Source organism: Nelusetta ayraudi, unplaced genomic scaffold (genome assembly GCF_046127955.1).
Source record: "Nelusetta ayraudi isolate G7.1 ecotype Tasmania unplaced genomic scaffold, CSIRO-AGI_Nayr_v1 ptg000016l, whole genome shotgun sequence".
In the NCBI taxonomy this organism is placed as follows: Eukaryota; Metazoa; Chordata; class Actinopteri; order Tetraodontiformes; family Monacanthidae; genus Nelusetta; species Nelusetta ayraudi.
In genome coordinates, this window is record NW_027466066.1 from 6,885,602 (window position 1) to 6,957,690 (window position 72,089).

General features: G+C 47.9%; 1 long non-coding RNA gene across 1 annotated transcript; it reads left to right on the top strand.

The window, feature by feature from the left end:
* Window positions 1-6,369: 6,369 nt before the first annotated feature.
* LOC142886980 (uncharacterized) lies at window positions 6,370-54,353 on the top strand. The gene is made up of 4 exons (XR_012926468.1): window positions 6,370-7,070; window positions 38,837-38,906; window positions 51,783-51,840; window positions 54,192-54,353. It is a non-coding gene; the product is annotated as an uncharacterized LOC142886980 (long non-coding RNA).
* The last annotated feature ends 17,736 nt before the right edge of the window (window positions 54,354-72,089 follow it).

Below are 72,089 nucleotides of genomic sequence, written 5' to 3' on the forward strand. Positions count from 1 at the left end.
GGCAAAAACTAAATGGACTTGTGACCTGGAGCTTGGCTTGAATGGAGCCATCTCCCCACAGACTGATGAGGCAATGAGGTTCCTCCTCTGTCCAGGGACTGCTGTTTTCTCCAAACAATTTAGGTGCTTTACAACCAATTACAGACCGGTCTGTTCCAGGATGTTTGGGAATTTATCAACATGAGAGAGAGAAAAAAAAGAAAACTGAGAAACCTAATGACCTGCATAGGAAACAGGTGCTGAGTCAGTGAGTGACTGGAATGCCAGAAGAATGGGGAGGGAGTGTTGGTTGGGGAGAGCGTGAGTAACGCTGCAAGGTGTGCGTGTGCGTGCGAGAAGGCAGAGAGAGAGGGAGAGAGAGAGAGGGAGAGAGAGAGTGTGTGTGTGTATGTGTGTGTGTGTGTGTGAGTAACGCTGAGTGGAAGCCAGGGAGCCGAGGAGAGAACAAGGGGAGGAGACTCTCCGGGGATTGCGTGCGGACATCAAATGTTTACCTGCAACAAAAAGAAAGGGGAAGGTGTAGAAGGAAAAAAAAGGAGGGGAAGAAAAAAAAAGAGGCCGTGGTTTACAGGGGTGGGCGGAGACCCAAAGCCTACAGCGCGAGCTTCGCACGCAACTTAACAATACTACCTTTATGAAGAGTGTATTGCGTTAGTCATTGAGCACACGCTCTTCGCTTACTCACATGCACGCACACGCTCCACACACACACACACACACACACACACACACACACACACACACACACACACACACACAGGCATGAAAGATACTGGTGGATTTGAACAGGAATAGATAAGTCAATGGTGGCGCTGAGGCTGTAGTTTTCCATGTTATAGGGGAGGAAAGAGGGACTTTGTGACGTCTGAGCAGTTTCAATCAAAGACGCTCGGCTTCCTGCACGACATCTCACACGTTTTCTCCAAATGTTGCCGCCTGCTAAGCAGCTCCATCTGCCCAAACAGCTGGAGTGTCTGTCGGGGCAGAAACGTCCGAGGCTTTGGCTGCCGGCCGGCGCTCTCTGGAAGCGGAGGTTGTCCCCTCCCCTGCTCCTTTCGACCCCTCACCGCAGGCGGCCGTGTTCCTTTTTTCATCGTAACTGGCCGACAAATCACGGGAACGTGCGGGCGGGGACCCCCCCCCCCTCCCCCCCGTCCCCGTCCTCTGATCCGCTGTATCTTGATTCTCCCGTCTTGATCTGCGCCAGGGACAAAAGGGCTCTTCAGCTGATGTGCGGCCGATAACACACTGCAGCTTATCCGTCCAGAATCAACTGTCTGTAATGTAGAAGTTTATAGTCACTACTCTGCTGAAGCGTTGTTTTATTTATTTATCTACAGTATTTATTTTTCTTTTTGCAAGATTTCACTTCAAAAGGTCAATGAGGTCAGAGTGGGCAGACTGCTTTGAGACCACAGAAAGGCCACAGTAGCTGCATTTTCGTTTGAGTTCTTTATTTCTAAGATTTCGACAAAGTACAATTGTGATTTGCAGGCACTTCCGTTGAATGGTGAGAAACGCAGAAGCCAGAACTCTCGTAAAAACTCGTCCCGCGAGACCCGGATGGAGGGACATTTGGAGCAGCTATTTGAAGTGAACTGATCACGTGACCCTGTTCGTCATGTCGGCTGATGTATAAATGTGAATAAAGTGTGTCCATGACACTGTTGCGATATACCTCTATATCGAAACGTTTGAAAAACTACCTCATGACGGCGTCAAAACCTTTTAGCCATAGTTGAGAAGTTTTTCCAAGTTTAGGTGTTTCCATGACCAGTTTTTATCAATTGCAATATTTAGGTTTTACACACTTCCAGGTGTCATGGAAACGTAGCTAGTCACTCCAATAACCACTGCACACAGCCAAGATCTGCAGAATAGCACCTCCAGACACACAAGGACTCCATGTGCAGTCTCCAGCCACTTCATTAGGGACTCAGTACTCGCAAGGTGCACCTAATAAAGTGGCCATAGACAGTGTTTATTTGATTGGATTAGAACATAAAATCCTTCCCATCCTAATAGAAAGCGTTTCATCTGATCAACCGGCGTCTGGGTTTTTGATTAGGTCGCCGAAGCCGTCAGTCACGTTCTCTGACTGGCGGCTTGCGTGTAAAAGGACTCCCGAGGTTCTAGGGCTCTGAGGCCCCGGGGCGCCTGCGGTCAAGACAACATGTGTACTATAAATAAATTTTGACGCCGTGTGTCGTGTGAGCAGAGAAAGAGAGGGAGAGAAAGAAAGGAGAAGGGAGGGGGACACACACACACACACACACACCCATCACCCACACACACACACACACACACACCGAGCTCAGGGCTTCCTCTCCTGTGAGCGTCTGCAGGCACAATAGAGCGCATTGTTCAGCCGGCAGGCCCCTGCGTGCCGGCTCCCTCCTCCATACCTGAGCGCGGAGACAGGTGTATTCCTCCTAGTCACGCACAGCCCTGCCACACTCCCAGCTGCCGGCACACACACACACACACACACACACACACACCTCGCAGCTCGCACAGGGCTATTACGCACCCATTCAGCCCTCACACGCGCCTTCCCTTTCAATCCAGTTTGGGATTTTAACCTTAAACTACCCTGAATAACCTTTTGCTCAGCGGTGTGTGTATATTGGCGCTGTGCTGTACATTTCTCTCCAAACTGAAAACAAAAGTCGTGTCTTTTCCATTCGTGCAGCGTGCCTGCGTGGTTCTTTCCTGCAGAACATTAGACGCTGATGCCAGACTGCGTTTTCTTTTTGACACGGAAACCCCCAATAAACCGAGGCACCTGCCGCCCGAGAAGTTCTCATGGTCACACTTTGCCTAGGCGGGCCGAGTGTTTGTCCAAATAAAAATTCCCCACCCTTCCCCTCATCTCCTCTCCTCTCCTCTTCCACCCTGCTGCCGCCTTTGTCCAGCAGCAGTGGAATGACTCATGCACATGTCAGAGGTGCCGTGCAAGTCCGGGCCAAAAGTTCAGTTCGAATCTGCTCCTCATGTGGGAAAACATGTGGCATAAACAGCAGGCAGGAAACTTTTTATTATTATTTTTTTTTTTAATTATTATTGTTATTATTTATTTATTTCTTTTGCAGTTTGACATCAAGCATGGCAGGAGAGGTGGGGGGAGTCCCAGAGAAGTTGATGGCGAGCACTCTAGAGTTGCAACACTGACCGAAAAACCTGCGCCGCCCTGGTTTTTTTCAGGTGCAGGAACGAGGCCAGATTTGAATGTCTCACCAATTTGATATCAGGAAGAAGTTGCAAGGCTTATTAGACTTTGCACGCACAAGGGGTATTTCTAGCCTGTTGTTTTTTTGTTGATGTTTGGTTTGCATCTCTGGCCTGCGTCCATTCCCACGCTAAGTCCAGGGAGCCTTACCGATGTTTGGGGATATTAACCAAAGCATGTGGAAAACGGCACGATTTGGCAATGCGGGACCCGGCCGCGGCTTTCCCGGCTGATGTTTACCAGACTCCCGGGCAGATGTAAAAACAACAGTGGTGGCGGGGGGTGGTTTTGCGTCGTCGGGGGAGCACTTGTCATTTCTTTTCATTTTCCTCTCGTTTTCCATGATGTCACTGCGCCCGAGCACTCCCCCAGCTGACTTAATAACCCCGCCGACGTCGCACTTATAGATAAATAGCTGCGGCGTGGTCTGCATTACTGCTGCCCCCCTCCGCCCCTCTTCCTCCTCCTCCCCCATCACTCTCTCTCTCTCTCTGTCTGTCGGGCTCGGCGTTCTCTTGCTTTTTATCCCGTCACTACGGCTCGGGCCCTCGGAGCCACATAAGGAAACATTTGTTCCCGCTCTCGTTGAATGGAGCCTTGTGTCGGAGGTAGTCAAAGAGATACAAGGGGATAGGACATCCAAACAGTCCCAACACAAGAGCCCGGGCCCTGAAGCCCCTCTCTGTCTGAGCCGCCCCGGTAATGAATGTCCTCTAGTCTTAATCACTCTCAGAGCACACACTGGAGATATGACTGACTCCATTGTCCTCTATGTTTTCTACGTCGCGAGGGGTCATTCGCTCCCAGTAAATATTAGGTTTGTTTTACCGCTGCCGCCAGGTGATCAGCGCGCTGTTTGCATGGCCTTAGCGGGCCGAGCGGATTGCCTTGTGTGCGTCTTTCCGTCACGCCGCCACATCACATTTTCAACAATTACAGAATAATTAAAAAAACAAAAAACTCCCGACTGGCCCTCTGAATTTTGGCCTATGTGTTTTCTTCTGATGCAACTGCTCACCGTTTCCCTGCCATTTGAGTTCCCCTTCTGTTTTGCGCTCTCTGGATATGATTATTCCTGTCACACCAATCTGGAAAAGATTTGTGCACACATTGGCACGCACTGACGTACGCTGCTCGCCGGCCCGAGTGGAGGAACGCAGAGCGGACACACTCGCGGGAATTTGCAACACGCCCCCAATCGGTAAGCTTGCAGATGCATGCATGTTTTGCACATGCGGACGTTAGAAAAGCAAAATGTGTTTTTCTTTACTTAAGCTTGTAATCTTCTGTTTCTAGTGTTGCCTTTCATTGCATTAGACGGAGGGTAATTCCCTCGTAATTGCCCTTCCAGTAAAATTGTCTCAGTCGTAACTTAATGTGGTCTTAATCTGTGATTAATGAGCTCGGTGATTGTTTTTGCAAGAGCCGAAGCGAGCGCTGCGAGCCACGTTAAAAGAAGAAAAACAAACAAACTGCAGCCTTCCTTATAACTTTTCTTCCTCCAAAGGCAAAAGAGAAAAAAAAACCTTCACACAGCAGTGGTGGCTTAGGAATGTGAGACAGGAATGCTGTTGAGTTACTATAAAGGGGGTTTGATCACTGAAAACAATGTCTTTGTGTTTTCATCCACAGCCCTAGTCACGCAATGCTGTGTGCACAAACCTCCAGCAACTTTTCAACCCCGGCACACAAGAAAGCCATCAAGTACCTGCAATTGACAGAATCGCGTGCACTTCAGGTACTCCAGGATTGCGCTGGAGCGCAGCCAAATGTGGGATAGAGCAAAAAGGTGGAGCGGAACTTCACCTGCTCCCTCTGAAAATAAACACCCTTTGTTACTATTGGATGGGAATATAAAAGTATGCACGCATAGAAATTGTGTTTTCCTAGGGGTCTGAGTGAAGGAGAATGACACAACTTCAGTCACTTTGTCCTCTCCATGCCTTTGCCCAGAACATTTAGAAGTTGTATCATGATATCTAAATGGACATGCATTCCAGATAATCCCCTGAAACACAGCTGGCTGTAAATCTTGACCTGCAATTGCAAAATCTGAAATAATGTCCAGCTGTATTCAGCCATCGCCACATATTTCAAGCCTCTGTTTTTTAAATGTTCTTTATTTTTCGTCTTCCCAGCCTGCACCCCGTGCCCGCGGGAGTACTCCAGTCCTGGTTTTGGCAGTATACAGTGAAACCGTGATCCCAGAAATTCAAGCAAGCCTGGAGGTGGTTAGGACATGAAAGTGAGGTGAGAAAGACAAGAGATTCATTCATGGGAAGGTGATTCAAGGCACTGACATCCCCGTATCTGTGCCTGGCGACAGATGATCAGTATTACTCACAGCCAGCACTCACACGCAACCTGGGTGCTACTTGACACATGACGGGTGACTGTGTAGGCCGGTGCAGCCTACGCTCATGACATAATAACATTGATTGTTAGGGATTACAGTAGGATTAATGCTGAATTGAATATAATGTTTATATTTTCAAATTTTTAAAGTTCACATACTTTGCATATTGTGTCTTCTAACATACTGGTCTATGGCTTGTAAGACTTCAGTCTGCGCTAAAACACACAGTTTTGTGACATCACAAAGGGCTGCAGCCTTACTTGTCACAATGCCTTGTGGTTGGGTTTTGTTCCTCTTGCCGAGACAACCTTGTGACTTTTTGCCCCAAACAGAGGGGTGAATGGCGATCACTTATGGATGATATATTGTGTGAAGCTGCTAGGATTGGAAAAAATATATCTGAAAATTAGAACTGAAGTAAGATAAAGGCATAAAGTGCAATACTTACATATGATGGTGTGGATTTATATGCTATTAAATCTCATACAATGGGGCTTTAGTGTGTTTCCAAATACATTCCAAATATAACAGCAGAGGTGATGGTATCAGTCCACTGCAACAACAGCAATAAAGTCAAAGTACCATGATGCACGGATTTGAATCTAAAACTTTGCTTGCATATTCGAAGCTCCGGTATACATTGTACACGTTTATTAAAAAGAAAAAGAAAAAAAGGAGTCCCTTTAAGTACTTGACAGTCTCAGCGATGACTGTGAACTCAGAGTACCATGATGCATCGCGCGCCCAGATTGGCTGAGCGCAGCATGTGCAGAGTGCCGTGCTCCAACTATGGCTCAGTGCGGCTCGGGCTGTCCGTGGGAGCGCATCGCTGTCAGCGGAGAGGAGAGGAACGCAGCGTAGCGGGATCCCAAGCGGAGGAACCACCGAACCTGCGGACCAGGAGGAACAATGTTGTTGTTGCTGTCGCTGGGAGACCACCACACCGATTCATCCGGAGTCTTCGTCAAAGAGTTCTGATTCAAATGGGATACTATTCCGGTGGCCGCGTCAAAGAGGATTTAGACGGCTTCCGTTACAGCCTGGACGCACGTGGGATTTTATTATTATTATTATCATCATCATCATCATCATCATCATTATTGTTGTCATCGTCGGCATCGTTTCCACCTTTTAGAATGACTCCGGCGACGCGGACAGCCGATGGATTTAGTGGCCGCGGACCGTGCAGCGGGATTTACGAGACGCTGCCTCTCAGCGGGGATGAGCGGTGTCCTGGAGCCGCTGTCCCGCCTCCCGCCGCTGGACACTCCGTCCGGAGGACCGACCGCTTTCCCCCGGATACTTGATGAACCACGCCAGTCACTCGGGCTTCAACAAATATGGATGCTTCGCTGCGGTGGATACCTAGTCGCGTGTGATTAAAGGGGGGGGGAATACCCTTGGATATACATTTTGAGACGATGCTCAGCGCACCTCCGGCGGTCTTTGGATAATGACAGCGCGCATCTTCTCGTCGCAGCGCAGGTACGTGAGGACTTATTGCTTCTCGCTGTCTGCCTACCGGACAACAGAAGTGGCATTTGCTTTAGTTTTATATTTTTTACGATCTAGACTTATGTAATACAGTTGTTACGTTTCTAATCTTAATGGATTTGATCTCGCAAACGTTGTGAATTTCTGACCATTTATTGAACCCACTTAAAGTTTAATAATAACAACAAACACCCTGAATTAGCCTATCGGTGGCTCACCGGACCAAAGGTGCTTGCTGTTATCTCCACACACACACACACACACACACACACACACACACACACACACACACACACACACACACACACACACACACACACACACACACACACCCATCTGGCCCACGTCCTCTCTCAACAATCACTCCTCTCTTATTGGAATCCTCCTGGACAGCTGCTGCTGTCTAGCCTGGTCTGCTAATTTCATGTGTTTGTGTGTGTGTGTGTGTGTGTGTGTGTGTGTGTGTGTGTGTGTGTGTGTGTGCTTTAAACCACCCACTGTTCTGCTGCATAATCTCCGGCTCACCTGTTCGCTCGGTGCACCTCTCCGTTATGTGCTGATCGTTGCACGTGCATCTCTGTCGTGAGATGCAGCTCTGGATCGATTATCAATGCCTTTTTTTTGTCAGCCTTTCATACGGTTAAAGCTGTGCGTGTGTTTTCCAGTTTTTGAACACCCTTTTTTTTTATTCAGTTTTTTTCTTTTAACCGGGCCCACCTGCAGTGTCAGGTGTGGGGCAGGCTGCTGTGCTGCACCACCAGGTTGTAGCTAAGGCGGGTGGACTCAGAGCTTCCCCGTGTTGCCAGAGGTGCCAGGTGACATGAGCACTGGACACTCGGAGTCTTGCGTGACGTCTGGATCGCCCGCAGGTGCACGCAGGTCGCAAGCAAGCCGCCATGGAGGCCACGCCCCCTCCGGCGTGGCGTCGGAGGCGTGGCCTCCATAGTGGCCGCGCGTTCATGCACGCTAATATGACGAAGCATCCCACCTTTCTTCTTCTTCGCCGCCGCCGCCGCTGTCCCGTCCACGCCCTTCAGCCCCTGAAGAATTCCACCTATTGTCGGGTCAGCGGACAGAGCGTGCACTATACGTCCTCACTCACACACACACACACACACACACATACACACACACACACACACACACACACACACACACACACACACACCAGCTCGTCCTCGTCCCCCCCCCTTAAGAAAAGGAAAAAAAAATCTTCTCCAAACAAGACCCCCTTTCTGCGCTGAAGAGGGACCCTCTGTCTAATGCCAAGTGACTCTCATGGCCAGCATTGACGGTGGGACACTTGCCGCACAAAAGGAGCTGAAGTGTCAAATAAACTCGGTCAGAGCGAATCCCACCCACCCACCCACCCCCCCTCCCTCCCACCCCCACCCCCCGGCCCCTCCGGCACACACAAGAATTCCTTTATCTGGCACCCTGGGAGGCAGACAAAGACGGACTTTGTGTCGGCGAGCGGGGCCTTGACTAAACACTGCGGCTCCTCTTCGCGCAACGTCTTCCTCCTCCTCCTCCTCCTCCTCCCCCCCATTGTTGTTTGATCGGCGGAGCGGGAACATGTCGTGTTGTGTCGACCTGACCCCCGCTGCCCTGTGCTCAGCATCTGTCCTGCGCCCGGCATCCCCGGCACCTGCGCTGTTGCTGCTGCTGCTACTGCTGCTGCTGGCTGCTTCCTTCTCCTCCTCCATCTTCCTCCTCCTCTTCTTCTTTCTCCTCCTTTGTCTCCTCTTCCTCCTCCTCCATCCCTCTTCCTTCCATCTGAGGGCGGCGTTTGAGACGGCGGTTGCATGTGCGTTTTTGTTTACGTCTCCGTGCGCGCTGCGATGAGCGGCGAGGCAAAGGAATGTTCTAGTTGTTCCTCCCAGCGTGGCGACTGAGCCTGCCATACGATACGCTTGCGGTGAACCGCACTCTCGGGGCAGACACAGACTCTCGACAGCCGTGCGATCGCAGCTGCTCAATGTCTTTTGTTTATGTTAGTTTTTTGCGCTGCCACTTCTGCATCACTTTGCACGTCTGTAAATGCAGATCCAGATGACGTGATGTCAGTCCTGACTTGCCAGGTGATGAAGGTCAGTTTCTGTTGTCCAAAAAGTGCTGCAACTGAAGTGGAGAAGAGGCACTTTCAGGGTTTCTAGTCACTCAGGATTCTGTCCATGTGCAGAATTCAGTCAGAAATCGTGAAGAATGACTCCAGTGGAAGTCCAAGCAGCACCGCATAAGGAAAACATTGCAACCCGGGGCCTGAACCGGCCCCTCTGCGGTGACCATGTGCATTAGGACCCTCACCACCAACCCTACTCCACCACTCCCCTCCCCGGGCATGCTAATACAGGCCTGCCAGAGAGTGATAGTCCCCAGCACGGCGGGTGAAGGTAAACAGATCGAGTTGCGGTGGTCCGCCGTGTTAATGGCGTGTTTATGAGCTTAAAGCCGAGCAGTGATTCATCACGTCCGAGCCTCCGAGTCTCACCTCCCCGTTTGTCGAACCCTCCATCAGGGTGTGTGTGTGTGTGTGTGTGTGTGTGTGTGTGTGTGTGTGTGTGTGTGTGTGTGTGTGTGTGTGTGTGTGTGTGTGTGTGTGTGTGTTTAACATTGCACACAGGTGATGGCTCTGGCTCGGGCAGGGCGACCTCCCGGTGAACCGGGTCTCCTTGTCAGGAGCGCTGATGGCCAGCGGGAGCGTTTATTGTACATTAATCACGTCCCGCTTTTTTTTTTGGTTGTTATTATTTTGCAAATGTGCCCTCGGCATTACCTCACCGGGCTCCGCCGGGCACAAAAGCCTCCCCGACCGAGGGAGAGCGCACCCCTCCGAGCCGAGTGTCAGATAACCTCCTTAATGAGCTCCATGAGGAATCTCGGCCCGTTGCGTTTCCTTTCATACGGAGCGCCGTCTGTACGTGCGCGTTTTAGAATGAGCCCTAAAGTTTGTCTGAACAGGAGAACTGTCATTTATTAGTAGTGGCTGAACAATGGGGAGCTTGTCTCCTGGGTGTGTGTGTGAGTGTGTGTGACCAGAGGCGGGCGGGCGGGCGGGGGGGTGGCCTGAGATTGGGCAGCAGCCTCTGACCAAGAACAAGCCCCTGTCTGATGGGGAGAACTGCTGACCCTTCCTGAGTAAAATGGCACCTTTGTTTCGAGGTGTATGTGTTTGTGCCTATGCGTTTGTGTGTGTTTTTGGTGGGGGGAAGCAGGAGGGGAGACGTTCTGGAAGGCCGGGAGCGTTGTGGGAAGTGTTTATTGGCTTGTTGTGTTATTTTTTTTTTCCCACCTCCTCCGCTTGTTGTCGTTTCGCCCTTAAAAAAATGGTGTGGGTTCTGTGGTGTAAACATCGTCATTGTGGTTTATTTTTTCATCAAGCTAATCTATTTATATTTCATTAACCTTTGAACTGTTGTGTCTGTCATTGAGCCAGTGGCACTTTTGCAGGACAGCATTAAAGTGCAGCCCAGTATCTGATCACATCTCTAAAGCTTCAGGTGGTTACTAATTGAGCTAAGAATGAATTAACGTAAAAGACTTGATGCCTTGGCTCCTAATACGTGTTGCCACATCATTGCAGGTCTGAACTGATTGCAGCACTCACGGCAATCAAACCAAAACACACAAAAATATAATATAAATTGTGAAAAGAATTGTCGCCCCCTGCTGTTACAACAGTTTGATATACCCGCGTAATCTACACGCATAGGTGTTGCTTCCACACGTTGGACCAGCAAGTCTGTTTCACACTTTGGCATGATGCACAGTTGAAGAAGAAGAAGAGGAGGAGGAAAAAGACGCTGGCTAGGAAACGGCATCAGGAGTAGCAAGCAGAAAACCACCGCTTGGAAGTGCGCATGTGCGACTTGTGTTTGTGTGCGCGCACAAAGTCAGGTGTAATGCCCCTTTTTTGGAGTTGTCAGGAAGTGGAACGGTGAGAAAATCAAGAGGGTGCGTTCCAGAGAATTCCCGAGAAGTTCTACGAAACAATGAGATCAAAATCTACCGTCGGCTCCGTGCCAGCAGACTCGAGCTCTGCAGGGTTCCCTCCTCCCTGCCGTCCTTCAGACTCTCCAAGCAAACAGCAAAGACGTGTAGCACGTTGTCAACACAGGGACGTCTGTATCTTGCTGGATGCAGACAGACAGCCGTCTATTCAGGCAGCGCCCGCCTCTCTGTGCCGTGGCTCTGCCCAGAGGCTGCCGACAAGAGATGCCAAATTCAGGAGGCGCTGCCGGGCGCTCCAGGACACACAGGAAGTGCACGACTTGTGTCGCAGTCATCACTCGCTGATGATCTTTTTTTTTGGCTTTGTCAGTAGAAACTCCTCCCTCGTCCTCTTCTCACTGATGACTTGCTATATCAGAGGAACATCAGTTCAGTTGCAACAACTAAAATACCAGACATTCTTTCTCCGGCTCCTTTCCCTCAGATTCACTTCAGTTGGCGCTCTCTCGCGCTTTCGGAGGGAAAATTCCTCCCTTTGTGTCACGGCTCTCGCACAAGTCACATTCCTCCAAACCTGTGACTATTTTCGTCCAGTTTTTTTTTTTGCCCCCTCCCGTCCTGCCCCGTCTGCCTGGGTGAGCTGTCGCAAGCGGTCACACCTACGCAGGCTAGCCATCCTCATTTGGCCTCCTTTAGAAAGCTGCTCTTTTACTTCTTGTGCCTTTATTCTTTCCCTCCCAGCGAGGGGATAAAGGACATTTTCAGTGTGAAGAAGAGCGTGAAATTTCCTGTGTGACCTCCCTGGGACACACACACACTCTCAGAGACCACCGGTGTGTGTGTGTGTGTGTGTGTGTGTGTGTGTGTGTGTGTGTGTGTGTGTGTGTGTGTGTGTGTGTGTGTGTGTGTGTGTGTGTGTGTGTGTGTGTGTGTGTGTGTGCGTGCGTGTATGAGAGAGACCACAGGTTTTTGTTTTTGTTTTTTAGCTTTCCTCTGCTTTGTGTATCGCTTCGAATGAAAAGGCAATCAGTGTGCAGTAGTTGGTAATACCACACCCTGACAGCATCAAACTGTCCAAGACTCTTTAGTCTGACCTGCTGTCAGGTCACACTGCCTGAAATGTAGACAGAGGTAGTTTCAAGTGGGCAGATAATCCTGAGGTTGCTTAATGGATTGGAGTGGTGTGTGATTGACATGAGAGGTTGAGCTGTGAAGAGACATCGATATCATGACAGGGTTAAAAAAAAGAAAAAAAAGAAAACAAAATCAACAAAACGCGATGATATTTAGATAAGGTTTTGTGCACACCGTGCACGCAATAGGACACTTCAGGGTTGAGTTGTGGAAGTTTTGCTTATGTTAGACTCTGCTGCCCTCGTGCGGACAAAGTAGGCAATGACAAACTTGCCAAACTGGGCTGTATTTTTCTCTGTTGGCCGCAGCACGTTTGGCGGCGCTAAGTAGCAGGAATCAACCTGTGGCTGTTGCACCAGTGCAGAAAGTGAAAACTGTGACCATGAACTTGAGTTAGTGTCCAAGAAAGAAGTTAGATTAAGCTTTATTGTCCCATGAAGGAATTTGCGCTTGGACAACGGTGGCACACAGAAAGGTCAGTGTAGTGAGAGTTTCAGAAAATTGATCATTTGAAAAGTTCTGTGCTTAAATGGAGGAATTAAGGAAGAATAATAAAATGTAAACCATTTCAAAAACAAAAAATATATATTTTTACTGCATTAACAATAAAAGGAAAACAATCAAGACGGGATGGTATTTAAAACAAACAAACAAATGCATACAAATATATGCAATACGAAACGTGCAATGATGCAAAAAGTTCAAAAAAAGTAAAAAGTAAAAATGTAATCTTTCAATAAACTGAATGTGCAATAAACGGCACAAATATTTCAAGCTGGATTGATTTTTGACAACAGTTTGTTCCTGTGAATCTTGGAAGACTCCTGTGCATTCTTAATTAATTCAGAAATTGGCAGGAAACAAGCAAATATGAGTGGGCGCATTTTGAGTGTGACCAGAATGTTTCGGACAGTTTTTTTTTTTTTTTTTTTTTTTTTTTTTAACTCGAGCTGTAAAGACGACAGTGCAAAAAGTCCCGATGGTGCAACTTCATAAACTCTTGCATCTTTTATGTTTGTGACCTTGGCGTTGATCGTTGTTCCCTCGCTGAGTGTAAAATATATGGCTGGCTGCAGTTCACTGCTGTGGCCGCTTGGTGTCACTCTTGCATTAAAATGTGATACAAGACACCGGGGCTCAGTCCCGAATTAGCACTTTCATACTTACGTGATGGTGTTCAAATATAACAGTAATATTTTCTTCGATTTTTTTTTTTTTATTCGCGTTAACAGCATCATTATTATTACTATTCATATCATTATTTTTAGTGATTTGTGTGAATAAGGTGCTGTAGAATAGATTTGATATTAATTTTCCACAGTTTTCTAGTCTTTGACTTGACCTCTTGGATGAATTTTATTTCTTGGGTTTTCAACTTTTCCTTCCCCCAGGTAGAGCTACTTGTTGAATACCGCTGCCTTTAATCCACTGAAATAAATAACGCTACCTGCCAGTAATTCACTCCCCCCCGCCTCCCTTATCCCCTGGATTTTGACTGTTTGTGCTAAACGGAAGGATTATGTGTTCCCTAATTGGCTTTAAGAAATTCTCCTCCGTCGTAAGTTGATTATGCCGGTGTAAGACCCTCCTGGAAAAACTTTTAAAGGGCATTGCCACATAGCTGGAAATGGGGCTGTTTTTCTTGCTAGTGCTGATCATGAAGTTCACGTGAAACACAGACTGATGGGGGAAAAATAATACTGGATGACTTGATTTGGTTAGAGTTGTTGAAACGGCTGAAAAACCCATTCTTTGCTGAATACTTTTACTGCACATAGTTTGATTTGCATTTCTGATTTTTTTAAACACAGTTTGCGGGAATCTGCTGCTCTTTCTGGGTAGAAGGTTAACTTGAAGTTTGTCCACCAGAGGGCACTGTGGCTGCGTGACAACGCGTCCTCACCCCTCCGGAGAGAGAGGAGCAGGACTTTAGTTTGCCGCGTCTCCCTGTGATCTATGGAGAAATGGCTGCAGATTGGCGTTATTATCGTCTTATTGCCCCTCATTCTGGCTCATCTCCCTTTGAAGATCAAAGTGGCCGCGTGCCTCTGTGTGTACCGACGCTGATAAACCCAGAGTGAACTTCAATAAAATGAACTGTTCAGTCTGTACATCTGTCGCTCGCGGGGCCCTCTCCCGCCTTTATTAGCGCTAATGCCGCTGGATCAGCGGCAGTCATTTCGCCCCAATGTCGGCCAAAGGGACAACAAAGAGGAGGAAAACAAATCTCGGGGTCATTTCAGCCTGTGTAATGTAGTTTCAGAGCGACTGACTGTCTGTGAGAGAGACACGCCTGGGAACATGAAAGCGGCGTAGAGTGAAGCAGAAAGTGAAGCCACCAGTCCGGCCGCCGGTTCGGGGCACACGTCGACAAAACCTGCCAGTGCCGTTCTCGATTTCACTTCCCTATGCTATCATCAGGTGCTGGCAGGGGGGACAAGATGAGCGAGAAAACACAGGTGATATGCTTCTGGGAACAGGTGGGGCACTTTATAGGTTGATTGGCTGGGCCCGAGGCTGCCCTGCAGCAGCAGGTGTGGAGGTGCAAGGTAGTTTAGACATCCCTTCGCATTTAAACTGGTTAAAAAGAAAAGTTTAAAACTTTTCTCCTTGTCAAAAACTCGCTTTTACTTTGCTCTTTTTTTTTTTTTTTTTAAATAAAAAAAGCAGATCATTTTTTTTTCACTTTAAGAAGTCAACAATTTTGCCCTGAGCAGTGATTCACTTTCTCCCCAAGCTGACTCACCATTACTGCTGTCTACTGTTTGAATGCTGTTTGCGATTATGCGCAGCAAAGATAAATGTACCTTCTGCTTCTTTGTCTTCACCGGTCTGAACTTTATTTAATCTAGAGTGCCTCAGTACTTGTTTTCTCAGGGCCCTGATCTTTGATTCACGCTCCGAGCATGCGCGGCATTGCTGAACGTTGACTAATTTACTCTGGGCCAATCAGGTCCCAGGGTATGCGGCAAGTCAGGTTTCTGTCAGATGGGGATTATGGGAAAGGGTGTCGCGCAAGAAAGGGCGCAGTGATAAAATAATCTGGCTATTGTGAGAAAAAATACAACGTTGAATTGGTCCAGCAGCACAGAAGAACCTGCTCATTCATACTTTGTTTGGTGGTGTGGGAGGCCGGCATGGGCAAGAAAAAAAAATTTACCAGTTGAGCACATGTGCACTTTAATCACATGGCCGCACCTCTCGCTCCGGTTCAAGTGTGTGTCACGTCTAATCTGAAGCTAATCAGATCCTTCCTTTTGAGTTTGACATTTCAAAGAGCTTTATCCGAACACCTTTTGGGAAAAAAAGTTAACAAAGAAAAAAAAATGCTCCTTATCGATCAACGTTCCCACCTTCATGCAAAAAGAAGAAAAGAGGAAGAAGAAGCTGAGCCGAGAGGCCTTATCTCAGTGGTTTGGCCTACATTCTTTATTATCTTCGTTGCAGCGAAAGTGCAAACGCAACTCTTTGTTGACTCGACGCTGTGCTTGCAAACGCAAGTTAGCGGTTGCAACATTGCCCCCGGTGGCTTATCTGCGCCATCTCTCCCAGCTCCTTTCGGAATTGCTTGCGCTTCCCACATGATCGTCGATCATCTTGACTCTTCAGTGGCTCCTGAGCCGAGCCGAGGGCCTGACCAAACACGTCGGGCCGATGGCAGCGAGGCAAGTAGTATGGAAGCTGCTGAAAGAGGAGGCAAAGGTTTTTTTTTCACTCGCTCTATCTCTTGTTTATTGTAGGCTTGACGTAGTGAGTAAGTCAGAGTGGAGAAAAAGGAAGGAGGAAGTCTGGGTGTATATCAGTCCAGTGGATGGTCGGTCCAGCCTCCTGTCTGCTGCTCCTGTTAATCATTGACTCCCTTCAGCCTTCACTGAACTTTGCAGGCATGCCAGGACTGAAAACATCAGTCCATTAATGACAGTTTTTCGACGTTTCACAATGCAACGCCGCTCCTGGCTGGCGAATCTGCTACTTTTTAATTGAATGAGCTGCATTTACAGCATTTGTAGCAGTGGTAATATGTCAAAAGGTTGTTAATCATCCAGTAGAATTGTACGGCCTGCATTTTAGCCTTCTGGTTACAGCCTCCTGCAAAAAAAAAAAAAAAGCTTTTTGCCTGTTTTAATGCTTTGTTGGGGTACTTGGAGTGAGATCTCAAAGGGCTGCTTTTTAGAAGTGCATGATTTTGCACTTTTTACACAATGGTGAAAAATTCACTAAACAGAAGCAGTGAGGAATTTGTGGTTAAGTCCATGAATGTTATTTAAGGCTTCGCTACACAGTTTTTTTTTTTCAAGGACAAAAGAAACTACCATGCATCTGCAGTTGCTTCACTGCAACAAGGTTTGTTTCTTTCAGTATTATTCCATGTTGCTGGATTAGAAATGAATAATTATCAGATAACTAAAAACATTATTGTTGTAATTCACCCATAAAATATATTTTGCATAATACAGTTCCTTTAATTAGGGTTTTGTAGTACAAACAGGCCTTTCCCCCCCTTTTTAGACATCATACTCCATCAGTTCCCTTTGTGTTAAACTCTTTCACAATGCCAGCGGGTGCCCAGGGTCTCCTGAGGTAAAACTGGCAACAGTTTTTAAACAAGGGGAAACCCTGGTGCAACCAGTATGAAAAGCTTTGGCTCCCTAACTCAAAATTAGCCCACGTTTTGGTGGGTGTGCATGCTGCGTGCAGGTTGTCTGGACCTCATAGCCTAGCTTAAAGGTCTTGCACGCTAACAGAACACCAACATCTACACGCAGAGCACATAAACAGCGGTGCGACGCCTCGCCGGGAAGTTTGTGTGCGTTCCCCTGAAGCCTACCGTCCCTACGCCGTCTTCGCTGCCAGGCTAGCTTCTTCCAGACATCTGTCTCTCCCTCACACACACACACACACACACACACACACACACACACACACACACACACACACACACACACATGCCTGCACCACCTTTCTCAGTTTAATCCCCCCAAGTCCGTACAAGCTGCAACACGAAGCCCAAAAAATCCGCTCATATTAACGCTGTGATCCGCCACCAAACATAAATACACAACTTGACATTTCTAAACTCCTGCCTTAATTGTGCATTATGTGCGCTTTGTGCACCGTAAAGGCAGGGTGGTACATGGAAAGTACCGGTGACGGAGTCCTCGACGTTCCACTTTTCTTTTTTTTCTTTTTTTTACTGCCACTCGGTGGCTTTCTGGGATGGGAAAGTCACCCAGGTGAAGGCAAACTTTTCCAGGCCCCTGCAGAACTGCGGCGCCGTGCATCAGCGTAACCCGGGGTCGCGTCCTTCCAAATGCTGGCAAGGAGAGAAGACGTAGAGAATGGATCGGGACAAGGCACTTTGGAAAGTGCGAGCGAGGCTGCCTGGCTGCTTTCTTTTCCCTCCTGTCGGCTGCCAGCTTATCGACTTTAACGACGCGGGTGAACGGTGGCCAGTCCCTCTGCCCCTCCGTGTCCTCGTGTCCTTGGTGCGGGCAAGGCAGCAGCAGCAGCAACAACAGCGCACCAATAAAGTCCCACATGGTGCTGATTGTGAGGTATTGGATTTCCCCCCCTACTGACGTTTTGTACGATTGTAAAAGTGACAAATAAATAAATGAATTGACATCCTGGCTGAGACTTTTTGCGCCACCGTCTTGTATTTTCGGTGCCACGGTGATGGCAAGCAGAGCCGAGGGGTCGAGGCCAAGGGGCGCTTTGGGTTTGGGATGAGAAGATACAGGAACACAAGATTCCACAAATAAAAATAATGGATTGGATTTACATATTGCTTTTCTAGGAACTCAGATCACTTAACATTGAACCCATTATTCATTCACACCACATAGGCAGGCAGGCAGACTGACAGAAGCACGGCAGTCAATCTGCGCCAAATGGCCCCTACGATCACCACCAATATTCACTAACATTCGTAAGAGGCAATGTGAGTTAAGTGCCTTCCCAAAGGACACAGCGACAGACTGGGATTGAGCAGGATTTGAACCGCCAACCTTTCGTTCATTGGAGAACCCACTCTACCTCCTGAGTTACAGTTGCACCGAATGTGTCTTTGAAAAATACATGTAAATTGTAATTGTAAAGCTTCAGCTCATTGTGGTGGTGTAGAAGCTCCTCCTTTGACGTAGCTCATCTATTGGAGCTGTCACTCACTTGACTCCGCCCCTTGTTTCTTTTCCTGTCGTGTTGGAGTCGCTGCGTAACATTGCCGTGATAACAAACATCTGACATGGCTGACACTGGCCAAGTGACGGCCGACCTCACCCACTTCCTTACCTTGTTATAAACTGCTAGCGTGTGAGTGGTGGCTTGCAGCTACATTGGCCTCTGATGGAATTACATGTCAAATGTATTCCGTCTGCCACGACTGATGGAAACACATCCTTTTTTTTTTTAATCAACTTGTCCAAAGTTCTCTTTTATTTCCTTTGAATTCAACACAGTGATCACAGTGAAGCAATGACATCGGTCCCCCAGGCCGTAAAGGAGGGACTTGAGCTATAAAACGCCTCATGATGTCTGGGATCCTGCCGCCGTGGCTGTTAGGCTGTAAAAGCCCTGTTGTAAAACAAGAAAAAAATCCAGATTGAAGCGATACAGTGGGAAGAGATGAAAAGGCGCCTCGGCCGGCCGTGCTTTAATAAACCTGCAGTGGGCTAGGTCGCCAGCGGTAAACACGGGGAGAAATTCTTTGAATTCCCTGCCGGCCCCTGAAGCCCTCAGCCGCCGGTTGCGTGTTTTTGACGTCACCGGGAGATCAATCAGTGCAAGAGTTCTGGCTCGGGATGATGTTTAACCACATGCTATGGACGCTGGACTGCATGCGCGGCAAGTAGCGCGTTGGTTTCGCGGACACGTGCTAAATATTCTGCCGCTTCTTTGTAGGTGGGCCTGATGGCGCAGGAACACCCCCCCTGTCCACATGTGCAGAGCTTTGCTTGCAGCGAGCCTCTGCCTCTCCCCCACCGTCTATCTATCTATCTTTTTCTGTAATTGTGTCTCAGACCCAGACGTGTCCATAAATAAACGGGGTCTCCCTCTCCACAACCAGAGCCAAGCCATGTTTATGTTCGGCCTCGTGCTGCCGACCGCCTCGGCGGCTCAGGTGGAATCAAGATGTGCCACCAAAAACTCTGGCATCTGCTTAATGGACCAGCGTGGGCTTTAAATGTAACCGCAAGGTCGTTTGGGGGATATTTATATTTCAAGCTTTTGTTAAGGTTACAAGGTCTTTCGGTCATGTGTGAGAGGGTTTTTTTTCACACTCTTGCAGTTTTTACAGCATTGAACAGTTGACCAGAACGTGAAAACGTGACGCAGAGAACGGTCCAAAAAAGAGAAAATATCCAGTGAGCGGCCGGCCGTGTGGAGGAAAATGCCTCGTTGATGTCGGGGGTCAGAGGTCAGACTGGTTGGATATCATTGAAAAGGCGACAGAAAGTCAAATAACCACTGGTCACAGACATGGTCTGCAAAAAAAAAAAAAAAAAAAGTTACAGCATTGTAGCCGCATTGTGTATCATTTTTTTTAAATGATTTATTTTTTCATTGTTACCTGGTCACTGTGTGTGCTGCTGCTGCTATTGTTTTCCAGTTTAGACAGTTGGGTTTGAGGTTCTGTTTCGTCTTACTCACATTCGTTTTCGTTCTCTCCTGCTGCTCATTTCATTCGCTTCTGGAGCCAGGCTATTAAATCTAATGAACACTTATTACCCAGAGTTGGATCCCGAGCCTCCCCGCTAAACATCCCCTGTGTAGCTGAAGTTTGTTTTACTTGTACCTGATTATTCAAACAGAGTGGTGAAACATGCAGATGGAGCCTTTTAGCCTCTGGTCTTTCCAGGTTGTCCCACAAACAGTCAGACCCGAGATCCCTGATTGGATCGAGACCTATAGAGCATTTCACCTTTAATCCTGGACTCAATCCAGTGGCTTTTTTACGTGTGTTTATATAACAATCTGTTCTCCTGCCTCATTTGCTGAGTCATCTGGATAGTTGTCTTGAGTGCAGTGTTGTTTTTAAAGGTACCACATTATGTAAAATTCACCCTACTCATTTTTTTTTTTTTTTTTTTTTTTTACACATCTTGACCCTGTATGTGTTTATCCTCGAGAAAAGTCCATCTTTTTCTTGTGTGATGTTTTTTCATTTAATGAACATTAAAAATATAAAAATAATCTACTTTTTTTTTTTTTTTTTAATAAGCCCTTTGTGACGTCACAGACGACCCATACATCTCCCTGGAATGGTGTTGGCTTCCCCCTTTGAGACAGCCTGGTTTATGTTCCCTTGCAAACATGCGAACCGTCAAAAAGAGCATTTTTTATTTATTTTTTTTTACCAGAAAGTCAAAACTCTTTCTTTATTATTGTTAGTGGAGGCTGTAAACACAGGGCTATTGTCTGTTTTTTGAATAGTTAATCATTACAGGTGGTATGAAAAACAGATTTGAAACCTGGTAAAATATGGGACATGTAATAAATGCAGTGACAGTAGACAAAAACTCTAAGCAAGAGAATTTCTCTTTCAACGTGTTCAATGCAAACGTGACGGCTCAGCAAAAAGTTAATTTCAGGTCTAATTGCGCACATTTTAAAGTTGATAACGTGGTACTTTCGGAGAGTAGTAAAACAAATGCCCCCTTTTTTGGAGCCAGTTTGTATTTTTCTTTCAGTTGCAGGTGTTAAATTTGTCATTTTGGCCAACTGTTGCACCTCTTAGACTTCTTTATTTGTTCTTCTTCTTTTTTCTTTTTTTTTTTTTTTACGAGCGATTCAGCACCCATCTGAAATTGTAGGCTGGCTTGATGGCTTAATAATTGTTTGCTGATCGCCAGGTGTGAGACTGAAGATTATTGCGGCAACCGACGGATGGAAACGTTCCTTCCAGCGTGGGCTTTGTGCGCGCGTGTGCGCCGACGTCTGACTGCCCCCCCTCCCCCGGTGTTGTCGGTGCAAATGCGCCGCTGCAGAGTGTTAGTGAATGAGTGGCACATTAAAGTCTGGGCTGCCTCCTCTCTCGCCGAGAACTCAGTGAGTCATGAATCACGGTGAACAAGCGCGCACATTGTTGAGGCCTTTTCCTCCTAGCTCCTCCACCGTCACTTGTGGTTTTTAATTTGATACGTGCGTACGGAAAGCAGTCAAATCAACACAGTGTAAAGTTTCCCCTCCCGTATCTGTACCAATCCATCAACAAAAAAATAGGAAGATGCAACACAAATCATGGAGCTCAACCTTAACTTGTTGTCATCCCCAGCAGGAATTTCCCCTGGAGCCAACGCCGGCCGCTCCTGCGTGTTCCAACCTCTTGAAAAATCATTGGGAGGTGTGCTCATTAATGCCGCGTTTGTTTGGCCTAATACAAGACGACGACAACAACAACGGGAGGGGAAAGGCGGGAGAGAATGTGGGCTGAGGCTGCGTCATTTGAGCCAACGTGCCAGAGTTTAAGGGTGCGTTAACGCCGGACCTGGTAAATCGAACTCAAGTGGGTTTTCTCCGCATGTCCAGTTAGTTTGGGGTTTGTCCGAAAGTGCCGTTGAACTGTGCTGTTGAATTGTGGGTTAACACAACCAAAACAAACGCGAGTGTAGCAAAGTTGCCCTGTGTTAAGCAATTTATGTTTTCCTATCAATCAGTAGTTGTTGCAGCGCCACCACAGGCGAGGAGGGGAACGCATTGTTCATAGGGTTCAGTTTGTTTGTCTAGCAGAGCGTGGAAGCAAAGCGGGACCGGTAGAATATTATTAAAATGTCATTCTTTCGAGGTGCCTGATTGCCTTCAAGTGAAGGTGTGTGCAGCGTCACACTGTACATTAACCACAAACCACATCTGCCGCAAGGAAGGAAGCAAATGGGCTCACGTCTGCTGAACATGCAGTGTTGCAAAATTTTCAAAGGAGGGGTGGCTTTGCGGCCCGGCAATGTCTTGGCCAACGAGAATCGGTGTCTTGCTACATTTCACTTAACATGCCATCATTGTAAAAGAAATAATCTGTAATTAAATATAGAGCACAGGGCGCCACACCTGTAAGTCTTGCATGATTATAAAGGCCTGTGTTGGCTTGATGGTCAGACTCCGCCTACATCAGTGGCCCAGCTGGCAGTGTGTGTGTGTGTGTGTGTGTGTGTGTGTGTACACATAGCTTGTATACTACATCAGTCTCTCCTGCACCCAGTCCTTCCATGGCTTCGCCCCTAAAAGGATCTAAAGTCCCACAGAACCTCGAAAACCTCTGTTTTACAACCTCTTTCTCTCGCCTGTTTGCCCCGAAAAACACAATATTCTTTCCAGATAATGGAAAGAACAGATTAGAGCGTTACAGCATTGGCACCTAGACAAAATGTTTAGTATGCAGAGTTCAGCCTCCCTCAGAGTCCCTCAAAGTGCAGCTACTGGCGGAGGGAACAGCAGGGGAGCTTCCTCTGCTCTCTCCTGGAGAGGTGGTGGTGGTGGTGTTGGGGAGGGGGGCACCTCCGAAGTGCCTGATAGCCCCTGTTTTTCTTGGACTGCTCACAAAGTCTTTCCACCCAGCTCCCTGTAAACTTCTGAGGATGTATTTCTGTCGCAGAGGCAAATGATCGTCCTCTGGTGTCGTATCGGCCTTCTGGCTTCCTCTTTTTGTTTTGCTTTCCACTCGTCCTCCTCACCTTCTCTTTTTTCGGCCTTCTTTTGCCGAGAACAATAAATAAACTAAGAGTTGACAGAAGGAGCCATTTGCTTTTATTATTATTGCTATTATGATTGTGATTATTATTATTTTCTAACCTGAGGAGACTGCAGCATCACTTTGATGTTATGAGGTTTGGAACAGGGACTTTTTTTCTTTTTTTAATTTTTATTTTTGTAGCTGAACCATTGCTGACCCTTTGTTATGGGTGCAGATAAGAAAGAAAAAAACATATTTGCACAGGAAGCGCGCATACAAACTTTGTGATCTGCTTACTAAGATTAGACGCAAATGACCTGGCTTATGACGTGGCAAAGCGGTGTGATTAGGGAGCGGAGAATTACGGTTTTAAGGCTTTTTCAGCCGTCTACTTTCGTCTCATGGCAGCCACAGTTTTAACCAGTTCCACGCCTGGTGACTGCACCCAAAATGTCATTTTTCTTTTTTTTCACAAAGCTTTGAAAAAATGATAAAATGATTTTCATGCTTAGAAGGGTTAGAATCTCACCCTCAACCTATAAAAGCAGCCTCAGCAGTTTTCTGTCTGTTTGCTTTATAATTATGCAAGCACACGAAATGATCAGCTGCAAGTGATGTTCACTGGATCTTTTCTTATCCTCCTCAAACTCCAAATAATAAAAAAAGAAACAATCACGCTGAGGGGCCACACTTTTTTTCTGTTATTTAGCAGAACAAGTACATGTAATCCTCCCCAACGAGCGGCGTGCAATTTTTTTTTGCTGTGATGTCGGCGGTTTAGCAGGAGGTGAAAGCCGTGATTTCTGTGTACAAAACACCACAGAGGAGATGTGTTCTTGAACAGGCTGCCGGCAGAGGTGAGGGAAGAGGGGTAATTACCACATTGAGAGGGGGGAGGATGGAGGGGAAGGATTCAAAATAGATTTAATCTTCCTCGATCCCCTTCACCCAAGCAGCCCTCCCTGTTTTCTTTCTTTTCATTTTTTTTTTTGGCAGTGTACAGTGAGCATGCTCTGTCTTGTTTTGTCAGACACAAGGAGAGCACAGAGAAGAGCTGAAATGGAGACGGACGGGAAGACGGGGCGAGGCTCTGGGGCAAGGTGAACCGTGAACTTGTTTTTGGGGAAGGTTCAAGTCGGAGGTGCCCACTTTAAAAAAAATGTCGCTGGCATAGGAGCAGAGCTAATGACTTTCGTGGCAGCTGCCGGCCTCCCGTTTCCAACAGCGGCCTTGCTCTGCGGCGAGACAGCCCAGTCGTGTGTTTTCCCCTCTTGGACAAACACAGCGCCCACTGGCTAATTTGCGACGACTGGCAAGTGTTTGAGGGAAGGAAGAGACGTAGTCAAGAGTGCGGACGTCATTTAAAAAAAAAAAAGAAAAAAATCGGCCGCTAATGCATTTGGTCCGACTTTAAACTTGGCAAGTCAGGTGGAGAAGCAGACCTGGAGCCAAATTGCTAAAAGAGGGTTTTCTGTAAAGAAAAAAAATATTCCCTTTCCTTTCCCACTTTTGCTCCCATTTTTTTTCCATCATCTTTGGGGCTTGCTGACGAAGCGTTGGCCATCTTGGACGCAGCTCCGTCCTGTTCTACTTCTCAGAATAACTCCAGGTGAACGAGTCGCCTCAAAAGCCACGGCCAGGCTGCGTCAGCTCCAACAGGGCAGGAGCAGCAGCAGCAGTGCGCAGCCAGCGGGCCTGACGCCCTCCGCTGTATATCACGGTGTGGTTTGGGCCGCGCTCTCTGACATATGGTGCGGTGTGTTTTTAGAATGTAATCACTCCTCCTCCTGCAACAACACCAGTTAAACCTTCTGCATGCTGTGGGAAGGAGGCCGGCCTCGCCGTCCAGACCTGGCAGAGCATAAACAAAGGGGCCGAGGGCGCACATGCATGCTCCGAACCACACACACACCGATGTACATGCGATAAACTCAAGACCCGTGGGTCGAATCTGTACCTTACCATCACTTTATGCAGCCAGCGAGAGCTTGAAAAGTGTAGAATTGAAGTTTATTTAAAGCGTTTGTCGACTCTAAACTACATCTCCCATTATAAACGTTGATTTTGTGAACCGCTTTGAGTTTTTGGGTTTTTTTTCCTGACAAGTGGAGTTGAGAAATACCCATAGACATTCCCAAATGACCAAGATTGAGAAGAAATGATGCAGAAAGAAGGAAATAGCATTATTCTTAAAGAAAATTGATCTAATAACTGAGGATATTTCTTCATTGTTTCCTCTTTGCTGTCAATAGTGAAACCATGTTAAAAAAAAAAAAACAACCAAAAAACTGACAGCTCTGAGTCATCATCCGCTGTTGAGGAGGGGACTGGAGGTTCAGCCGGAGTTCTCTTCCTCTGCGAGCACTTTAAGCCATGCTAATTTGACTCTCAGGTAGTAAAGGTAATTAAGGTGGTTGCACAAGCCTGTAATTAAGGCTGCTCCTCATGCCTCAGCCATGTATACCTTCCACCGCCACGCTGATTAACCGCTCTGCGTATCCCCTGTCGGTATGTGGTTCAGAAATAGGTCACCGCTCAACAGGCTGGCCTGCAGATACCCTACTTCCCAAAGCAGATAAAGGCTAATCACAAATTGAAGATGGAGATTGATTGAAAACATATGACATTTAGTTTTGACCCCACCTCCTGTTTTAAAGGGATGGTTGACCTCAAATTCCAATCAGACCCATAGTCTACTTGCCAGGTGTTGGCGCTTATGACATTGAATTTCATCAAATGATTCTTACAGAATTCCATGGCAGCCTAAAAAAAGACATAACTTTTCTCCATATGATGTTTGTGTGTGTCTAAACTGCCATTTTGCCCAGAATGTTGTGCAGAATGATAAGAAAAGAACAAGAAACTTGCAGGATTTAAAAAAGAAAACATGAGTACAGGTCTTGTGCACTTTCACATGATTGTGTCTCAAGGCCTTCACTGGATATGCACTGCGTCTTCTTGACTCTCTGATGACACCACATGAGCAGTATGCCGTTTTCATGGGCTTGTAATGTACATCCAAGAAAATGCACCAACAAAGTGTTCAGCGCACTCCAGTGAAATTTAAATTTCGGTCAATTTTACCTATTAAAACGTGGTTTCTGAAACAATGTCAGTCCAGGTGCCGCCGTTGACCTGGTGGATGGGGGGCAGGATGAATGGGATTGTCTAAGGTCATTGGGGACACGGCAACCCGGCTGGTGCTGACAGGCTGATTCGGTGCGATGGCGCGTCCCCTTCATTCCCCCACCAGCGTGCGAACACGCTATCCCCTCGGCTGCCGGGGCAAACAGTGCGCTTAGTGTTGATGGGCAGGACGGGTGCTCGGATTGCCTTTCCAGCAGAAGCAGGAAGTGAGAATTGGAGGGTTCCTGTTACCAGGCCCCTTCTTTCCTCCCAGTTCTACACGGAGCCAAACCAAAACCATGTGTGTGCCTCTCACCCCGCAGCCCGGCCCGGCTCGTCCGCAAGTGCTGCGGTCGCCTGAACAACATGTGATCGCAGGAAGCGTTCACCCCCTCCCCTCGCACCATTGTTACTTGAATCCCTCTCGTGTATAACGCCACGGTTATCTCCGGGAGGGGGGGGAGAAAGTGATTCCTTTCTGTCTCTGGTCCCTGTGGAGTCCCCGCCCCACCGCTGATCCGTGCCCTTCCTCAGAGCTTTCATTCAACCTTCGCCGCACGATGGATGTGATTGGGGAAGTACAGTAGTGTGTCCCCGGGGCCAAAGGTCGTTTCCTGACACTCAAGCTGCCACCGGTTAACAAGGAACAGATTAAGAGAAATGGTTTGCAGTGACAATGGAGGAAGTAAGCCATATTTATTTGCTGAGATTTAAACAATAATACTAGTTGCCTAGCGATAGTCTTAACTTGTGTGCTTGAATTAAAATGTTAAATTACAAACCAAGACATTTCCTCTCCCTGCTTTTGATACTTTAAACTTAATCAAATGTACAGTTTTCTGGAGCCCTCTTGCTTTGACCCTGCCGTCGGGCGAAGCTCCTCGTTCCTCAAAGCTTGCAACGAACGCACTCACCTGGTGTGAAGAGTTCATCAAAGCCAGAATATTTTAGTCACCGGTTGGCGTGTCCCGACACGGCTCTCTACCCTTAAGACGAGGTGTTTATGTTAATAGAAGGAGACGGTTTATGCGGCTGATTAGTCGAAATGCCTGTCTCTCCTCCTCAATCCCCTTCGATTCCAAATGGCTGTTTACAGCAAACAGCGAATGATGAAGGGGGGATAATCTGTCGAAAAAATGCACGTAGCGCTTCTCAAGCTCCTGCTGATTTCTGGTAAGAGACTCAGTGGAGTTTTTTTTTTTTTTTTTCCAGAACACGTGAGTACACTTTCGTAACACTCGGGCGACAGGGCTTCGGCGTTGGCATTCCTTGTTTTGCTCTGTCCTGTCCCCCGCCCGGCCCGACGTTATTTTTTTTTTAATTCTAAGACTGCACACCTGTGGCCCTCTGTTACCACCACGAGGGGGAATGTTCAGCATCGCCAGCTTTTAATCGAGACGCGTTGACTAATCGCCCAAGGATTAGTCTCTTGGACAAGGCCTCTTTCATTCCGACTCGATGTGCACCGCTAGGACTCCGCGGTGGGGATGGAGAGGGTGGGGGACAGTGCATTTTTTTCAGGGTGTTGTTGCGGGCAGATGGGGTGGGGGCATGTCGGTGGGTAGGACAGTTGGCATACTGTACCTGGATGTGCCTTGTTTGATCATGCCTGAGCTTTCTGAGCACGAGGCGCGCGCACACACTCATGTGTCCTGAGGCTTGATCTTTCCCTAAGTTCTCACCGAAGACAGTTGTGCATTTTTCTCACAGCAGTCACACACACACACACACATGCATGCAGACAGTCCAAACGCAGTCGTTATCACCCGTCTCTGCATCGATGGCTACAAAACCAGTTGTATTATCTGTTGCCCGTGGTGACAGGATTGGATCACCGGACTGATTATGAATCTTCCCGGTCACTCACTGAACAGATAGAGATCACATGATCCCTCTTTGAGTCACATGTGCCGTGCTGCCTGAGTGAAATCTATTTTTTACTCGCAGTTCTTCCTTAACCTTTCTAGTAATTTAGCGTTCGCATTAGCATTTTCTTTTTACATTAACTTGTGAGCTGCTCGATATCTACTTCAATGTGCTCAAACATGACACACAATATAAAAGAAAATAACTTTCAGTAACTTAATGGAATTGACATAGCAGAACATTTGGGGGGTTTTCCAATGAGGTCACACAGGTCTGGGCAAATCACACCATCACACACTTGTGGAATTGAGGTTGTAGACCTCAGATTCTGAAACCATGATTGGATGCAAGGTCATGATCTCCATGAGTCAGGATTCGTCTATCAGCATCTTTTAGACTGCAGCTGAAACGTTTGGCTCACGTCACTCAAAGAAGATGAGGTATCGTTCTTTGGGAACCGTCCTCTGTGTTCTCTGGCCCACCTACACACAAGCACGTACATGCTTGCACCGCTAATGCATCAGGGTGCCAGAGTGATATTGAGTTTAACATGCCGTGAATGGTTTGTGTGTACGCGTCACGTAGTGGACTGTGGCTCTGTATATTGTTCTATGCAACAGAAGCAGGGAGACACCGTTCAGCGCCCACAGTGTGTAGCCTGACCTTGATGTTACCCAGATCCCCCCCTGGTGTGTATACTCAGGGGTTTGATGACATCATTGGTAACATAGGTGGCTTCAATGACCGAGCTCTCTTTGGACTGCCGGGGCTGAAATAGAAAAAAGGGAAATAAAGGGTTCAAAAGTTTGTGTTATGCTTCTTTGCTGGTGCAGTGCTTCGCTGCTGGCCTCCAGCAGAGATGTGGGCTGCTTACTGGGCTCCAGTTCATTTGAGGAGCACATTTCTTTGACACCACAAGAGGGAATCTATCCGTCCCTGGAGTCACGAAAAGCTTTTCACGTGTCTACATTCGACCAAACTCGATTTTCCTACCAAAGAACCACCCACCCACCCCCGCCACCCAACCAACGACCTCCCTAAAACACAAATAATTTGCTGGTTTGTGCTTTTTATTTCATAGCGTCTGCCTCCCTGTTTTCTGTTGGACTGGGCAGTCAGATTCAATACCAGCATATGTGCTGTTCAGCAGAGAGTTTGAGTAAGATGAGTTGAGGCAACTTCTCGGAAATGCTGGTTGCAATTTTTCTGTCTGCGCTAATTACTGTGTGTGCTTCCTGAATAACTGGAGAGTGACGAGCAATTGAATAATTTTGACAGTGGCTGTTTTTAGCAGATGTGTCACATGAGCACAGCAACTCAGTGCCCCTCCACCCTACTCCTCCCAACTAAATGTATTTATTTCAGTTTAGTTCATTCCTACTTTGTCCTGGTTTTTGCATGATTATTATCATTTTTATTATTATCGTTATTGTTGTTTGTGGGACAAATTGTTTTTCTGAGGCATATGATTTAGAAACTTTTCTTACCTTCTCATAAAGTAAAAATCAATCTTCTGCAGTCTCCCTAGTGGAGTGAAAGAAAGCTGCTTCGCCATATCTGGGACTGTGGGACTGAACATTTAAAACGTGTTTTGAATCTCATTCAATCGTGTTTGCCTTTCCTAAGCTCCAGCCGGGCCCCGAACAACAAACTGCACTGAGAGATATTTCCAAACCGTCCACTTCCAGCGTGGCGAGGCATGACATGCTGTTTTTCAGGCTCCTCGGTTTGCATTTTACCTCCAAAGCCTTGCGAGGTTTCAGGTTTCGCACACCTTCATCGGAGTAACCTGCTACACACTAAGCTCCCTTTTGAATAGGACTTGGCGCAGTGCACGCACAGTTCCTAGTCAACCATGCAACATGATGAAGGAGGGCAAACAAGTGGGTGACGCTCGTCTTTCTTGAAGGCTCCTGCAGGGGAAACACATTTGTGGAGGGGCCACCCCTCCATTGTTCCCTTGATTGCATGACAGGAGTTTTTCTTTGCGAGCAGCCTTAAACCAACAGTTGATGATCTTCAAAAGCCCCTCTCCTGCTTCCCCCCCGTCAGATTTGTCACTGTTGGCAGCCTCTGCAAAGGTCATTCATATGTGGCAGGTGGGCTGAGCTCAGGTGTTATGTTTGCTCAGCAGTCTTGTGCGTGTGTATGTGTGTGCGTGAGTTCCCTAAACCGTGAAAGCTCTCAAGCCGGCCCACTTCTTGCAAACATGAACGGACAATTGTGGACGAGGAGCACGGCATGAAGCTTTTCATTCTTTTTTTTTTTTTTCATCAGCCGTAACTGGATTGTCCACCGTGGATTGTCTCCTGTCTTTTTCTTCTTTTGCGCCACATTTGTCATCTAATCTCGCCCTGAAGAGTGGCGCGCTGCCGCCCTGGCTCTGCACCTTGAGCGCCCAGCTGGTGAGCAGAATGATAACAGAGGAAATAAATTAAATAGCACTAAGGCATTTTGCGGTCGCGGAGATATGGCAGAGAGACATAGTTTACAGCAAATGGGAGGGGCGAGTAGAAGCTGAGGCTGCAGGATATGAATAGGTGTGTGTGTGTGTGTGTGTGTGTGTGTGTGTGTGTGTGTGTGTGTGTGTGTGTGTGTGTGTGTGTGTGTGTGTGTGTGTGTGTGTGTGTGTGAGAGAGCACAAAGCTGGGAACTAAGTGTCGGGCCCTCCAGGTGTGTGCCAGTGGTTGTCAGGGCTTGCGAGGCCCTCTGCGGAGGTGGCTACGTGACAGCAGTAATGATGGGTTGTGGCGGGTGAAGACGTGTGTGTGTGTGTGTGTGTGTGTGTGTGCGTGTGTGCGCACACGCACGCGTGTTGCTGCAGGCAAGTAATAGCTTGGCTCCCGATGACACACAAACACACACACACACACACACACACACACACACACACACACACACACACAAGCCTGTGCACTGTCAACAATGCACCTTATATCAGACTTCACATCCCACGCAGCGAGAGCAATTAGGTGCATGACATCAGGACGAGTATGCACTTGCTCGCCAGGTGGAGGAAGGCTCCGAGTTCTCCGCGTCCGGGGTCAGATAATCCTCAGCCGACCGGCTGCATCTGAAGCGTCAGCTCTCAGATCAGGCAACCGAGGGTCAAGTTCAGGTTGTGCCGTAACCAGAGCAGGGGGCGGGTCAAGTGCTGCCCCAGCTGCCTGTCTGATTGCCTTCGACCTTTTGACTTAACAAGATAATCTGTGTCCTCCGCTCCCCAGGGTGCATTTGTACTGCCTATCAGTCAGCTGGTTTGTTTGAGCGTTTGCGTGTTTGTGCAGAGATTGACACATTCAAACTGTTTATGCTGCTCTCATTGTTGTGTAAGCTACCAAAACTACTGCTGTGTTGCGCAGATGTTTCAGATGAGCCCTTTTGGAGCTCTTGAATGCAGCTTAACAGCACGTCGTGCAGCTACTTTTATTAGTCATTTAAGAAGTAATTTTACTTTTAACCCCCAGTTGGAGACCACGGATAGTGTCATTGCTGCAGAGAAAACAGGGTGCAAAAAACAAAACGATGCACAGATGCGAGATGCCTAGAACTCACCTGCCCAGAACACTCACATGCTACCCCAGTAATTTTGCACATTTGCGTTATTTAAAGGTTGAAATGCAAAAAGAAAAAGTCCATCTTGCAAGCCAGCCACCTGCTCAAGTCTGCACAAACAAATCAACATCAAGGGAGAAAATGAACCACGGTGTGATTCAACAAAACACAATGCAGGCAGATGAGAAAGCTGTAGCAGAAAAGTCATAAAAACTAATAATGAGGGGAGGACGCCAACCTATCCTGAAGATGGCAACTCCCAGAGAGCTGCTGCCAAATAATAATCCCCAGAGTGCAGAAGTCAGTGTCAGGCGCATTTGTATAAATAGCTGTGAGACCCCCCCCCCTCTCCTATTAAATTTTTCATCTACATTGAATGGAACTCCAATAGGACGGAGTTCAAAGACTTGAAGAGGATATTTCCTGCTGTCTCGGGGCTTAGTTCTATTTCAAAGCTTTCCAACTGTTGACAGCAGCTGCTCTTCTCAGAAGCTCCGACTTTGTCTTTCTGAATAAACTTCTCAGCCGCTTAAGTCAGTCCCCAACGGTACAAGGATGTTCACCCCCACATGCACTGTAGTAAAATAAAATAAAAAAAAGGCTTTATGAATTAGACGGTATTAAGCTGTCTGGAGGGATTTCAAAGCTTCCCTTACGCTTCTTTGACTTTTGTTGTTCACCTTCAGTTGGTTTCTACTCCCATCTTGAGGACGGTAGTGCCCAGAGGCAGTGTCAGTGCTGATATTTGTGATTTTGTTGGCAGCGGAACAATGGTTTCGTTTAGGCAGTGCATTCCTGATTATTGACACACTGTGGTATGGAGCAGGATTAGAGAGCGCCCTGGCTTTCTGATTCCTCTGCCTTGGCTCGTGAGCAACACCTGGGTGTATCCCTGACAACAGGCATCACAATGAACAGTGATTTCACCACCAACCGGTTTGACAGAGAGTCCTCGCCGGTGCTTGTGCAAGGAGGGTCACCTTTAGAGAAAAAGAGCTGGAAAAATTTTTGCCTGTCATTGGGAAACGCAGCACATGGTTGGCAGCGTCATGCACAAGAGCCTAGATGCCTTCAGATTTTATTTTATTTTATTTTCAACCCCCACCAATTCAAGTCCTGAAGTGGGCATGCGTATAAACGCCTTTCCCGAGATTTTTGGTAGTGTAGTTTTTATCGCCCGGAGATTGTTTCTGCAAGAGAGACAGCCCTGATTACCTGTGTCCGGCGAGCCCACATGTGTTCCCCCAGTGAGATGGTCCGATAGCTGAGACTAAGGCGGCATTGTAAACCAACAAGGAGTTTGCGGAGGGTCTCCCAGTGACTTATCATCAGGGGCCCACAGGAACCATATCAGACACCCTGCTAAAATCTTCCACTGACATCATCATGGTCCTCCTGGTCTACCCAACCTGTTACTTAGGCCTGGCCTTCTTACGATATACGTCCATGCACCCTTTGGGGTCTTGAGGTAATAATAATAACACGTCATGTATGACATAACAGGACAAGCAAAACAGGGCAATTAATCGGGTGTTAAAAGTAGTTCTAAAAAGGTGGGTTTTGAGATGGGATTTGAAGCTGGGTAGTTAGAGTGGGACTAGCTGGAACGTCATTGGTTTGATTCCCAACTCGACACTTGCGCAGGTGAGAATCAGATCACATGCAAGGCCACTACAACTGTTTCAATTCCTGAGTGGGAGGGAAATCAGATTACATGCAAGGCCACTACAACTGTTTCAATTCCTGAGTGGGAGGGAAAACAGTTTGGGCTGTGAAACTTTGTATTTGTGGATTTCAGACAGATAAACTGCTACTGTCCGCAGACCCCTCAGGTCGCTGACCCCAGCAGCAGAACCTTGATCTGGACCTCTGGGACTGTGTTAGCAGCGAGAGCTGATAAGTCAGGTATTTGGGACGTTTTGGAATGGCTTAAATATTTTCAGCTAGGTTACTGTAATTTTCAGTGTGGTCATTATATGGGTATTAACATATCAGAAGTGAAAGGATGGACTGCCCTTTTCTCTTGTTCATCAGTCCACCAGAGAAACTCTAAACTTCTCCAAAACAGAAAACTGATACCGAAGCTGCAAGGGTCACGTGGGAGTCGTTTGCAAGCCAATGCTAAAAAAAAAAGCCCAGGATTAGTGAGCAATATACGCAAACAGGAAACATTTATTTATGTATTTATCGGTAAGGACGTCATGTGATGAATGTCAAAATTAGGAGAGCTACGCAGAAGACGCAAGCCCCGCCAGTTTCCCTGTAAGTAGTTTTGCTTGGCTCCGTCCTGCTGTTGACACTGTCAGGTTCTCAGACCTATCAGGTTGCCGTTGACAAACCGACACATTGATGGCATGCCTGGCACGATTCTATTGGCTTGCGGGATGTCTTTGTTTTTTTTGTTTTTTAACCATTTTGCTTTAATGACACTGCACCCTTTGGTGCACCCTTCAGGAAATTGTTGTCTTACGAGTTGCTGCTATACCTTTCCTCCGTCGTATTGTTACGCTATCAACTTGTTTCCTGGAGCTCATTGGAATCCATACAAAAAAAACAAAAACGGCTCAGCTGTGTTTATTAATCTTGGTATTCAACTTGCGCAAGTGGTGTGTATCGTCCTTGTCATGCTGATGAGGAAGTCTTGCGATAGATGTGGGTGCTTGGGCCACCCAACAAAATTCCCCTGCCAAGACTAGAGAGCATCGGCAGCCTCTCATGGCGTAAGGCAGCGTGGGAAGTTTGGTGAACCTACCGACCCCACGCACCACCGTGGCGCATTGACCCCCCCGTCACGTGACCAAAGAATGTTCCGCGTCCTTTGTTTTAAGCACCGGCCGCACTCACGGAGTTGAGAGCAATTTTGCATACTATGGAGTGACGACTTAGCTTGGCATTTTTTTTTTTACCTTCCCATTCTGCTCCAGCGTCGCCCCTCAACCCCCCTCCTCCCACTCCAAACAGGATTTGGAAGGCAGCCCTCTCCTGCATCTTTTAAATCACTTCAAACGCTCTTCAAGCCTTTTTCACCCGAGGCGGGCACCCAAACTAATGGCATCATTTGGGTTTGGGACTCGTCTCGCTCTCAGCCCCCCACCACCCGCTTTTTTTCTATACTTAAGTTTTTTTTTTGTGAAATGGGCAAGACAAAAGGCCAAGGCCATTGAAGCGCATCTCTGCTGGCTGAGCTGAATAGAGGGACCCCTTTCATGGCTGTTTATGAGCACGGCTCTTCAAAAACACACATACAAATCACATCCAGCTTCCCCCCTCAGTGGCTCCCTGCGATACCAGGACGATGATGATGATGATGATGATGATGATGGGAGAGGGTAGGGGTGAGGCCGAGGGGGTGGAGGGTGGTTCTGGCTTTATGTAAGTATGTATGTAGCAGCTGATTAAAACAGTGAATCAAATGTTACAGCTTGTGTGTGTCCCTGCGGCAGTCTACAGCCTCGCAACTTCAGTTTGTTCACAACCAGTGATTTTGGACTTCAATTTGTGATTGTTCCTTGTTTTTTGTTTTTGTCTCTATAATATAAATGTCAAAATTTAGGACAAACTTAACTGGTTAAAAAAATGATGGCTTTTTTATCAACAGCTCTGTGTATTTGTTCATAAGATGTCAATCTGTGCAATAATTGCGTCTCTTATTATGCCTAGTTTCAAGTGACACCTGCCTCCCATTTCTGCTGCTTTAAGTTCTATTATAATGGCAAGATGCACAGTTTCCTGCGTGTTTCCTCTAATTTTCCAATACAGTTTTTCTCCCTTTAATTAAAACCGGCCTGTTGTGGCAGGACATTTGGACTCCTTGTAGGAATATGCTGAAACACGTACAGATAAATTACAAATGATGATCATTAAACTACTGTGAACAGATTGCATATTCAAAGTTATATATTTAGTAGTCTATGTGTTCCAATTGTTTGTTTTTTTTTGTTATTATTTTACTGACAAGTGCCAATGCACAAAAATGTGATTCAGTGGAGATAATAATCCACCCTGAGGTTAACCCAACAGTATCATTCAGGCACTTGAACTAATGACAAATATTTTCGAGTATTTGCAGTCACACCCAGTTTGAAAAGCTCATCGGAAAACGCTTCCTCTCTCACTAAGTCCCTGCGATTAGCGTGCACATGTTCCTGCTTAGAGGTATGGAATGGCTACCGGAGTGGAACTTGTGGATGCACGCCTTCCGCCCAGGTCACGCTCGGAGATCGGCGAGCTGACGGGCACGGGAACAAATTGAGAGGCGTCCTCCATCACGCGATGGATCTTGGCGTAACTGCCGGCGTCACATCCCGTTCGACAGGTGGACGAGGTTTGACGGACGGAGGGGAGGAATGCAGGCCAAGGGCTTTTGTTTGGTCGCGGCAGCAGCTCATTCTTCTGGCTGTTCTAGAGCAAATAGAGTGGCGCGGCTTCCTGTTTTTGTCTTTTCATTAGTTTTTTACGGGTTTCACACGTCACTGTTCAAACTCTGTACATGGAGGAGAGCAAACAGTGCAGCAGTGCTTCACCACTCTGACCTTCCGCTGTCACATGCAGGCAAAACCGTGTGTGCGCACAGTCAAAACAGGCAGTTTAAAATATGCTTTTTGCAAAGTATGATGAAAATAAAATCGGAGATATTGTCGTTTTGCATTAAATCTTGTGCATTTCCACAATTTTTGGGGGGCAGAAGTTTTGGTTTAAAAAAAAAAAAAAAGTCCAGCCCATGTTAAACAAAAAAAATGCATAATGTTGCGCAATCAGTTAATGCCCTAGTTCAGACACGCTGCTCTGATATTTAAGCATCGCTGCTGCACTAAGCGCGCCGGGATCGGATGCATGGAAAACTTTGGTGAAAGGGTACGTGGGAAAGTTTTTTAAAAGCTCGTAAAACAATGAATTTTCAAGCGCTTACCAAATACCAAGTGAACCTATTGAAACAGTACGATGTCTGTTTTTATTAATGGCATGGAAAAATATTTTTTTTAATGTGGTGGGGATGGGGAGGATTGGCAGGGGAGGGGGGGTGGCAGCGCTTGGTGGTTGGTGCACGTTGCTGCTGCTGCTGTGCTGCTGCTGCTGTGCTGAGTTTATGTAAGCACGTGTGAAGTACGCTCACTGCAGTAGGTGTGGCGCTTCCAGTCTTCCTCCCTGTGCTCAGACCAGAAGGACTGAAATCGCGCCTTCCTGCCTCTGTGTGCTACTCCCAGTCGGCTCTCCGAAACCCGACGTGCGGGGCATTCCTACGTGGTTGTGTAACCCGATTTGAGGCAAACAGAGAGGCCGCGTGCGGTTTTCGCTGTCTTACTGCATGCTCGGGTACCTCAACCCGGAACTCACAGCCTCTTTCTCTACAAAATGCCTCAATCTCTGCTGCATGCCCCTCCCCTGGAAACTCTTGAACACGATTAAAGCATAAATACGTTAATCGCGACCCGACTCATTATCAGCTCACACTGGGAAAATGAGAAGCTCAGCCTTCACCTCTGCACTCGTTGGAGGAATCAGCCAAAGAATGAGACGAGGGGCCAATTTTATTTTATCACCTACTAAAGAGAGGAACAGAAAGGAAGGTGTGCCTGATTTCCTTATTTCAACAGCACGTTGACACGGCTTTGACCATTCCAGGCTTTACAGGAGCCCATTCTTTGGTGTTTGTGCACGATCAAAACCAATGTATAAGGTTCATAGCTGCAGTACTAAAGACCCTGTGTGTGTGTGTGTGTTTTTGGCCTTTGGATTGAAGATTTGGCCGCTAAACTGCTGCTTTCCGGGGCAGAGCTGCAGGATTCAGTATGCAGCATTGCTCTAGAGGGTGCTGTTCACTGAGGAAACCTCCGCTCCCCCATCCCATCCTATCCCATCCTATCCCTGCTCTGGCTGAAACTGCTTTTTTCTTCATCAAGTGGCAGAGCCGCCGTCTGTGGTGCTCACCAGCTTACCCATTTTTGCATTTTAGCTCCAATTCCGTGTTGCGTAAAAGAAGATTTGAAAATCTCAGCAGCAACATGTGATTTTACGCTGCAAGGCCTTTTTTTTCCCCTCCATTTCCTAATCGCACACGTGAAAAAAAGAAAAAAAAGTGCCTGAAGATGTTTACACAGGTTTCACAGCCAACAAGGGAAGATGACGTGCTGTCAGTCAGACCTTCGCCACTGAGACGGCGAAAGGTTCCACCTGCGCTGTCTGTGGTTTTCCTGCGGCGGTATTGCAGGGTGTAATCCTTGACATCGCCCGTGTTTACGCCTGTGTTTTAGTTACAGGCCTGATTCTGGCATGCTTTTTGTGCCGCGACGGGGCACGACTTCAGTCCTCAGCCTGGCCTCAGGGGCGTCCTCCCTTCAGCCCGAGTCATGCAGGAGTGCAACAGCAGCATCAACAGACGACATAAAAAAATGAATAGGAACCAAACACAGCAGCTTTGAGCATGTGTAAATCCATTGTAACTATTAGTTAATCACTGGCTGGAAACACTGAATTGCGCAAAAACAAAACAAAAAAATTGCGCTCGTATCTGAGGAGAATTTGTCGTTACCGTTTCATAATCGTTTCGTCATGGAGTGACGGCAGCCGCGGCACTGAGGTCATGAGTGGCGAGGAGAACGTTCCAGCGCCTGCCGACCGAGTCCACTTTTTATTTCAGCCAGTGGATCCAAATATAGAAATCAGCCTCCGCCAGCAGTTGCTCCCAAACTCCCCAAATGACACACCTTTCGAGAAGTGACTCTTAACATCTGATATATTTATCATTGGCTCTCACTTTTTTCCCCCACCACCTTGTTTTTGTTCCCTTCTCCTCCCTCCCTATTTTTCTCTCCCACTCAAACGGACGAGCCATAAATGATGTCGCCCTGTTTTTAATTTAGAAATCCGCTGGGTGGGAGGATTACAGGATTTTAATTTCCCTCTAAGGGACCGTTGTGCTCTGGCAACGTTTGAGAAAACGCGCTGCTGTGACGTGAGCGCCAGTGGAGGACCAGTAACGGGTCCACTCCGCCAGCACGCCCTCCTCCAAACTGCTGCCCGCTCAAAACTCTGCTGGCGGTTCAACCTCTCGGAGTGAGCCGAGCGCTCTGCTGTTCCAGGCAGCAGGAGCTGAGCCCCGACAGCTGCTGCTGACCGCAGAAAAACCTTCCACTCCATGAAGTCTAGCCTTTCAATAAGTGCATCGCAGTGGTTCCCCTTGTACTATGTGGTGATGACGACATGCACCAGGCCCAGTCACCCATTGTTGTCCACATAAAGCGGTCAAGTCAGTGTTGTTTTGGCCCTGTGGTTTGAGGATCTGAGTCTCTGATTTTTTAGAATTTTTATGCAGTTTTGCACTTGGATTTCTTGCTCAGTAGCTAAAATTAACCTCACTGACCAGACAAAGTCCAAAGGATTAGAACAGCAACCAAACACTGTTGGTGCAAGTAAAATGACCTTGTCTCACTTTTGTTTTCCTTTTTTGTTTTTCTCACAGAGGAGGAGCCCAAATCCGACTTCTAGGAAACAGGTGTCAACTGTTTAAAGTGCCTCTGAAGAATATTGCGGTGAGTGTATAAAAGTTTTGCCCTCCTATTCTCCCTAAAAGCCAGTGACTCGTTATAAGATGGTCTTCACACTCATCTCCACACAATTTTTTTTTTTTTTAGACCAGCCAGTAATTAGCACGAAGAGGTGTGCCAACTTTTAGTGCTATAAAATCAGCCAGACATCACTTATTGACATAATGGCAGATGATTAATGATTATTGTTTATAGTCAGGAAATGTGCCCTCCCATGAAAGACACGGTTCAATCAAAATCAAAATTTCCCCCTTTTGATCCTGACGCGCGTGCTCCTTTTAATCTCGCATCCAGAAAAACCTCGCTCACTTTAAATTTTAAGTTCCCCCTTTTGCCACTTTCACTGTAGGCTCTTCTGACATTTTTTAATCCACGCAACAGTACTGGAGTTTCACAGATTGCACCCCCCCCCCCCCCCCAAAAAAAAATAAAATAAAAATAAAATAAAAAATTCCACCCGAATAATAAAAAACAACTAAAATGCATCTCAGTATGGAGTCCCCCTTGTATTGGGAAGACGCAGCAGTGAAAACAGCTCCAGCCAGCACACCCCAGTGCCAAGTCGGGTTTGAAACTGGGTGGCAACGTCACCGAGATTCAAGGGACCAATCAGACTGCCAAGTCTTACAGATCCGTGAGTGTCCAGCTCAGTGTGAGTCTGTCACGTTTTTCTTTGACCTCCACTGGGTGGAATTCTTTACCCTATTTATAATAAAAAAAAAGAAGAGTCCTAAATGAGTGAAATTTCAAATTTGAGTGAACTCACCCCTTTCAAATGACTCCACTGTGGGCGACGGCACTCTGTGCACCAAGCTCCCCCTCCCACATCCGACCTCCCACCCCCACCAACCCTCCCTTCCCAGCTCCCTGCCCAGCATCCCTCGCTCCCCTCTCTCAGCCCTCCACAGACCAGTGTTTGGCTGTCAGCGTGTCACCCCAGGGTGATGCCCCTCTCTCAGCCCCTCGGGGGCCCTTTTCACTCAGAAGCAGGCCGTGTTTGCCCAATCATTTGGGAGCCGGATATGGGAATGAATTGTTAACTACAGCAGGTCACCCTGTGGCCCACCACCACCAGCAGCAACACCACCACCACCACCACCACCACCAGTAGCAGCAGACAAGCCCTCTTGCTTCCCCTTCGCTCCACTTGCTGTTGACTCATCTCCATGGCGATGGGACAAGAATGTGTTTTCTCTCATGCGTGCGCTGCCAGCCAGCCAGCCAGCAACCCTCCCACCCCCCCAACACACACACACACACACACACACACACACACACACACACACACACACACACACACACACATTTATCCTCCTGCCCCCATGCATCCAATCAGAATTCAGGGGGGCAGCATCACACGGTCAGGAAGTGTAGCGCAGCGTCGTTCTCTGTTTTGGCAAAACAAACCTGGAGGGGGGAAATGCGATTGATTTGTTTGGCAGGAAAGTAAGCAGAGTCACCGCCGACTTCCTGACTCACTTTTTGCGCACACCGAGGCTCCCCTGCGTCGGCGTGTTGTTGAAAAAAAATGTGCAACCTATTAAGAAATACGCTGCACGTAAGTCCTTCCGGAATCCTCCCGCCCGCAGCCGTCGCTGATGGCCGAGTGCAAATAATTTATTTAATGTTTATTTTTTGCGTCGCAGTGATTAGGAGAGCAACCCTAATCAGAGCCCCGTGCAAGACTGTTTCCTTGGTGCGCATGACTCGGCTCTCTTATAGGTAATTGCTCAAACAAGTAACAAATAAGATCTAATTTTGATTTATTTACATGCATACCTTCATTTTATAAGCAAATCTGGTCCTCTCTGGTTTTGCCCGTTGTTGTCTCAACATATGGTGAAGTTTGAGTGTGTGTGTGTGTGTGTGTGTGTGTGTGTGTGTGTGTGTGTGTGTGTGTGTGTGTGTGTGTGTGTGTGTGTGTGTGCCTGCACTTGTTATTAGCTTAGGGCAGGTGAGTGTTTGTCGACCTGTCTTCCGTTTTTATAAAGTGAGTGTTTGCCCAAGGAATGCACAACGTCCGATTCGTCATTGACTCTCATTGTTCAGCTCATCCGACTGATGCCGTGAGACCGAAGCCGTGCTTTGCCTCGGCAAGTGAAAAATCTGTTTTTCTTGCTTCTTTTTCCTCTCTTGTGTGTGTTTCGCATTTTTTTTGGACAAAAAAGTGTGCCGCACTGCAAGGCGGTAGGTGTTGTTAAGAAAAAAAAAAAAAAGTGGGTGTGTTGGGAGTGGAAGTAGAGTGTGTAAATAGATGTGTCCAGACAGTTGCAAGTGTGAAACAATGCAATCGGTCAAACTCCTCGTGAATGTCAAGAGATGCTTTGAGAGCCGGAGAACGGCAGCCACGGTCTGCAGCAGGCTGCTGCTGCAGCTGCAGCTGCTGCTCCCCAGCCGTGACCGCGGGATTTTGTTTTGGACCTGAGAGAGAAATCCGAGATCAAAATATGACACAAGTCTTCCTCTTCAATTGCGCATGATGCAAAGTGAAAGTGAGAAGAAGAAGAGACGGGGGTGACGCGACGGCAGCGGAATGACTTCGTCTGAGGCCCATCAGAGCTGCTGCTGCTCCGCTCTGTGCACAGCTAATCCCTCTCATTGCACTTGAGTGGTTAACAGCGCGTTGACAAATGGCATGTGCAGCTCTCCCTGCTTGGTTAAGTTAAAAAAAAAAAAAAAAACGCCGCAATCTTTGCCAAGGACTGCATCTTTTATTTTTTCTTCTGTGTATCTCAATATTTGCCAGATTTCTTTGCACAGCCCTCAAAGGATCCCCCGTCAAAATGTGTAAATATGTTTGAATTTGCGTGCCTGTGTGCGGCTGTCGGCCCCTGTGCCACCATCTGGGTGGTCCTCATGGCTGGTTAGATGGTAATCCCGTCCTCCGCCCCCCCGCACACCTCATGTCCCATAAATCAGTGTCCGGACTCGAGCCGGGAGCTGATGCTGTGTGACCAGCGGAGCGAGGGCCCTGAGGCACTAAGCCGCCCTGCCTCTGGCCCAGCCACACGTCAGCTCTCCACACCACCTTTAGAATAACTCGTCACGCATGGCAGACTTTGGGAAATGGCCCCTGCACTGAGTGTGTGTGTGTGTGCAAGCCACCAACAGCATAAGCCTCGACACAAGTGGAGGGCACTCTCGCCTCAGCCGTACCACCGGAAGATCAAGTTGCTTGTAAACTTTTTCAATTTGGGATATTTTGCAGTTTTTTAAAAAATAAGCTTGTCCGGTAATAATTTGTGTTTTTGTATATTTGGTGATAACAATTTGTTTGGCCTGAGAGCCTGTCCTGACTCTGTTCTGACTCTGTCCTGGGTCTTTGCGGCGAGGCTGCTCCTTTCAGTTCAAATGCGCCTGCCGGACACAAAGTGGCAAGATGAAAGCCGCACCACCGTCTTTGTAGGCCTCTCTGGGAGGACGAGGAGGGAGGATGAAGGCCAGTGTGTGTGTGTGTGTGTGTGTTGTGTGTGTGCGCGAGCATGAGAGCCATCTGACTTGCATGCGAGCCCTCGGCCGGAGCTTTTATCTAGGGAGATTGGTTGCGGACCCCGGCTCCCTTGGAAGTGCACGGTCCAGAGACCTGTGGCATTAATAAAGATAATGCTGTTTGGAATAATAACAGTCAATTCTGCCTGACGGAGGAAGACAGAGACAACAGTTGCGAGTGTTGGCGGAATACAAAAGGAAGCCAAGATGAAAGGCCCTCACCGCCTCTCGTGCAAGAACGCGGCGGAAGCGTCCGTGTACCAAGCACGCTCACAGCACCGCCGGCCGCTGAGTGGTGGGACCCTCCGCTGAGTTTGACCCTCCGGTGCCATGACGCAGAAATGTAATTTGTTCCTTTGTCCGCGAGCATCACAGAGGGAGAGCACTGACTCGTCTTTCTTCTTGTCCTCGTTGCTTTCATTCCCCCTTGCTCACCTCTCCTTTTCATTCCCGCCATCGCCCCGGCGCCTTCAGCCCCCGTGCAATTTAGTTTGATGAGCAGGTGGTCTTTTCTGGGTCTCGCAGCGCCTTGTCTTGGCTCCCACCTCTGGCGTGCGGCGCTTTCACTCGCAGTCGGTCATGTTGGCCTGGGATTAGACGAGCCAAGAAGGAGGAGGAGTAGGAGATCCAGTAAGAGTTGTTGGTACGGCGCGACCCCGTTGGCCCCCGCGGTCAGAACCACGCAGAGCAAAGACTGAAAGAGTTATTTTGTTGCTAAAGCTCCCAGTCGCAGCCCAGATGGCTTTTGTTGGAGCTGGGGACATGCTCTAGGGACCGGGGCTGGAGCAACAGTGTCCTTCAGCCGCAGTCAGTGACTGGACTCAGCGGGCAGAGCTCGGTGGGTTCCACAGAGACTGAGAAGGCAAAACCCTCGTCTTGATTCCAGACAACAGACCGAAACAAAACAGTTGGATTAGAGCAGAGGGGAGACTTTCATTATCTGCAAATACACACTGGCATGTAGCGCAATGGGGCACCTGAATATCTACTCCTCAAGTTTAGACTCGGGCCTTGTTCGCATGTCTGTGGATGTTCTAACAATGGTAGCTTGCATGAAAACAGATTTTGGGTGAAGGTTGAAGATGGAAATAAAGATATTAGGGTGAAATCGCTGCTTCACTGTTTCCGTGGGTCTGTTTCCAGTTTTTTTTGGCTCTCCACTTTTGTTTAACTTGGTCTGTTTTCTATCTCCTGAACAACAAAAGTGAATAAATGGCAGATATCACCACATACACACGCCCAATTTCACCTTTCCAGCAGGATTTTTTTTATGCATCTGTGTAAATGTGCTTCTATTCTCCCACTGCATGGAGATGAAGGAGAGCATACATTATATGATGAGAAGTTATTTATTTATTTTCTAAATGCTTTCATAATATGTGGGGATCGTGTTTTTTCCCCCTGCCGCTTTCACCTGAAAAAAACAGATGCAAGGCGTGACGGGAAGCGTGAACTTGGAGTTCAAACTACAACACACTTCTTCGGTTTCGCCCTTGATCTCGGCTTAATCGCGCTCTGTTAATTAACCAACCCGGTTACCACTCAAAGGAGTTTATGGCCCCATTAGTTTGTCACTGTGACATTCCTCAGCGATCATCTCCATGGCGACCTGTGCGACTACAGTCAACAGGTGTGCTGCTCACTGTCAGTCGTATGCTGACGATCCGTGTCATAAAATGCCTCCTGCCCTTGAGCGTTAGGACTTTGGAGCGTGTTTAAAGAAACCTGAACCCTGACTCATATCTCAGGTTTTATAAAGTGATACAAACTGTCTGGTGTTTGTCTTTTGTGTGGCTGCCTTCCCGGTATGTAGGTAAAATATATATGGAGGCCTAGGACTTGGAATCTACTTAACGGCCATTTACAACAGTTTAATGCATTTGCTGATTAAGTCTTTTAGCCTTACGATAATATGGACAGCAACGGTCATACCTCCTAGCCACTTGATGGCACACCTACTTTTGGTGTGGCTGTGCCACATACCGTATATAATGTGTGTGTGTGTGTGTGTGTGTGTGTGTGTGTGTGTGTACTTATATAAACATGTATTTCTGCATGTATGCATGTTAAAATTGTGTATTGGAGTTTTATTGGAGGTGCTGGATGTGAAAGTGGGCGGAGTCATTTTACTGCAGAATGTGACTCACTGAGTCCATTCATGTCCAAATATCAGACTCAGCATTTTGACTTTTCATGTTCAAATCAAAGTAGGTGGGGCTAACTGTAGCCAACCATCCATGGTTTCCCCCCCCCCCCATCTCCACCCTCGAGTGTTTGTGGCAAGTGGTCGCTGCTGCTCACAGAGATAAACAGTAAGGATTGAATCCAGACCCAGTCAGTTCTTGCTAGAGCCTGCAGGCTTTTTAAACCAAGACAGACTGGGGAACCATAGACTGTTGTTTATTATCGGGGATGTTTCCCTGTTTGCAATCCTTGGATGCAGTGACACTGATGTTCACTCTCCCACCTTTCATTTTTCTTTTATTTTTTTCATGTTCTGATAATATGTACAGACAGAGTATTTAACCAAACATTCTTGGAGGCACGTGCGAGTCTGTTGTTGATGTGCAGGAAACAAATTCCCAGATCAACTCCCTCGAACTTGCCTTTAGGACGCCATGATGAGTTTTAATGGGAAAATTAAGTCACTGCAGCTGTTTGTTTGTTCCTTGCCAGCATCTTGCTCTGCGGCTGCGCTTAAGGCTGGTGGCTTGTTTGGGTCGAACTGTTTCAGAGGACTTCAGAGAGCATCTCTCAACCCCCGCCCCCTTTCTTTTCAAATGGAAACACTCTAAGAGTCTAAAAGGAACCGTTTAATCAACGTCGCTCGGTGCCAGCCACTTCGTCACTGGGATCGGAACATTGCCGTTGTCATTGGGGAGGAGCGGCTTGTGCGTGCACAATTTTTATTTTATTTTATTTTTTTTATTTCTTGTCGTGCGGGTTGTGAAAGTGTTGGCTGAGGGTCACCTGGATCACAGAGGGAACAGGGTTCACTTGGCAGCCTGGAAGCTTAGCGCTGAGTGTGACCTTTGAAAGAGCTGATCCCAAACACCACCTCAATCTGTTTTCAGTCTACCAACACACGCACATGCTTACTGAAATGCCAGACTCTTTCCCAAACCCCTTTTAACGGGTGAAAAGTCCCCAAACTCTGCACCAACATCTGTCCCCAGTGTAAAAATTCTCCCTCTGTCCTTCCCCCCATAAACAATGTATACACAGATGCCAGCAAACAATTGTCGCAAGTTATAATTATTGGAATCAGTTACATAGGAATGTTATTTATGTGTGTGAACTTTAAGGCCCAAAGATCAAACATGGGATTTTAATGTTCTGTTAAACCTCAGTAAATACTTTTCTGTTTAAAATCCCATAATAATGGAATAAGCAGAGTGTCAGATTCTAGTTTTTGAGTCCTTTGGTTTGCAAACACATAGCGCAGAATCTCAACATTTGCTTGCGGTAACAGTCTAAATAGTTAGAAATGGAAAAAATAAATTAAATTAAATCTGTCAGTGTAGCCTTGGACATTTTTTTCCCCACTCACATTAATTTGAAACACTATGTTCAATATTTTAAATTTTTGTTAACGCCATCATCTTGCTGCATCTTTTCTGACATATTCGCTTCAAACCATCAGATTTGTTTTCCTGTTTTTTTAATATTGGAATCCATTGCAAGTGTAGGCGTCCATTGGGTAAAAGCCAATGGAATTTTAGGTGACTCATCCCTTGAACACGTCTTATTCTAAATGTGCGTATCCCTCTATGGCCTTGGTCTCACTTTAAAAAAAATCCACTTTGAATTGTGCTCAGCAGACCCTCAAGACCATGCCCCCACCCACCCCTCCTCAACCTTCACATCCTTTCTTTGGCTCCACGTTGACTTTTTACTGACTGCACATGGACGCCATCCAGCTGAAGCGGCTGCAGCTGAGCTTCATGGGGTGTTGGTTAATTGGCAGTTTTTTTGGTCAGGGCAGATATGCTCCACTATGCATATCTTCCTCAATGTGCCTTGCAGTATTTGTTTTTTTTTGCTTTTTTCCAAGTGTCCTTTAATTGGCTGCACGGTCACAGTCTCCTGCTTTAAGCGTCCCATGTGGCACCTGAAGGTGGCCTATTTGACCCCGACGCCCTGCGGTGAGGAAACCTCATATTCGGCTGCCAAAACCAATGAGCGCGGCCATTTTGTGGTGTCCTTTTTTTATTTTATTTTTTTCAATCTTACCCGACCTTCACCTCCTTTTCTCCTCCATCCATTTTTACCTACAAACATGAGATTTGAAAGGCGTTTGCATGGCGGGCCCCTTCCGAAGCAAAATCCGCTTGGTTTCAACACCTTCTCATAATCCTCACGTATGGCCAGTGTTTGCACGAGCGTCTGCCAGCATCCGTCAGCCACTTCTGTCAACATGCTAACATTCCTTCCTCCTCAGGCCAGGGGGAAAGGCCTCAGACATGTGCTCCAGGGGACCCTGGGCCGGTCCGTCTGATAGATCTAGTCACGGCTTCTCCCTACTTCCAACTGGGCTGCATCAGCACAAGTGAAAGACCTGAGAGGACTGTGATCCCACCATGGGGCCGCATGGCTGCACCGCACTTTAATCCCCTTCCCTTTCAACCACAATGGGAAACATGTGCTTCCCCTGCGCAGGGTACAGAGCCCACCATGGGAGAGACTGTTTACCTTAACACTAAAACCAACAATTCACAGCTCCTTTAACCAGTGCTGGTCGATACCTCAACCAGCGTTTTAAAAGGTGCTGGAAGATGATTGGGTGACAGTTTTGTGTCAAGGAGGAAAAACAATTCACCCAAATATAGCTGCCTCCTCGCTTTTGCACCTTGTAAAATTTGAGACACAATTTTTTTTTTTTATTCCCCCACCTGCAGAATGCTCAGCAGGGTTAAGCCACTGTGTGGCCTTGTGAGCGGTTCGCCTCACACAGCAGAATTAACCTCCTTGGCTGAAGAATCTGGCTAAATTCACAACGTCTGTATTCTGTATTCAGATACATCACTGGTAATCTTTATTGCGTATAACTGAGGTGGGCAAACTAAAGTTCTGCTGTAGAAATAATATTTCTATGGTGACTGGCTGGGATTGTCTCATAAAAAGGAGCTTCTGAAAACTAACAGGTCTTTCTTGCCATCATCAGAATATCAAGGTTTTAAAGGAAATATAAAGAACGCTGCTGTATAAAATCAAATCAAATTTGTACGGTTTCACAAACACAATTTTAGCCTCAGAGGAACTGACAATACCCTTTATCATTTGACCCTAGAAAGTGGGTGACGAACAACTTATGTAAAAGCCCTAACAAGAAAAAAGAAGGAAGCTCAAAGATCCCGAAGATCCCAAATGACGATGTTCTTTCCGACGCGGATAGAAAGGTACCTCTCCGAAAGATTACACTCCGGATCCCATTTTCAAAAGGTTACGGTTCCTGGGGCCCCATCACTCAGCTGTCACGTAAAGGAAAGGCAGAACCGCAAGAAAAGTCTCCGTTTTGATGGGACCAGAGACTCTGGTGGAGAGTGCGCAAACTTCTGGCCAGTTTGCGTGGCGGTCCGGAGATCCGGGGGATGAGTGAGGTCTTCCTGGGGTAACAGTAGCCCACTACCGGCTGGCCCCTGTTCGCCCTGCCCCAGCCTGCCCTTTCCTGTCGTCTTATCTGCCCGTTTTGAGTGCAATCGAGCCCGGGGCGCGGTCCCTGGACTTCTCCATTCCGATCTCTGCCGGCCTCCATCGCTGCTCTTCTCACATGTCCCTGTGAAGGAGGACCCGCTGGAGCTGAACCGGAGTCGGGCTCACTGACAGACTCCTGACACCCCATTGTTGGCACACTGGTCTCAGTTTTCCGTCACCCACCCAAGCTCCCCCCCCTCACGTCCTGACCTCCGCAGCCGGCAAGGGCGAGTGAAAAGAGCATGCAGAGACGTTTTTTTTTGCCGCCGATTTATTTTGTTTTATTCTCTTACGACGGAGTGGAAACCGAGACGAGTGATTGATTTTCTTTGACTTGTTTGATAAACAAACTGTCCCCGAAAAAGTTCAAAAGACGTGAGGTTTGGCTGTCGGATGGGCCCGAGAAGACGTGCTGATGCAACGAAGAGGGCACTTAGCGGAGATCCTTTCGGGACACAGACTTGTTCCTCCTCCAGCTGTCTGCTTTTAATTAAGCCGACCGCTGTAGCAGCCCCTTGGTATCAGTTTACATTTTCAATGCGTCGTAAGGCTCCGAAGGATTACTGCACGACTGCAAATCTGACCTAAAAATGTCAAAAAAGGAAAAAAGAAAAAAAAATAGCAGCATCATAAAATCAAACCACATGATGATATTTGGATGCCTGCTATGTTTTATTAGCCGTTCTTTTGGGGATTTTTTTTATAAGTCTCTCCATGGATCAATTGAACTCCGCGTTTACAGAACACACACACACACACACATACATGCATTGCTTGACAGTAATTTTAATCACGAGAAACTAATGTGACTTTCCTGCATTAGCATCTAAGTACCTCGTAATCTTAACGGGACTCGAATCATTTGCAAATCATCTATCATTTGCATTCCTGCCAAGCGCACTATAAACACGTTCCCACATGTGCTCATTCCTCAGCACCGCTGCCAAGCAGCAGTCGAGCGGCGCTGAAAGGAGGCTTATCGCCGCCTGCAAAGAGCTTCCCCGACAAATAAATTCTCCCCATGTCGTTCTTGTTCGGTGTAACATGGCTGTCTGTGCGCACCATATATAAGTTCAGGGTATTGTAAAGTTTTTTTTTGTGTGTGTTTTTTTTAATGCAGATTTGTGAGCCAGTATTTCTGGGCCTGGCTCGTTTATTGGCTGGTTTCAACGACGCCGAGGTTTGTGGGGTAAAATCAGATTAAGCCGCGTGTGTGTGTGTGTGTGTGTGTGTGAGTGAGTGTGTGTGTGTGTGTGTGTGTGTGTGGGTGTGGGTGTGGGTGTGGGGGCGTGCGTCGCATGCACCTTAGTCCTAAGCTTTGAGTGTTTGTGTGTGTGTGGACTCGCAGACCTCAGCTCGGAGATGTAATCTGATTTGCAGAAGGAACGGGTCGGTTCACATGACTGGTTTAAAGAACCACTGGCGCAAGGTTGTGCCAGTGTCCCCGACTGTGTGTGTGTGTGCGAGCGAGCGCGTGTGTGTGTGTTCAGGCATTTATTTGTGTTCACAAAGGGCACTTAAGAAATAGGAGTGTCTCTCTCTCTCTCTGCGTAGGATCCCTAAACAGTAGAAAAAAAAGAGGAGGTGTTGAAGTTTTTCTCTTGCGGTGGAACAAACCGGATTTTTCTGCATCCACTTTGTCGTCCTGCACTTAAAACAAGGCCGAAAGTGAATTACCAGTAGGTTGCACATCTGGAAAAAGTACTGCTCTCTGCTCCGGGGTTTTGTTTGTGACTTTCTGTTTACGCACAATGTACAATCAGAGCTTTTATTTTCAACTAATGGACCATCAGAAAATATATATTGAATAATTGAAATCATCCTATAGCCTTAAAGGCATGCTGCGATGAAATCCGCTGTAAGCTTCGCCTCTGAATCCTCCCTGTTTTCTAATTTTATTTTTTTTTCTTTTGGAAGACTTTGTTGGGTTAGGGTTAGAGATTCTTAGCTATTTTTCAGAGCTGGAAGTGGTCCATCATGTGATTTTCATCGGAGAGAGTGGCTGGAGGAGACGGTCGAAGCTCGTGAGTGTGCTGCGTTTTTTTTTATTTTATTTTTTTCAGCATTATCGGGCCTTTGTTTATAAATGCAGGTTGTTTTCCATCTGGAGCTGCAGGGCGAAAGAGGTTGTGTGGCAATTTGCATAATCGCGAGTGTTTGTCGCCACCTCTATCTTTTCTATCTATTTTTTTTTTTTTTTTGTTCTTTTGCAACGTTCAGGGGATGCACTTGGTCTCTTGCGGGGATCAAGTGTGTGTGTGTGTGTGTGTGTGTGTGTGTGTGTGTGTGTGTGTGCGTGTGTGTGCGCAGCACTGTTGGAGGCCTGTTTTCGCCTCCGTGTGTGTGTGGAGCTCTCATAAGCAGGACGACGAAGGAAGCTAAGATCCCATCAGGGGAGTCAGCGGGGGCAGTTTTTCATAAGGTAGTAATCTGGTCACACAAAGGGGTGTCCGATATTAGAAAAGAGCCCCCCTCTCCCCGAGATAATCAAGACCTGACCACCACCTCCTTCTTCTTCTCCGGACTCGCCAGCACCTCACAGCATTACCTCATCCTGGAAGCTCAGCCCCGGCCACATGCTGCTCCGGCCTGCTGGCGTACATGATAACTCACTTAGCTCGGTGGCGAAAAAAGTGGAACTAAAGGGAGACACTTCAAAGCGCACACGGCTACCTTTAATGCCGGCTGCCAGGATGAGATACTCTTAAGGAGAAAAAAAAAAAATCTAAATAAAATAGAATAAAAGAGAGGAAAGAGCGAGTCATTTCACCCAGTCCTCCAGAAACTCTGCAAAGCAATTTGCCGGTATTCAGTTTCTCCCCCTGCTGTCCTGTTATTGCCGTTTTCCTCTCCGTCCTCGGGGCGGTCACTCTGAGCGGAGGTTCCTCGGTTTGTCTCCTTGGGAAACGGTGAGGCTGTGCCAAGGCAGCGACTCTGTGGACGGTAAAACTCAGCGAGCTTAAAGAAGGAGGCACTGCTGCTGTCCTTAATGGGAAGATTTGGAACGTATAATATTCTTTGTGCCAAGTGTGTATATATGTATATATATATATATATATATATATATATATATATATACATATCAGCATGAAACTTTTAACCTTTGCAAAAGCGGCGCACTGTGTAATTTTCAAATGTTATAAAGTGGAAAAGTTGCTTCCACTGAGTCCGTTTTCCTCACCTGCCAGCTGCTGCACTCGGGTTTCCATAGGAGAGAGCGGAGGAATCCATATCGGTATTCCAGGTTTGACTTCAGATACAGGCAGAAAGTCTGAGTCACGCGGATGTTATAAAAGAAGCCATTGTTTACCGGGAGCCTTTTTTAATAACGCCGCGTAAAGTTGGTCTAGTGGAGCAGTCGGGTGAAAAGAAAAGGCCCCTCTTGTTTTCCCTTTTTCCCAATATTTTCAATTTAATTTCTCAGCTGAAGCACGTCTGAAAATATCCACGCACCCGGATGTCACCGTGGGTCCCTCCCGTCGCACATCTCTGATTCGTGCGTCCGCCAAGTGGCGTTTCCCCTCCATTGTGTCAAACTTTTTGGACGCACGGCAGCGCAATACTTGTTGCACAAAAAAAGAAACTGTGTGTCACCGCTGAATGGTTTTGATGGTTGTCTCCTCTCCCAATGCGATCTTATCTGACTCCTGTCTCCTTCCTGCCGTTTATCTTTTCCAGATGATGTAAGGCGAGCCGGGCCTGACTGGTGGCGGCGTGACCCACACAGATTCCTCAGGTGAGAATCACTGCACCGTGTTTGATCCTCACTTAGGTGACCTGGAGTGACAGTTCATGTCGAAAATGCCACCCATTTCCTGTTTCCAGTTTGATGGACTTTCTTGTGGCATTACAGGAAAGTCTGAATCCATTTGTAACCATAGGAAGAATAAAAACATTTGAAAATTACGGAAGCGATGTACTCATCCATCCATCCATCACCACCACTTATCCTCCATTAAGGGCTTGTCAGTGGTTCTGGAGTCAATCCCAGCTGTCAGTCCATATTGAAGATGGTGTCTCACCCTGGAAAAGTCGCCATCTCATCACAGTCGGGCTTCCAGTCAGCCTCCTGTGCATATTTTTGCGCTTTGGGAGGAAGATAGTGGATGGTGAAAGACTCTGTAGTCCAGTTTGACTCGAGAGCAGCAATGCTAAAGGCATGTTATATCAGAAAGATTATTAGGAGGCTGCAACAGCCAGACACTTGAAATACCATATACCATATGGGCAGTATGGAGAAGAGGCCATTCTATTCAGCTGTGAGCCTCCATCGGCACGGCAATGGGCAGAAACTTCGGCAGGCTTCGGGTGAACAAATTAGAAAACAACCTGTCGGAGCAGAGTACACGCAACACGAGTGGTAGCTCACATGCTGCTGGCCCCCGTTTGGCTTTTTTTTGTTGTTTTTTTGTTTCTCAAACTGCATTGTGAAACTCCAGTCATGACAGCGCGCTAAAGAATGCTGCGGCACAGAGATATCAGTTCAAACACGGCGTCTCCCGGCAGCCTTGGATCATTCGAGGGAAGCTGAATGAAGATATGCTTTGATGACCCACCGCAGAGTCAGCGGCCTTCAAAGGAAGCCGTTGACGGGCTCGCGCACGGCAGCCAGCAAAGGGGGAATGTGAGCCACTGTGCGCGTGTACCTCCCAAGGTACCTGTGGCGCAAGAGGGGAGGGTCCCTGCCGGAGCTCAGACGCCGTCGACTTTGGCATCAGCGGTCGTCTTCTGCAAATTTAAGACTCTGTTATCTGTCATAATCTCTGTGTAAATGAGGGGGAACTCTGTGTGTGTGCGTGCGTGCGTGCCTGTGTGTGCGTGCGTGCGTGTGTGCGGATGGCCCGCTGCCAGCAGACAGGTACAGTAAATGTGCTGATGAGGGATGGTGATAAGGGCCGTCCTCAGCTGCAGCCCCGGGCACAGGCGGGCGTCCACGGGCAGGCCGAGGCTCACAGGCAGGTTGGGACGTGGCCGAGTGCGCTGACGCAGCTCCACGGGCTTCGCTGAAAAGGTGAAGGAAAGGAAAACGGGGTTGGGAAAAAAAACACAACTTCACCTTGCACCCCGGATGGAATGTTTCCTAAATCCCCTGGGATTTATTCAACGTATCCGTTTGGGAGGGAGCCCATGAAAGGTGGAATCTGCTTTGGCAGGCCATCAGGTGTGTTAGCGCTAGCCGCAACGGCAAAGTTCGAGGCCCCCTGTTGGCGCGAGGATGTAACTTTAGCTGCTTATTAATCATCCAAGTATGTTGACTTCTTGTAATCATATAAATAAAGCTGATTAATTCTTAATAGAAAGACAAAGATGCATCAAGGAAGTACGATGGAATCGTTTCTCCACGATGTATTCAGCAGAAGCGCGTTATGAAAGAGCTCAGGAATGAGACCATGTCTCCGTCTGCGGGGCGAAACGTGACTTCTCGCAGGTAAACCTGCCGGCTGCAGACAGACTGACAGACAGGAAGTCAACGAATGGTTGAAGACTCGCCTCTCTTTGACTCTTTGACACGTCGCTCCGTTCCCCCACGCAGAGAACAGGTGGGACAGGCTCGCCTCGCTGCTCTGCTACCGTGATGTGTGTGTGTGTGTGTGTGTGTGTGTGTGTGTGTGTGTGTGTGTGTGTGTGTGTGTGTGTGTGTGTGTGTGTGTGTGTGTGTGTGTGTGTGTGTGTGTGTGTGAGCACGCGTGCGTGTGCATGCGTTTGTGTGTGGGCGTGAAGCAGAGTATGAGTCGTCAAGAGGCCACCAAGTTGCGTTACCTCATCTCAGAGGTTCCTTCATTGTGAAAAAAAAAGATGTCATCTTCACGACTTCCCCTACACATTTATTATTGTTAGTAGTATAGATAAAAACTCATGTCAAGATAATTTGAGTGGATCATTGAGGCTGTTCTGCTTCTCCTTTGTGCGAGTTTTGAATCTCTCTTTTCTTCAGTGCGTAGGACACTAAATCAGAGATCAATCACAGGGACTTTGTGTTCAGGGGATTAGCAACATGTGTCACTGTTCAGTGTCAGTGCTTCTGACAGTGCTTTCTGGCTCCAGCCTCTCATTATTATTTTTTTTTTTCCTGTATTATGTTTCTAGGATGACACTAAATCCTGGCTCTGGACCGTGGCTGCTACTTCCCCCTCTGCAAGCAGATGTTTGTTCCCTGACTTGGCGCTCCAGTAGCTTGAGCTCCAGCCACCTGGACCTGGAGAGGCTGCGATGTGAAGTCACATCGGTGGATGGAAAGTCAGCTCCACAGATTCATGGGAGTTTGCCGCCATGGATCAACGTGGCAAACTGATGTTTTTGCCCAAGTTGAACCTGGATTAATACTTCTACCATAAAAAACATCTGTTTCTGATACTCAGCGTTTATACCAATGCCGCTGTTGTGACATAAACTTATTCTGGTTTCAGTATCAACAATTAGATAATTAAATTCCGTGCCCCCCCCCCCCACCTTACAGTTCTCTTCTACAGATCCAGTCTAGCTTGTTCTGTGTGTATTTCTCACGACTAGAAATGCTTCACTATCCTGTTTAGACACAGACGAGCCAATCATTTCTCTGGGGCGATTCTTTTTGGTGCTATCTGTGCTGCCAAGGTTGAGGATAAAATTGAGCAAATCAACCAGATTACTTATTAATAGTTGCTGCTTTGAACAGCACTGATACATTTCAGTTATCCAACCATTAAATAGTTTGTGTGACTTGTAAATGTTTGTATTAAAATGCAGTCAATCTTCTTCTTTTTTTAAAGTATTCTTTTATTTATTCATTATTAATTTATTTCTGTTTTATACAATTTTCCCCTTTGTATCATTATAAAATAAACGTTTATTGAATTCCAACAGTTCAGTTTCTCCTTTGTTATTCATTTGCAGCTGTTGCATTCTATCAAAAAACAGTAACAGCCTAACGATACCAGCCATGAAACATGCACGCCACTTGTCATAATGATCATGAGTCACAAAGTTGTAATGAAGCCACCGGTGATGAAGATACAAACATCATCAGGTACATGTTTCTGTTGCAGCACTTGGATTTATTCTCTGTCGTCCTGTCTCCTGTCAAAGTGTTTGATTGCTCATGTTTACTGTTTAGGTTATGAAAAATGTTTTGTCATTACAACTGCAGATCTGAGAGATGCTCACTAGTTCCTCCAACTGGTGCATTGCTTTTTCTACATAAGTAATGTAAGAGTCTACTATTGTCTATTATTGTAAGACACTGTTTCACTTTCCTTTCCGCTCTGGTGGAGGAAAAGTGAAGTCCCAAAATACAAAATGTCAGCCGGTGACATTTAGCATTGTGATGATGTGCGAGCTGCTGGAAATCACTGGGTTTTATGTCCCTGAATGAGCGTCTGTCCGGAAGTGCTGTCGGTAACCAGACAGGGTCACATGCTCTGCCTAGAACTGTGGACGCATACACGGAAAGTGTATCGCCGTCTGTGTTGAGCGGGGGGGGACGGGGGGAAATAGCTTGAAGGTTAGCGACATCAGGGTCGGGGGAGTTTTTCAGCAGGTTTGTTTGCAGGAATCCCCCCGTTAACTTCCATATCCTCACAGACCGACGCTGTGTTTCATTAGACTGACCAGCCGCCGGTCACTGTCACTTTCACCTCTAATACAGACTGCGGTCTGGCGGGGGAGGGTTGAGGGGTGGGGGAGGGGGAGGATACGCGGAAGATTTGCTTATTGAGATGAAAACAACGCTGGTCTGCCTTCGACTCCGCAAAGACTCAAAACCTGTCCCGTAGAATTCTGACAAGTTGCTCAAAGAAGTTGTCGGCATCATATTTAAAAAAATATCAGACTTTGTCGGGGGGGTGGGGGGGAGTGGGAGGTCGTACCCCTCCCCCCCCCCGCTCCCCCCTCTCCCCACGCTCCCTGCACCCTGGAGTGCCAAGGCTGCGGCGCTGATGTTTTGGAAGTTGAGCTTTCATGACATCTTTATGGTCCCGCTCACGGTCAACAACATTAGCATGTCCACAATGGATTTGCCGCCTCCCACTCCCCTAGTTTTTCTCACACACACACACATACACACACACACACGCACATTTCGGGGAAGGGTGGGGGGGTTGACCTCTCGGCAGCTCTCAATTCACTGCACTTCTATAGCCCTGAATGGAGCGGCTCAACAAAAGGTGACATAATTTTCTCAGGGTTTGATTAGCCCCGCCCCCTCCAGCCCCTCCATGCCACAGGATGACATCATGCTGCCCCCCTGCCCCCCCACCACCATATCGCAACCAGCAGCGACCTGCCCCCCCCCGCTCCCACCATTTTTGCGGGATGCTGGGTTGCCGCGGCGACAGAGTGGGAGCCCCGGGCTGCCGGGCCGGAAACTTTGGCACTACTTTGGGGCTCGGCTGGTTCTATAATGAGCTGGTGGCAAACAGTCCTCGGGGAGCGATGGAAGGAGACGGCCAGAGGAGGGAATGGACGGGTGACGCCGTCTCTCTGCCAGGAGCTGGAATGGGGCAGTGACAGAGGCGAGGCGAGGGTCGGCGAAAAAAGCATGAAAGCTGCGAACTCCCGGTGTCAAACACGGGCCTCAATTATTTTTTTTTTGCCTGCCGCGCTTCCGCATTGCCCACCGTGCCAAGTTTTATTGTGTTTAACTTTCTCTCCCCCGGCGGGTTTTGAGGAAGTGGTGAGTACGTGCGCCGGAGGACGGAGACGAGACATTCGGGGAAGGAGAACTGATCTCTGGTTGATGAAAATATGAAAGGTCACCCAGCTGAACAAAAATTTGCTTCAAAGTTTTCTCCAGAAATGAGGAAATTCCACCTCTATCTTCAGTCCACTTTTTGGAAAAAGGCAGTTCTTGGAATCTCGTTGCCTTTTTACGCCCCTGAGCAACGTGTTGAAAGTTCAAACAAGTGCAAGAGTGTTTTTGCAGGTCGGGCCTCGTCTGTCTGCATCCATCCGACTCAATAGCTGCATTTCCATTATATACTAAAATTTTGACAATTGCGATTTGCAGGTGTTGCCATTGAATGATGTGAAGTGCATAAGCCGTAATTCTCATAAAATCTCGTCCCGCGAGACCCCACTTTGAGGAGGATATAGGTACAAAACACTTTGTTTTGGAGCAGCTATTTGAAGTGAACTGGTCATGTGACCCCGTACGTCGCGTCCAGTGACGTGTAAATGCGAAAAAAAAGTGTTTCTATGACACTGTTGCGATATACCTCTATATCAATACGTCTGAAAAAGCACCTCATGACAGCGTAAAAACCTTTTAGCCATATTTGAGAGGTTTTTCGAAGTTTAGTTGTTCCCATGAGCAGTTTTTTATTGCGATATTTAGATTTTGTGCAATTCTATGAGCAATGGAAACGCAGCTATTATCAAGAGCTACGGCTCCAAAAGCAGGAAGAAGAGATGTGCTCTTAGTTTGGTGGATCATATGGAGAGGAGAACAGCACAGACAGAGGGCGCTGTGACACCTACTTCTGCTCAGCAGTTTGGGGTAGAATGGAACCACAAAGGTTCAGAAGGTCCGTGAGATTTTTTTTTTGGAATTCTGTCCTTCTTGGACTCCAGGAGGGAAAGCTTTCTTCCACTTCTTTTTCTTAATGGACTCAAGAGTTTGAAAACTGGGCAGTCGCTACTGGGGTGTTCCTCTGTTCCCCTGCTGTATGACGTCAAGGGACGGACCCCCAGGGTTCTCCCACCGTGGAACCAGCCGCCTGGCTCGGCAACCTGTGACCCTCACCAATAAATGCCACTTCTTCGTCTTCTCCTACTGCTGCTGCTGCTGCCCATCCAGGAGTATTACTGCTGCGCCTGAGTAACGCACACATACGGTACAAATGGCCATTTCCAGTCAAAGTTGTCGTTAATGAGGATCATTTGAAGTGAGGTTAACGTGCAGCGCCGAGCCAAACCCTGTTGGTTCCAGACGCTCCTTGCAGGCCTGCGTGCCTTTAAGTGCGCTCCAAGCCATTCACTTAAATTGGGGTTGCATCTGAACGGGGAGGCGGGAAAAAAAAGGAGGGAAAAGAAAAACACACAATTACTTCTTGGTCTGGGGGAAAAGGCCCACAATTTACGTTGAGCATTACATGTTGCATTGAAAGAGCAGCGTGTGACGCATGTGGCCGTGCGAGGCAGACTGGATGGAAAAAAAGAGAAGATGCTCCTCTCGTTGTTCTTCCCAGGAAAGTTCTCCGTCTCGCTCGTGTTGTTTTTTCATGCCAAGCCTCTTGCCCACTTTAAAGTGCACCTCTCTTTGGATTTTACGCTCTCTCCGTTTTCCCTCCTCGCCGTTCGTTTTGTGGCGTGATGTGATTAACTGCGGTGCGGCCCCCCGACTCTCTCCGCCCCTCATTGGAAGGCGGCGGCAGCGGCGGCGGCGGCGGCTCCTCTTTGCCGGCACTCTTGGATGAGACCCCGGCTGGGTCTCGCTCACCGCTGGCAGGCGCTGCCGGCCGGCCTGCGTGGGCTCCCGGAGGCCATGACGTCATTTGCCTCCGGGCTCTGCCTGCCGAGCTGCAAACGGTGGGAAGCTCCCCCCCCCACCTTCCCCTCTGTTTTTTCCACAATTGGCCTTTATTGCGGTAAGTCATTTTCCAACAGGTTTTCGCTCTCCCGCGCGTCGTGGGATTTACCTTTTGCCTTTGTGCAACCCTCAGTCGCGGCGAATGGAGAGCGACGCCGCGGTTTTAAATACTTACAGGGAAGCCGTTAAAGCCGCAGCGGCATTTAATGGGACTTTTTCCCTTTTTCCTTTTTTTTTTAAATGGTGACAGCGCTGATTGGCAAGGTGACACGGACGGAGCGGCTGCATGGGAAAGCATCTCCGGGCCTGGCAGAGCACCCACTCTCACCCTCTCCAGCACCGCTCCCTCGCTCTTAATCCCCATTGAAGAAGGCGGAGGGGAGAGCGGGGAGGCAGGGGAGGAGAGGGTGTGGGGGTGGGCGGATGAGGAGGAGGAGGAGGAGGAGCAGGGGGAGGAGGAAGAGGGGAGTGACAGAGCAGGCCAAAGGCTCCGCTGACATCCATGGGAATCCGCGGATCCATTCAGCGCTAATTATTAGCATCAATGCCGAGAGGCAGCGGCCGAGGCGAGGGGGCGGGGGCACCGGGGGTGTGGGAGAGTTTTTGGGGGCGGGGTCTGATGGGATGGGGCAGGGTGAAGGGGGCTGCCTGGTGAGAGTTGAGGGTAGGTTTGCTTTCGCGTTGAAGATTTTGCTTTTATGAAAAACACGGTTTGAGAATCGGAATCAGCCCCCCGGCTTTATGATGTCATTAAGGGCACTGATACCTTCCCCAGACTGTGAGAACGTCATCACTTGTAGCAGGAGGCCAAAACTGAGTTGTTCGGCGGGAGGCTGCAAACAGAGGGTTAACTGTGTTTAACGTGCTTTGTTTGTTTCAAGATAATTAATTGTTCAGGGCTGTTCATAGAAAGTGAAAACGATACGAGACCTTTTAACGTGACCAAGCATCTTTTCACCGTTTCCCTTTTGTTTTTTCTCCATGGAGAAAAAAAATCACCACGTGTATTTGTGCAGACCAAAGAGGAGAATATACATTAAATTCCAAATGTGTAACGAACACATGACTGGGTGAAAATAACCTTTGGCTGAAGATGAGCAATGAGTCCGTCAGTTCCTCATACTTGGAAATAATAATACTTCGAAACTTCCTGCTCCTGCCTGCGGGACCTTCTCAGGCTCAGCGGCTTCCCATGCCCCCCCACATCATACATCACGCCGACCACCTCAAACATATTGAGCCTCCGCGGTCGGTCAGAATGTCACTCCCACTCCTGACTAAACAGCCAAAAACTGCCCGAGGGTGGGGGGGGGGAAAATTATGAGTCATGATTTCATTTTCCGTCTATAAAAATATCAAACTGGCGGCTTCAGTTCAGAGGCTGTGACCTTTCTGCCGCTAGCAAAGAGGAAGGGACTGATTTAAATGGAAGACGCTAACGTTTTTAGAGGTGTGTCTCCACCCCCCAAACCCCAAACACCCTCCTCCCCCTGACAGTGTTTCCTTTCTTTGTCGAGAAAAAAAAAAAGAAAAAAAGAAAAAAAATGGAGAAGGCCAAGTCAAAAGGTCGGGTCAGCACTTGTCCAATTCGTTAGAAGGTCTCGTGCTCCTCTGGAATTTACCTTGGGAAACACAGACAGAGTCGTCTCATGACGGCCCTGGTGAATTTAGACGGAGGGTGTCAGCCTGCCAGCTGCCGCCGTGAAGCTGTCACGAGCGGCCAGGTGGCGCTAGAAGGACAAAACTCATAACAATCATAACAATATTTTCGTAATATATAATATAATATAATAGTATTCGTGACCACAATACGAACTATCATCGTGTGATCCAAACCTCACTAAATCTGATTTTACAGATAATTTCACCTTAATGAGAATGTGACCACACACCCAAAGCTCAACAGTGTGTGTGCAGTTGTTATTGTCGTCCCCGACGTGCTGTTTGGAAACACGTGATGTATCTTCTACGGCTGTAAGAGAGAAAGAAATATGAAGCACTTGGCACAGAGGTAACACACCCACCTGTGTTCATTCTGAAGGTAAGCACAATAAAAGTTAACAGCCCCTCCCCTCCCCTCCACCAACACCACCACCACCACCACCACCACCGCTCGTCCTCCACTCCCACTTTGTGTTACATACTTTCATCACGCTGTCGCACCCATCGCTCATTCCGCCACCGCAGGAATCTTCTCTTCCAAGGAAGGCGCGACCTCTCGAACCTGGCCCGCACACAGTTCCTTTTTTTTTTTTTTTTTTTTTTTACACGCGGATGCGTGAATTTTGCTTTAGTTGGCAGAGGAGGGCAGAAAAAACAAAACAAAAAAAAAACGAGACAAAGAGTGAGCGACTCGCGACATCTACCAAATCCCAGACATGCACAGCACGGAACCGGGCCCCAGATAAGGCCACTGCCCCCCCCACCACCACCCTCAGTCGATAGCCATCGGCTAGCAGGGCCCAGCGGGGCCTGTTTACACGGCCAGCGAGGCCCCTGAGCAACAAAGCGCATCGCAGGAGATTATTTTTATGTTGGGCAACTGTCAGACTGCCCATGTTTGCCGAAGGACAGAGCAGAGATACGGACGCTATCGCTGCCATCTCCTCCTCTCTCGTCTTGGCTGAGCTTTTTAGTGCACGCTTGTTTAAACAAGCCGAAGCACCTGAGCATGTAAACCACCACGTGAAATGTTGCCTCGACTCCCGAGGCGATCGCTCGGCCTTTTTTTGAGATATTGACTTTTTTTTTTTTTTTTTTTTTCATTTCGAAAGGATTTCGCGCCCATCCTGCTTGATGTGCAGTCTTACCATCGAGCCTCAGAACTCACACGTGTTTTCATGAAATGCACATCTCGGGTCAAAATCGCTTGGTTTTCACATTTAATCTGTCGAGGTGGATTTCTGGGGTGAGATGGGAAACTTAAAAAAATGACTGTGACAGTGTGACGAAGAAACCCACTGTTGGGGGGAAGTCGAGTGACTGTGACTCACGTCTTACCATCGAGCCTCAGAACTCACACGTGTTTTCATGAAATGCACTTCTCGGGTCAAAATCGCTTGGTTTTCACATTTAATCCGTCGAGGTGGATTTCTGGGGTGAGATGGGAAACTTAAAAAAATGACTGTGACAGTGTGATGAAGAAACCCACTGTTGGGGGGAAGTCGAGTGACTGTGACTCAGTTTTCTTCTTCCTTGGAAGCCATTTGTTTTTTTTTGTTTGTTTTTTGTTAAGGCAAATGTCAATTACAGAAGGAAAGAGAAAGAAAAACTAAGAGGTCAATTAATTAATGTGTACAGTACGTATTTTTTTTTTCTCGAGTGTCTGTGCAAGAGCAACAATTGCACTGTTTGACTGCTGCTGTTTTCGATCTTGATATAATGGTACGTGCAATATAGTGAAACACAAGTGCTGTGATAATATAATTTGCATTAACAAGAATGTTGCGAATGTTGTTTGCACGATAGTGTTTGTTACTGCTTCCTGTGTTCTATAATTCATTAGGCTGTGTTACAGTGCATTCTTTTTACTTTTCTTTTTCTTTTTCTTTTTCTTTTACTGTCCCCTTCAATTTCTTTGTAATTGTTGCAGTGACAGTCAAGGCATTTGATTGAATTCTACTATATTCTGTTCACAGCTGTTTTTTTTTTTTATTTCATTCTGAGAAAGTTCTTCTGAATGGGTTTTCCCCGCACGTCTGAAACTGAAAAACACAAATGAGAGTCACCTTTCATCCAGTTCTGGTTTCGCATTCGGCCGTGTCAGACTGGCATGTGCCTGTTTTATTGGCAGGCACATGCCTGTGTTAGTGTTATCAATGTTAAAGTGGAAGCAAACTTTCTCTCCCGCTGTGCTTTGACTTTGTGAGGTAACAAAATAATAATCCAGAAAAAAATAGAGACGATCCAAGTAAATGCAGATTTACCAAGTCTTAACCTGCCGCTTGCAGAACAATTTGGCGGCTGTGTGTATTAAAATGATCCGAGTTCGCTGTCGCTGTGTTCAAATCAGAGGATAAATTGAACTCGCATCAGGGATTTTATTTTCAGGAGAAAAACCTCTCTCACCGTCTTCCTGTCTGGGCCTGAACTCGTGCCACCTGTCGTCCAGCTTTAGAAAAAAACTCTCCTAATCTGAAAGTCCGCGGAGACTTCCCTCGCCGCATTGTGCTCGTTGCTCTTGTGAACGAGGAAACATTTCCCACCATTGACGCTCCTGAGAACGGACGCCGGGTCGTTGTCTCACCCGCACCTGAAACGCCGTGAAAGACATTGTCTGGGCTGCAGGTGAGCAGCGATCTGGCACCTGCAGCTCTCCGGTTTCTCGGGAACCAATCGCCTCTCTCGTCCGATTCCGAACCTCGAGTGTATGAACCGGAATGAGCGCTGACTGTGACTGCGCTCTAATTGTCGCCCTCTGCGTTACGTGAGAATGAGGCCTTCATCAGTCACCACCATCATCATCGTCCTCATCAAGTCACCCGGGTTTCACCCTGCTCTCCGCCTGCTTTCCCAGCCTGGTCACGCTGCAGCGTCACGCAATGGGAACGAGATTAAACGGCCCTTTGATTGAAGTCTGATTTGACAAGGACGGATCACATTCTTCTTTCCCTCACACACGGGAAAGAGTGAACCTTATTCAGATGGGAGTTGCGGTGACTCTGCAGTGCAGTGGGGGAGGGAGGAGTGGGGAGGGCAGGGGGGGGGCATCCCATCCCTCAGGCGTGCTGCCGCGCTCGGTTCCGGCAGACGGAGGACGTGGATCTCGCGGCTCCAGAGTTTTTCGCAGTTCCACCGCGTCACATGATTGGTGTTCCGGGAAGGGGGTCACAGTGGTGGCGCCCGCAGCCGGGGTGACGAGAAGGTTGCGACCGGGCCGAGGAACAGCAGCACTTTAGTTCCAGTTGACTGTGACACCGCAGCCTTTTTCTCTGGTTTTGCAGGAATAATCTCAGAAAATTTCCCTAAAATCCGAAGTTCGTTTTGGAAAACCGAGACTCCGCCGCCGCTGCCGTGCTAATCACCCCGGGCCTGTGGAGAACAGCAATGACTAGCAGATAGGATGGGAACGAGAGGGAGCGCCTTGGGATCGGAGCACATCCTGTCAGCTGAGCTCTGCTTCCAGGCAGCTGGCGCTCCGGACACGGGTCGGCGGGGTCTCACCTCAGGATGTCCAGCTGAATCCGGGCCTCGGGCCCCGCGGCGGAGCTCTGGGGTTGGCCGACCCCCTGACCCTCCCTGGTTAACCCCTCCACTTCATGTCTCCCTCAGGGCCGTGCGCGCAGCCATACTGAACACATTAACCCCGCTGACCCGCTGTGCGCCTCGGCTGCAGCACAAGACAACAGCAACAGCTCCCACGCTAATGCTAGTGCTAATGCTAGCCCCGGAATTACGCGAGCGTGTGGTGTGGCTGCCTGCTGCAGGTCCCGTGGTAATTAAAGATCCCACACATTATGACCGCGATGTACCGTGGCGTAGTAGAAATAAGCACAGCGTTAAAAGCAGAGGAGAAGCAGAGCTGCTGATTTGTGTGGGAGAATTTATTGCTTCAACCAAGGGGACGTGCACATTTCTAATTTAATAGTTGAATGATTTAATAACCTTGTGTGTCTTTGGTACGTTGTAAACTTCTCTGAGCTATCCACTGTTATTGGCATGGCAGTTTTTTTTATTTTTTATTTCAGAAATGAACTTTTTCTTGTCCGACTTTTCTTGCGCTGATTTCGGGACATTCGTGGCATTTTTTTTATTTATTTTTTGGTAAAGGTTTTTTTGGATATATGAAGAAGCAGAGATGCTGTGTGATGTATCAGTCGTTATCGCACCGACTACAGCAAATCAGAGATGTGGGTTTAAGCAAAGCAAGAAACACTTGTACGTGCTTCCTGGCTGAGGTCTGAAGGGCACCTCAGGACACGGTCGCGGCAACGGCCGGCTCAAAGTCCCTTTCGGTCAGATTTAAGCGCGATTGTTCAGCAGCTTCTGATGGAAGTTGAAGGCTGGAGTCCGCCGGGGGGCCTTGCAGGGCTGCCAGGCCAGTCAGGTGGACGGCTCGGGTCTGGGTGACTGCCACGGGGTAGCACCACTCCTCCTCCCGGACCCTGATCTGGCCCAGCATGCGCAGGACTTAGGCCAGAAAGCCGAGGATTATCTCCGCTGCACTTCCACCCCTGCCACCCACCGGCTCCTCCACACAGCCACACAGAGCTTCACCGGCTCTCTGCGGGCCACAGCAAAACACATTGACTTCATTTTTTTTTTTTTATATCTTGGCACACTTGTAGTGCTACGGTTTAAATGCACAGTTGTTGCAATGTAGACGTCTGGCTCATTTTACGCTGCCCACAAGATCTTAAAAGGTGCTTGATGTGTCTTAATGGTAAAATCTGTGCTGCTCTAAAGTCTACATCAAGCGTGCACTACATCTTCCATCTTTAGAAATAGCCACAAATAATCCCCACATTCCCAGAATTTAAAAAGTTAACGTCAGAACTTGTTTTGGACGTTTGTCTCCATTATTGACTTGAAACGATCTTTTCTTTATCTGATGAATGAATCCTGTGTCACAATGACACAGGAATGTGTGGCTAAAAATGACAATCCTGCCATATGCAAATACAGCTTTGGTAATATTTAAAACAGGGACAGTTGCTCAACAGTGAGCCAAGGAGTGATTATGTTTATACAGCTGTACCGTGGCAGCCGGCCGGCCCTCTGGGGACGACCTCGACCGGTGCGGCCCCGTGTCAGCTTGACACGGCTGGTCGCCTGAGCTCCTCTCGCAAACCTCCAGGAGCACGCAAACAAATGTTTGTCGAAGGCGGCAGCGGACCGACGGAAGTGTGCGCGCGGTGAGGTCCCGGCGACGGGGGAGGCGACACTTCTTGTTTTTCATGTTCCGTCTAATTCCTCCTCGGCTGCTCACTCACTCACTCACTCACTCACTCACTCACTCAGTCAATCAGTCATCACACACCAATCAAGTAACACAACGTCGGCATGATGCCTCTCAGCGTCAGATTGACACGTCCTGATAAAAAACTGTCAGGACATCCGCTTGCACTAATTGACTGTCTTTCTTTTCTTCGTCTTCCAACTCACAGAAATAAAGAAATAATTATTTTGCGGTTCATTATTTGTTGAGGAGTTAACAGGTCGACTTCAGCCGTGTGCGACTTTTTATCCGCAGTCCTAAACTCCTCCGTCGTTGACTTCGTATCTTTGGGCTTTTTTTCCTTCTCCTCCTGAAAACACACACGCGTGCACGCGCACATGCACCCACGCGCACACGTCTCCTCCCCGGAAAAGCGTTCACGCCCTAAACAGGCGCCTCTCGCCCATGATGTCATGTGTGAGTGCTGACAAGAGGCTCGTTTCCATGTGGGCCCGGCGCTAAACAGTAGCGAAAAAACGCAATACGACGACTCGCTGCAACGAAAACAACGAAATAATCGGCTTTCGCAATCGGGATGACATCAAGTACGACGACGGCGGCGGCGTTGGCGGTGGCCGACCGAGTGGCGCAGCGGGAACATTAAAGATGAAGCGATATAGCCTCGACGAGGAGAGAGCCGACGTGTGAAAAGATGAAGGGAATGACCTCATTATGTTGGGGGAAGAGTCGCATCTCCCGAGAAGTGAGGGATGGGGTGGGGGGGTGAGCGGTGGGGGGGTTACTGCCGGGCTGTTGCAGCTGCAGGGTGTGATGTGCTCGGCATGCCGACAAGTCCGTGCGCCAGGACTTTTCTTTTTTCTTTTTTTTTCATTTTACCGCGCTATTGCTCAAATGTAGTGCAAAGTGTTAAAAAATGTTTTTAAAGTTTTTATCTGACGTTGGAAAATCAAACCACGCCAGGTGTAGGCGAAGTAAACAAGCCTCCGAGAAAGTGGATGTGCGCCGACATGTTCTGCTGCAGGCTGAGCGGCGGTGGCGACGTGCGCATTTGCACTTCTGTGTGTGTGTGTGTGTGTGTGTGTGTGTGTGTGTGTGTGTTTCAGGAGGTGGGCGGCAAAGAGGAGCCGGAGCCAGAAAATCACGGGCCCGATGCCAGATGAGATAATGAATCTGTCGAACAGCATTTTGGGTAAATGGGGGGTGATGGTAGAGGGTGGGGGGGCGGGGGGGACAAAAAAAAAAATGAGGTCATTAATCTGTGTCTACAGTAGAGCCACCGGTTTGTGTGGCAGCTCCAAATTGAGCAAGAGGAAAATGAGTGACAGAAAAAAATGAAATTAAATAAAGAAATAAAAGACGAAAAAGAGGACAAAGATGAGAGAGAGAGAGAGAGAGAGAGAGAGAGAGAGAGAGAGACAGCCTCGGTCGTGGAAGGGGAGTTTATATGATGCACCCAGGAAGGGCAGGCGATGGACTTGATATGTCGAGATGGTATTACGTGATGCTCCCCCCACCCTCCCCTACTGGTTTTTTGGTGTGCACACGTACACAAAGTGTATGGGGGCATCTCTATACGCCGAGCCTGTATGTGAGATTTATCGCAGCAAATCCTCATCTTCCTCCTCCTCCTCCTCCTCTTCCTCAGCCTCGGCAGGAACCTGTTTCCCAGTCACGTAGCCACTCGCGCTCCACCCTTCTACCCCCCCCCCCTGTCTGCAACCGCAAAGCGCGCACGTCTGGCAACGGGCCACGGCAGCGATGCGCAGACCACGTTTGCCCCCTGAGGCTTCGTAGCCGCACCTGGGAGTCAATTAAGAGCGCGAGTGGCGCAAGAGAATCAAAAGTTTTATTGTTTGTTTGTTTGGTTTTTTTTGTTTTTTTTTACCTTCTCTCAGCTTACAGTGCTCCGACTCCGCACCGCATGCTCTCTATTTTCTTTTTTTTGTTCTGTCAGCAGGGCTGCAGCGTTTCGCGGGTAACATAATTATTTGAGACGCCGACTGCAACGCCGCGCAGGTTTGTCAAGATCAGGATTAGCGAAAGAAAACCAACAAATTTGTCTTGGTTTGACCGAGCCTGCTTAGTTTATTTAGCACCCTCGCTCAGTTATGTATCTTACTACTGGTTGGCAGGGAGTGTTCGGTTCAGGCTTTTTGCTCAAAGTACACAGAGGATTTAACAAGAGGAAACAGCCTTAGCCAGTGTACTGAGCAGCACGGTGGAGATTCACTCGATGGATCCGCAAGTGCGGGACGACTCGCCCTGAGGGCGTCAGTCCCTACTCGGACCCACAGTGTTAGCCTGGCTCAGTTAGCACGCGGGGGCTAGTTAGCATCCTTCTTACGACTAGACAGAGCTGGTGGGGCAGAGGAAAGTCACGAAGAAGAAGACGAAGAAGAAGAGAAAGAGAAGCCATCCGCCATTAGCGTCAGGTTACTGTTGCCACACGTTCGCAGTACATTCTTGAACCTATGAATCAGTTCAGAGCAGCCTCTCCTTTCAATCCAGGCCAAAGGCACGTCGCATTTTCACATCGGCACACTTTCAGGCGTGCCGCATACTTCTGCACAAAACACTTCTGCGTCGAACAAGTGCGCAAAGTGCATTCACGCTGAAATGCTCGAGGAAAAGGTCATTGTCTGCAGCTGCTGTTGCATTTCATAAACCAGAGTGGCACATGCTGGACTTTGGCATCAGCATACTGTAACGTGTTTACAAGCAATACTACTACTTTTCATGCACTGTGTTACTTACTACAACTTTTTTCTTTTTTTGCAATGACAGTTGGCTATTTTATTATATCTAGCTACTCCTCCTACTAGCTTGCAGCTACTCCCAGCCTCCGACCACAACTGTAAAACTTGGCTTTGCTATGAATGATGGTGTTTGTTTGGGCGATCAGCGCTGCAGCGTCGTCTTCACCGACTCTAACGTCTGTTTCGGAATTTGCCTTTGGGTTTAATTCACCGCACACTAATTGCGCAGCATTAAGTGTACTCACAGAGGTATGCAAGAAAGGGGCACAGCCATCGTCTCCATACTGCAGCATCGGTGCAGATTGACAGGCTCGTTGCATTGTGCAGAGTCACAGGAAATAATGACACAATTACGCTGATTTAGCGATGTTGGCCCTGTCAAGCAAACAGTAAAAGTATCCTATAAAGGCTCTGCTAGAGCGTCGTCGGGAGCATTAGCGCTCACACACACTTTGGCCTGAAGTGTGTTTGTTCATACCGAGTTGTCAGTCACTCGGCTCACAACACTGATTCGTCCTGCCATACGTCTCGCGCTGTCAGCGTGTCGTCTCATCTCCTCTCTCTATTGACGGAGCAGCTGCAGGAACTCGTAGTTTCGATTTAGTTTGATGGCTTTTGACTCGCTTTAATTAATTCACTCTGCGCAGGCAGGCTGCAGGATTGTGTTACTAACTGTCTGCAGCTTCTTGCTTTATGAAAGGAGCCACACGTCCCTGAAAACATGACCAACATTGATACAATGCCAAGACCCGATTAATTATTAGTTCATTTTTAGTTAATATTTACATTGCAATCGTCATTAGAGGGCTGAATGTGGAAGTTAGCGTCTCCAACGGCTGCTATGGGATTTTACAAACTTCCAGTCTACCCAGTAGACATGCCTTAACCCGCCATTCTCTCCCCAACTGCAAGTGCCAAAGAGATCCTTGCTTGCTTATTGCATTACACTTCCAACAAAATGTCTTTCCTCCGTTCGCTTCCTCCTCGTGACTAAAATGCAGTTAGCGACGCTAATGCACAAACAGGATGTTTATGACTTGGAGGTGCGCCACCGGAATGACATTCGCCTGCAAATCAGCCCTTCGAACTGCGAAATTGGCGTGCACAGCTGTTGCTGTGACGCACATCTCGTGTGCTGCCCGCTAATCCCACGGCCTGTGTTGTGGCCCTGGATTTGTGGTGCAGTTTGGTTAAGATACTCCGTCCCAAGTTGCTCTCGAAATGCTTTCAACGTGTTTTATACGATGAAAATGTGTCGTTGGGTCAGCGCGGAAATGTTGTGGTTTGTCTGTCGTCGCGGAGACAGTTGGGTTTTTTCAACAAGTGGATCAAATGGAACCGCGCTCAAAGATTTGAGTCTCCCTGTCAAACATATTTTTTTCATTTTTTGTCTCAGCTCAAAGTCTCCAGCTTTCACATTATTCTGTTCGCGTGACTGCTGGGAACCGGTTACGCCGTCAAGGCTAACTGCCTGCAAAACTTACCCTAGTCCTCTAGTATAGCAGCAGAGCCTCTCAATCGGAGAGGTTTACACAGATTATGCGCCTGTTTCTGAGTGAGTGAGGGGCTCTTTAGTTTGGGCTCCAGGCATTACAGGGGGCTCGGCTGAGCCGTCTCTGCTGGATGGATGGGCCGATGTGCTACCCTGACCAGGGTTGACCCGACCAGACGACCACAAACACTTGGCTCAGTGCTCGTTTCTCAGCGCCGCCAGCCCACCCCCATGTTCTGTTCCATTTGGGCTCTCTTGATCCGTCCCCAAACAAAACCACAAGAGTGGTGGTCGAGGCCAGCGCGCTGAGGTTTGCCGTGCGGCCTCCTCTACCCCAGCCGCAGAGTGCTGAGCTCATCGACCGTGCGCCCTTGCCTCGCTCTTGGCCTGGTGCATGGGAACCGTCTGGAGATGGCCCCTGGGCACCCGCGCTTCCTGCACCCTCGCTGCTCCTCTCCGCTCCACTGCCCCACCTTTCTGAGTGTCAAGGATCTGACATTGTCGCACCTCATCATCCTCCAAACCTCCCGGTCTTACCGAGAGGCAGGAGAACATATGGTATCTATATCATCGCCCCGCATTACCCATCTACAGATCTCTCGAGATTCCACAGCAAGATTCTGCCCCGACTTTCCCACGCGGGCCGCAAATCATTAGTGCTTCTCCGTATGGCGGCACGGCGGTGCGGCTCAATGACGTGACGCGTTTGCAGCGCTGCCAGACAGTCAAGCCGTTTTGTGCTCGGATACAGTTTCGCACCACAGGACGGTATCGACTCCCGGGCCCAACACTTTTTTAATTGCTGTCTCGATGAACCGGGCTCAAGCGTCAGCACTTTAATAGCAGGAAAGCCACAAGACACTGTGATTTAACACTTCACAGCCAGGGTCTTGGTTTTCACATTCGGCAGCACAGTGCCTGCTAAGTGGCGAGTGTGCAGCGTTGAAATAGACCAATCCTGTGAAACGCATGCCGGATCTTGCTTCCTACGTCGCCCTGAGAGCACACGCACACGCTGGCCAATTGTAAGTTACAAAGAGGAGAGGTATAGATTTTCCTCCCATGCTTTGCCCTGCAGTGACTTGCACGGGCGACTGGTGCACTTCCACAGCTCGGTTACTGCTTGGGCCAAGATCCAAGGGGCAATTTTCTTGTTCCATGCGATTTGTGTGGTAATATCGGTGCGTTTGGGCGCCGCTTTTCCTGGGAAAACACGTATATGTCTCTGCAACATGTGACCCGTCAGTCGTACCTTGTCCTGACACCTTTCGCAGACACAAAGGTGCCAGTAGTGTTTCCATAATGCCGCCACCCCCCTTCCTTCTCCAGGCTTTAATTTTCTATTTTACAGTGGGAGGACAAAAAAAAATAGAGCGGAGAGAAAAAAAGCTCACTTCCTGCATCAGAACGTGTCATGTTTCTGTCTCAGACAAACAGCTCCTTGTCTCGCTGTGCAATTTACCTGTCCCGCAGCCATGAGGGCTGTTGTTCCCCTTCGCTTTCGTCAGGGCACAGAGCGCACAGTTCACCAGGAGGACAGGCTTATATAGATGCTGCCTCAGTGACACACTACCTGGGAATGCAACAAAGTGTAGGCTTTGGTTTTGTTCAGTTTTTTTTCTTTTCTCAAGTCGCTTTGACATTTTCTGATAACAATAAAATACTCCAAGTTGACGTTCATTCACAATTAATGTATGAAGGTGGTCATTTCAGCCAGTCTGTCCAAAATAGCCACGGTGAACGGTAAACGTGCTAAACTCTGCTGTGCCTTTGCCTTTTTTTTCCTAGGCGGGTGCCACAGAAGGAGGTATGTGATCCCCACCCTGCTGCGACTGCTTGCCTACTGTGTCGAAGGCCTCAGGCCAGGGCTAATGAAAAGTGAATACACACTGCTCAGACTTGTTTGGCCTGTCACCGTAGCTGCAGAGTATCAGCCCAAAGTGCCTGATATGGGTCCGTATCTGATGCCTTTGTGCACGATATTGTCTCTGCAGAGGAATTGGCTGGTGCATATCTAAAATGAGGGCAAAGGCGAGCAACATGGGGAAATACTGAAAAAGTGCGTTGTGTACGTTTTCCCCGACATCTATACAGTCGCCACCCACTTCATCAGATATAAAAAGCAAATACCCAGTGAGCAAGAATTCCTTGTTAACGTCATGGGTCATAGGTCAGAGTGGGCTTTCTATGAAGACCATACAAAGGCACCAGGAACTCAAAAGAAATCCACCAGCTACAACCACTACTGGCCAACGGCCACTTAGACACCCAGTACTAGCATGGCGTACCCAATAAAGCCGACAGTCCGTGTATATTGGCATAGGAAAACATAAAA